Raw genomic sequence first — 72,089 nt, forward strand, 5'->3', positions numbered from 1 at the left:
CAGTGTACGCTGGTCTGTGCCGCAAGCTCCAATGAGACTGGGATCGATATAACCCAGTTTAATCTCAGTGTGGTGTAATAACCTTTCAACTGTTGGATGCCTAGTAGAAGAGAGCTTCCACCATCCGCTAACCCCCTCCTCTCTGAATGATTGAAAACCACTTTTGCAGAGAAATGGAGCAGGTGGGAGTAGGGAGAGAGTGGGTGGGCAGGTGTGGATGTGCATTGTTTTTTGGTATAATAGGATCAGGTGTGGGTAGAAGGATGTTTGTTGTCAATAAAAAAAGAGGATTGGGGTTGTTTGCACAGAAAAGAGTCCATTTCAATTCTGAAGATAATTTGCTAACCACCTGCTTTAGAGTCCATACGTCAACTTCAGGTTGTCTCCAAGGCTCTACAGTGTACACTAAGAGAAAGGGTTCATACTTATTTGACTTTTTAATGTGGCTTTTGTTTTGTAGTTTTATCGACTAACTTCAGGCTGCTCCTCTAACTGATACATATACGTGTGGCGAGTCAAAAGGATCATCTGATAACTTCAATTTTTTGGGGGGTTCACACACCAGCTACACGGTCCTGATAAAGCTGATTGGCTGGGTATTTTCAGTTTTAAACTCTCAATATATAAAAACTATCTATTAAGGTTGATTATTTAGTTGTAAATAAATACTTTTTTACAGATGGCTTTTTAAAATGCACCGTTAAACTGCAGAAACGACAATGGCGGTGGTTCCAGTTTTTCTCTTGATTTACATAATTATTTATTGCATTAAAAATGTATTTGAAGAACAAGGGACTGTAATGATTTTTTGTTATACTAACATTTGAAGGTAAATGCCACCAGCATGGTTGACCAGATAGAAAAAACTTGATCGATACCACAACAAGATATATCAGGGTATACCAGGGTCTGCAACCACAGTTAGTGTAACATGCTTGTGTGACACAATCTAAGTGTTTTTGAAATCGTTGCTGCAAAGTTTTCCGGAAACCAACATTTCATATTTGCAATTTTTTTTTTTAACTGAAGCTCTCATCCACTCAAACTGAGGGAACCAGCAGAGTAAATCTTCCATAATGTGCCATCCATTGCTCCTCCCATTAGGGAGGTTCAGATTAATTGTACTTATCACAAGATCAAGGGAATGAATCTAGGTAGCTTTATACAGTTTGTCATGGTGACACAAAATGAGTCTCTTCATTCAGGTGATTCCCCACAGTCCTCTGAAGTTCCCGTGCGGTCTTCTCCGCAGCACCAGTGTGTCTGCAGCGCTGGCTGAGCTGTACTACTAAAGCCCGCTGTGGGTCCCTTGGGAAGCAGGCTACTTGTGTGGAGGATGGGAATCCAGGGCTCACTGTGGTGGAGCTGCTGAATTATTTATATCCCCCCATCATGCCTTCCTCCATTTCTTTCTGCCCAGTACCGACTGAGACTTCCATAACAGTATGAATGAAACATCTCTCACTATCCCCTTCACTAAATCTTAAATGGGGAGCTCTCTCTTGGAAAGTCATAAGACAGCTAAGATACAAACATCATGATATGTTAAGGTATTACAGGTGCGGAAATTAGTCCGATTTAACAGCCCAAAGGATATTTTACCCATTGTTTATTGGCATGGATCTGTATGGGCTTATTCTAAAGTTGCAGAAGAAAATTAATACACCAGCAATGAAAACAATATTTATTTTGGATAAACACTGCAAATATCTATCACATGGACAAACGCAGCTACATGTGCAGACAAATAAGCGCACACAGGAACACGCTCAAGAACACAGCTTTGTGAACGGCCGCGGAAATACCCGTGGAATAAAAAAAAGCAGGCTCTTAATGTGTCTGACCTTAGATACTGTGGAGAAAATAGACCAGCTTCAGGGAACACTTGTACTTGTTACTTTCCATCAGCCTCCTTCAAATGTCAATTGTATTCTTTCACCTCGAAGACACAAAGCTTTGACATTACATCCCCACCAGCTCAGTATTAGGTCGGCTAATGAGAATTAGTGTTGCTCTTCATTAGTATTCACCACAGTCCCAGGCAGGCAGGCAGGCCTACCTTACTGAACACTCACCACAGGCCACTTTTCCTCACGCTGAGTTTTCCACGGATGATTAATAATTCAAGTTATGATAATATAGATCATGCTGTTTGTTCTCGTTTCCCATTGCCATTCATTGTTTTTGTTGTTTTCTTTACCATGCCCACAAATGTTACCTCACCTTAATAATGTTATTGTAACCATGACTAAGCCCCATTGCTTAAAAAGAACAAGTTCTTATTTTATCTTCCATTGAAACAAAGTAAGCTGTCAAACTAAAGTGTTTTCAAACTATTAGATTTTGATTTCTCCACATTTTGATTTCGGAAGAGTTTTGGAAGGAACCAACAGATGTAATTCAGATCAGGCAGTGTTGAAATCTATGTGACATTCTGAAACGCCGTCAAGTTGAATTTTGTTTTTGATTTTGATGGACTTTGTGATACTTCTGTATAAGTTTAGCTTGGTGGTGTTTTTCTGTTCTCTCCGCCCCGTCCCCCGTCCCCCGTCCCCCGTCCCCCGTCCCCCTTCTCTGTTCTCTTACTCTGCAGGTCCGGTGTGTGGCAGGGGGCATGGTTGGCATTTTCTCGGGTGCAGACGAGGCCCACCCGGTTCCACTCACCTCATCAAACTGCTCCATAAAAGCCTGGTTCTCACTAAGTTACTCTGCCAGATAATTCTCTCCTGTTGAAGGGTCCAGTGTCAATGTCCGCATTTTCAAGCCTTTTGTCTCCAGACCTTCGGTTTTCCTGTGCGAACTTTTTTGCCTGAGACTAATCCCATACATTCCAACCTTTCCAAATCCAAAAGAGGTAGGTTTGCGCGCGGCAAATGTGCACGCCCAAATTAGGTAATCAGAAGAAATGTAACCCCAGTAATTACATGTATAAACCATGTATGTAACATATATTGCATAATTTTATGCATTTTTCAGAAAAAGTGATAGTTTGGTAAACAGTGGCATCAATGACATGTCTGGTCTCTAAAATGTCCAAAAGTAAAAGAATGGGAGATAAATATCCCAAAGTCTCCACATTTTATTATATTTGTAATGTGTTTCTGGTCCTCTTTCAGTTGAGACAGTGTAGATGAAGGATGTGTCAGGATGTAGAACTCTTGTGTGAACATTGGATAAAGCCAGGTTCATATTCTTGTTTCATGTTATTGACATATTAGAGTCAAAGGTTTGCACAGAGCGAAATATCTTTGTGTTGCGCCATTTATCAGAAAATACTGCATTAAAAAAGTAATCTCCTGCATTTTTCTACTGATAAAGTGTGATATAAATAATGTACAGGCTTTCAGATTGCTGTAGTTCACTAAACAGAGACATTAACGACATGTTTGGTGTTTAAAATGTCAGAAAAAGTGAAAGAATGGGAGATAAATATCCCAAAATCTCAAAATGGTATCATATTTTGTGTGTGTTTGTGGTCCTCTTTCAGTTGAGACACTGTAGGTGAAGGATGCTTCAGGAAAATACCAAACTTGGATGTCTTTCAGTCGCCAACATGTGTTTTCGAGACACTGATATTAACGTGGAAATCCTGCAGGACAAAAATGCCTCGTCTCTGTTCCCTTAATTTGGGAGTGATGCTATATTCCAAAATGCTTCCACATCGTCTCAATATGGCAGCTAGCAGCTAACGGTGCTAACAGCACAATAAAGCAAACAACAGCAACAGTGCTAACACAGCTAATAGTGTAAACCTGGGGAAGAGCTGGCCAGTGGCGGTTCTAGACCAATTTGACTGGGGGGGCCACTGGGGGGCCAGTTATTTTCTGAGGGGGGCACAATAAATGCAGGACGAAAAAGAGAACTAGACAGTATGAAGTAATTGGGCATAAGACAACAATGCAATACAGTTATTGGTATTTGTTTCAGTACACTTATTTATTTCAGATAGATCTTATAGTTATTACTGTTAGCTTCAGCTTAAGTTATAGTACCATTTTTGCGCTGACACCGTATCATATTTATATAAAAATAAAGGCAATAAACAGTTACATCTCTACTTTACATAAGGGTGTCTGCATCCCAGGCTGTAGTTTCCTTCCCAAAATCTCCCATTACAGCAACAAAATCCTGCGGTTTTTGGCAAACCGATCAACAAGTTTACGCAACAAGAGTACCACAAAAATATACATTTTTAAATCCACAGAAAAGATTTAATGTAAAAGTCTACAAATCTTAAATGTTGACTTTAAATGAAATAAAATACATGGATATAGATAGAAAACATCGATTTCAGATGTATTATTTCCCATAAGCACAGACACTTAGGCTATTTAACAAACATGAAGACTGAATACAGAATGCACACCTGTTCTGCACGTGCACTAATCAGTTTTGTCTATTCCGTCACATTTCTAATAAACGTAAAACAGTGATATCTGGAAAACACACAGATTTACATATAAAAATAAAGGCAATGAACAGTTACATCTCTACTTTACATAAGGGTGTCCGCATCCCAGGCTGTAGTTTCCTTCCCAAAATGTCACATTACAGCAACAAAATCCTGCGGTTTTTGTGATTTTTGGCAAACCGATTAACAAATAAGTCAAGGTTCAAAGCCTTTGACCTCCTTGACTCAATACTAAGCACACCCAGATTGCTCAGTCTCTCATCAGTTATGATGGATCTGAGAAAAGTTTTGACCAGCTTCAATGTAGAAAAACTACAGTACGCTCACAGGAAGCAGAACTGACAGGGATTGCGACTGCTATTTTGCAGAGTCTGAAGAGCTCAAAAAACACTTCTTTATAAGGCTCAATGAACTGAACAAGCTCCACTGTACTATCAGGTCTCTGCATCCCAGTCTTTATTTTCCTATCTAAAATTCTGCTGAACTGATGTAGTTCATGCCCCAAGTCCTCAATATTTGCATCATACAACTGAGCAAATGAAAACAGAGTTGTCTCCTTCAGAAATGCATCACCTTTGGGGTTAAGAGCTTGGATGCTATTCATCTTGTCACAGTTTGTGTTTGAAAACAGTCTATTAAGCTCATTGAGCATCTGATCAATGACAGGGTAGAGAAAGGCTGTACGAAACCCGTGTTTATCTTGTTCTGTCTCTCTCTGTCCAACAGTAGTCAGTACGAAGCTTTCAGCAAGTTTAGAGCTCAGTTTTTTTTGTCGTTTTGCTGCTGGCTGTATTGCAGTATCACATTGCTCAGAAATGTTCAACACTTCATCCCACAAGTTATCAAAAAATGACTCCTGCCTGAAGTCATTCAATGTCTGAACTAAAGATCCAACTAAATCCACAGCCTTTGAAAGGTCAAGGGATGAAGATTGTAACATGTCAGAGAGAAATTTTGTTTCTGCAAACACTTTACGGAGTGTTACAAGATGCACAATGAATTCTAGACCCAACTGTGCCAGCAGACCACGTGCCTCAATAGATCTCTCACCATTGCGTTCTTGGGTTATGTCTTGCAGTACTCGCTTGAGGGCCGGTAATCTATCCGTAATGTTAATATTTCCATTATGCTACAATGATGGGGAGTTGTCTTTTCTCTTGCTGTGCCACAGAACAACACAAAAAGTAAAAAGTAACTAAGTTAAAAGTAACTTGCCCAACACTGGTAATAAATCATAATTTTTCAATTTTTCTCGGCAGGGGCAGCTGCAGCTAAGTTGGTCTGAAATGACAAATTGACACTCAAGAAATCACTCAGGACCTACCGACCAAGAAAAAAACATAAACCACGTGTCTCCCATCTGTTAACGTATATGAGGAGGAAACAAGAGAGAGACTGAGAAAATGGCTAAAAAAAACATAACGGACGCGCTAGAGATTATTTATAGCACTCGTGAAAATGGAACATCAGAACCAGAAGGCTTCGACTCTTCTGAAGAAGAAGAATACAGGGACAACAATGATCCATTTGGACATGGTTAAGTGTACATATTACAGTAATAGGTTTATTGAACTTTTTCTTGGGACAAAATAGACTCTCAAATAGTAAACTTTTACTCTGTTTTTTATGTGTAAAAGTTATTTTGATGTGTAAAAGTGAGGTTACATGTGTAGATGAAAAAATAATCGTTTATTCGTCCCACAACGGAAACATTTACAGTGGCTATAGACATGTATTTTATCATACTGTTTTGTACAGAGGGGACTTTGTTATAGATTTATGTATATGTGTGTCTGTGATTTTATACTGAATGTAAAGTAACTGGAAATACCTGTGTGTGTGTGTGTGTGTGTGTGTGTGTGTGTGTGTGTGTGTGTGTGTGTGTGCGTGCGTGCGTGCGTGCGTGCGTGCGTGCGTGCGTGCGTGCGTGCGTGCGTGCGTGCGTGCGTGCGTGCGTGCGTGCGTGCGTGCGTGCGTGCGTGTGTGTGTGTGTGTGTGTGCGAGAGAGAGACTCCTGCCCCACCTCCCAAACTTGTAGAACTTGTGCCTTGTTATTTGAGCTTAAGCAACATGCCACTTGAACTTTATTTCAATTAGTAGCAATTATTGTCCTACATTTGAATTTGTTTTACAGAGAGATTTCACATCTGCCTGGGCCTAGCGGCCCACAGGCGGCGTATATCCAGGAGCCAGAACCTCCAGCTGTGCCTGCCACCAGGTCAAGAATGATACACTGTGGCTCAAGGGCCTTCACCACTGCCATCACCACCAAGGACCAGCAGAACATCACTACAGCTGCCTCCAACTCCATCTGTGCCTGCCACCAGGTCAAGATACAACTCGGCACAAAGGCCTCCACCACAGCAACCACCATCAACCTGGCCAGCAAGGAGGTCTCGTAGAGCACACGTACCTCCCACACAGCCACCAGTATCAACCCGGGACAATCAAACGTACCTCCCTCCAACACATCCACCAGCAGCCCTGCACCATCACCCCCACCTGCACAGCAGCCAGCCCCACTGTCTTGGAAGACGGACAAAGACCCTGCCACTGCTCCCCCTGTCTTTACATTTATAATGAGTGGTTGTTAGAAAAAGTTCTGATATTGTAAATAGTAAGATTCTCCAGTTTCTTATATTTGTATAAATAGTTGGTTGAAAAAAACATATTTATAATAAATTGTTGGTTAAAAAAGAGTTCTATGCTGAATTTTTATTTGTACACATCACACAACCTAGGTATGTCATATGAAGTCATTCAGTCCTGATGTACTGTATCTCAGTCCCTCCTGTGGGGAAAGTAGATTTATAAACAACTATTTTAATCAAAATTCGAATTTAAACATTTTCATTTCAGACATGAATTACAAATGTATATATACAGTGTTAGTCATATATTACACTACTTTTGTGAACCTAAGACTTTGGTAAACCAAATCTAAAACACCAGAAAAATGGATGACATGAGTAAGTCTGTGTTTTCACAGATGTCAAATGTTTAGCTTTAGAGCTAATCATCTCATCACACAGTGCTCCAAGGTGACTGACTTTATACCAAGAATAGAGACTGTCCTGAACATTTTGACATGTAACACACGGGGTGCCATATATAACAAGTACATTTAAAAGGTGATTTAAGGAGACATCTAAAAAAGACTCAAGAGGGTTATTGCGATGTTTTTGTATTACTATAATGAACAGCAATACGTTACCATGGTCATACCTGTATGTACAGTTACCTGGTCATGACCATTGGTCTGTTAGTCGCCTGCTCCTAACCCTAACCACCAATCACAGAGCTCAACCGTGTCATTCATGAATGACCAGTATATGCTAGGCCAGGTTGAGCTCTGTGATTGGTGGTTAGGGTTAGGAGCAGGCGACTGACAGCGAAAACAACCAATCACAGCAGTGCAGTTCCTCCGGTTGATCCAATCCAGCACCAACCATGGAGTTTGATATCAAATCAATGTAAATTTGGCCACGACTGGCGCATGTGGGTGCTCGGAATTCTCCATGGATGCTCGGCATTCTCCGTGGGTGCTCGGGCCCCGAAGCACCAACGGTATCGGCGCCTATGCTTAGGTCTACTTACTTACAACAACTACAAACATGCAAAGTAAATCTGCATATGGCACTGGGGTGAAAATAGAAGTTCTACCCGTTCCTAATTAATTAAATGAAATTATCACCGAGGCTTCGTTCATGTTTCTCTCTCTCTCACCAGTGACTTGTAATGAAGTACAAAGCAAGAGGGGTGTGCTGCGCCTTCTGCTGTGATTTCAATTAATCCTTATTTAGCCTTAATAACCCGTAACGTGTCCATACAAGTGTGGATCTTAGTCACCCTTTTATGTCCACTTCACATCCTCGTAGTTCTCCCCCTGCTGCTGTTTGGCTATTTGTGTCTGACACTTTGCTGTCTTACTCTCTCTTCTCTCTGAATTTATCTCAAGGTTCATTTCACTCTCATGTTGCTCACGCTGTGTCACTCCTCAATGTCTCAAGCTGTCAAAGTGTATCACGGTTGATGTGCTGTCAGATATAATTACCCAAGACAGTAAGTGAATAGCAGCATGTTCTCGGGCATTGTCGTAGCCAACTCTCTCTGTCTTGCTTCTTCCAGTGCAGGGGGTCAAGAAGGTACGCAATAGAGTAAATAGTCTGTCGTTATATTTATATATAAAAACATCTAGCCTGGCTTTGTCCAAAGTTAGAAACAACTATGTAAATAAGTGAGTTTTAGAGGGGCTGGATTTTTCACGACTTCTAACCGAGCCAGACTAGCTTTCCACAATTTTCTTGCTAAACTAAACTAAGCTAACCGTCTCTATTATCTTAAGGATAGACATAATGATATAAATGTCCTCATGCACTCAATATTTTAAGGTATTCCTTATATATTTTCGAATATCTTTTCTCTCAGTTGTGACTGTTATACAAAAAAAAACGTTTGTTTCATTGAAGTCAGGCAGCTTCCGTGTTTAATTTCTCTCCATTTCTTGATGCTTGATGAGGTGTTGCTGCATGATAAATGTGTGTTCTCTCCCTGGGGAAATGTAACACACAGGGCCACGGGGACTCCCTTCTAGTGCACATTTTATTTTTTCAACACAGTTACAGTGCATTTGCAGTCACTTGTGTTTGTTGGCATGTGTAGATTATTGTCAAGAGCCAGAGCACACTCTAAAAACAAATGCCTTGGCTCAACAAAGAAAATCAACGCAACAGTTTGCATCGATGTTTATTGAGTTAAGACAACTTCTAATGAAATTGTCTTAAAGCAACAAAGTTATAGGGGTGAAGGCTTTTCCTCTACAATCAGAGGTGTTTTTAATTACCACTCACTTAATAATTGGTAGCATAAACACAAGTTTTGAAGTTGATTACTCAAAAGATTAAGTTGTTCCGACTAGTTTTACCACATGATTTAAAAATTAATTGATTCCACAACAAAAATATAAGGCAATTCACTTTTTATTTTGAACTGCAGTTGTTTATTTCAACACATGATGTTTCAATCAGGAGAGAATTCATTTTTGTTTGAACATTTATTGACACATGCCATATGCTAAGGTGCATGAACACCTGAAATCACAGCTGACTGCAGGAGAGAGGAGAACCATTTTATAGTTTGGCTGCAGCACGTTGATTGGCTGCTGGAGAATGAGGTGAAATGTAATAGGTTAAAGAAAACGTCTGTGATGAGCTGATTATATGCAGCTGCGGAGTGAATGTATATACACCCAGTCTTCCTGAAAGAACTTGCGCTGAGCTTCATTTACATTTTGAAAAAAAAGATAAATAACACAAATTTAAATTGCCCCACAAATAATAAATAAACACATTAGCCATATTACCATGGGAAATGGGGACACAGCAAATAAATGCTGCCATCACATCGAAGTTAGAGGCCTTTGCATATTTAAAACCAGTGCCAAATATGTAAAATCTGTAAAGTTTTTGTAAAACTACAGTAACAAACTCTCAATGGTCACCAATCTGCAGATCACACACATACATTTAAAAAAAGATGTAACAAAGATGTTTACACTGCAGACAGTCATTATTTCAAACAGTATGAACACATTTAACGCATAATGCTTGCTCATTCATTTGTTTCCCTCGACCACGATGGTTGCCATCGTATGGTCAGATCCTGGGGTGGACCGGTCACTGATGAAGGCGATATTCATGTCCTTTTGAAGCACATTAAATAATAGGTTAGCGCATTAGAGATAATGAATTAGGTAATTGCATACTTTTTAAACTGTCACTCTTAGCTAATTCAGAGCCATTATTACCAGCTGCTAAAGCAACGCTGGTATTGTTTTCGCCTATTGAGTCTGCATGTGTGTGTCACCATGGCAATGTGGTCCTGAAGACACACAGAGGTGGCTTTGAGTACTTTGCCTCGTGTTTAAATGTATGTGGACAGATTTTGTCAATCACAATCGTGCAAGTTTTAGTGTATCTTGTCATCTTTTTTGCAGGTTCCATACAATATGTGAACTGGTTAAGTGAAGAGCAGAAGCCACTTTTCAAATTATACACAATCCTTTTCCCATGCCATTGCTGTTAACCCCTATCCATGCTGAACGTTGCTAAGATATTATTGATTGGGGTGTGGCCAAAAGTGCAATATGCTTCAAAATGTAATTGACAGAGAGCAGTGCTTTTGTCCTGTGCCTATGGATTTTATTTTATTTCAAGATTTTTAATTACGTCGCTAAACTCCTTGAAAAGGTCCTCTTCCTTTTCTCCAAGGTACACGACAAGGCAGCGGATGGCTATAGAGAAATTACCTAAATGAATATATTCGGAATGGGTGACTGCCAACAACTTTTATTTCAATGACAACTCTAAATAACGATCCTACCTCAAGAAGCATGTCTTTGATCTGCTTCACCGAGATTCATTTTTAATAAAAAGCGATATCACAATAGTAACCAAAGTATTTTTACTCCCACAGTAGCCTCTACTACTTTGTATCCTCTCACACAACTATTCACAGTTCAAAGGCTGCTCATTTTGGTCAAACAGCAATTTGCCTATACAGTGCAACTACAATGCTATCTACTGTATTGGAATGACAAAAGATGACACTCACCTTAAAATGTCCTTTGTATATTTCTATTTGTCTTAACTGTCGGAACTTGTCCAGGCATGTTAAGTGGGAGTGGATTTGAAATCCTTAACTCAAGGTGTAGAACAATGAAGTTATCAAGCCAATTGCATTACTTACTACAACTTGAATTTAGTTTTAAGTCAATTAACGCAGAAATCAGAGTTCAAATTACACACAATATTAAGTAGATGTAATTACCAACATTATTACGTCAACACAACTTATAAATTAATGCTTGCAACTTAAAATGTTTATCTAAATCAATTAACTCACATTTTTATCTTGCAACCATGCATTTAATTAAGTGGAGGTGAAAGGTTGCCTGGATTCGTTTTTAGAGTGCATGACATCCAAAGCGTATAGCCACATCTTGACTAAAGCCAGTGGAGCATGAGCATATGAGGCTGAGGGACCAGAGATCTCTTCATTTGCAAAACAAAGTCTTTATCACATGTGGTGATTGCTATTGCACAAAGAAGGGAGGTTTTTGCAGTTGATAAATGCACACTGCTGTTAAAGATAGAAACTCAGCTGAAAGCAAACAGTGCCCTAAATCCTGCATTCCCCCCTTCTTTGACTGCGGCTCAAACAAACCCAGCGTAGTGTACACACTGTTCTCAATGTGCACAGACTGCTAAATATGATGATTTAAATATGAATTCACAGGGATTTCAATTATAAACTGCAGGAAATTAACTACAACTGACTTTTGCACCCAAAGCTGTCTTCTTCATGAGAAGTCATGATGTGTGCTTTATTTATTCATTTCATTTTTTTTCTTTAAATAAAACATAAATCTGGGTGTATAAGAACTTGGGTCTCATTTTCATAGTTTCATTTGTTTTCCATTGTTCTTATCTGTAATGAAACATTAATTATAGTTTATCAACCCACTTTTATGCCTTTAAATTTGACCTAACATTCTTGCCAAAGTTGTTGTTGTCTCAAACACAGTTTCCTTTGTTTTAAAAAAAATGAACGAATGAAGTGGTTGACATGACATGGCATCGTAATTTCAACTATAATGGATATTTATTCCAAAAATGTTCTGGAATAAATACACATTAGTTTTATTTTCTAACAGAGAGTTATCTCACCCATCACAATCTACATTCTAGGTTTCTTATGAGAACACAGACACTGACTTCAGCAGTTATCTTTAGGATTAAGGTATATTAATAATTAAACACACACACACTTGTGCTGGTGCATATTTAACAATGTTGTTCATCACAATTACATTGACTGGATAATAGATACAAGCTGAATTACTGATATTTTATAATAGAAAATGATGCACCCAGCGAGAATACATAATTTTGTATCTAAGATACATCCTTGTTTTCGCAAGGTAGCTGGGCTGAATGCAATTGTTGTCACTGAACATTGTTTCATTAAAGAGCAATATTTCGGTAATCTTCTTAAGGTGGCCATACTTTATTTGTTCTGACCTTTATCTACAATATTGTTAGGATTATTGTGTTATGTCACGTTTTGTATGTCTTGTTTTGGTGTTTTGCTGTTCTCCCTGTCATGTTTTCCTCTTGGTATATTGTCTGGTCCTTTTCCCTGTGTTTTTCCTCCTGTCGTTAGTTTCCCTGGTGTGTCTAGTTGTCTGATTGTGTTCACCTGTGACCCTTGTGTTTCTCCTCCCCTGCCCGGCTGTTTCTCGTCCTTGTGATTACCCCTCCCTGTATTTAGTCTTGTCTCTTCCTGTGTTCAGTGTTGGTTCGTCTTTTGTTTGTGACTGAGTTCACCGGTGAGTGTTCTGTTTTGTCCAAGTTATTATTTTATCTTTGAAATAAAGGCAATATAAGTGTAATCTGCATTTGGGTCCTGCTTGCTTCACCCACCGTAACAGTACGAACCAACCTAATATGGGCCCAGCAGATCCTTTTGAGCAGGAATTGTTGAATTTTACCTTTTCTTTGGCTACCTGCTCTGATCGATGGATGGGACCGTCCGGGGTTCAGCAGCGAGAGGCTGCTCTGGTAGAGGCGTGCCATATAACTATGGAGAAACCAGGCTTGGTGAGATTCTTACCTGGCTGGATTTTGGAGTTCCTCTCGGTGTGTTATCCCCTGCCTGCTAGCCTCAGGCATGCTAGCTCTCTGCCTCCCAATTCCCTTTATGACACCACACGCATCGGTGTGGTCCATTTGGAGTCAACCCTTGCTTCTGCCCCAGCTCCTGCTCCTGTCCAGGAGCCGTTCTCTGGAACTCGTCTGGCTTTTGGAGGTCCACGAAGCCTCCAAACGGCTCCTAAAAGAAGGAGTCGCAAGGCCAGCCTAGCAGCCCGAGCCCCAAGAGCCATGGTTCCGGCCCAAATTCTGGCTCCAGCAGCCATGGTTCCAGAACCAGTTCCGGCCCCAGCAGCCATGGTTCCGGCCCTTGTTCCGGCCCCAGCAGCCATGGTTCCAGACCCAGTTCTGGCCCCAGCAGCCACGGCCCCAGCAGCCATGGTTCCGTCCCCAGTTCTGGCCCCAGCAGCCATGGTTCCAGACTCAGTTCTGGCCCCAGCAGCCATGGTCCCGGCCCCAGTTCCGGCCCCAGCGGCCATGGTTCCAGACCCAGCTCTGGCCCCAGCTACCATAGTCCCATCTCTGGTCCCTTCTCTAGTCTCTTCTTGAGTCCTAACTCAAGTCCCTTCTCTGGTCCCTTCTCTGGTCCCCTCTATAGTCTCTTCTCGAGTCCCCTCTCTAGTCCCTCCTCTAGTCCCTTCCCAAGTCCCTCCTCTAGTCCCTTCTCTAGTCCCTTCCCTAGTCTCTCCTCAGGTCCCTTCTCTAGTCCCTTCTCTAGTCCCTTCTCTAGTCCCTTCTCCAGTTCCACCTCTAGTCACTTCTCTAGTCCCTTCTCAAGTCCCAACTCTAGTCCCATCTCAAGTTCCCTCTCAAGTCCCCTCTCCAGTTTCTTCTCAAGTCCCCTCCCGAGTCCCCTCTCGAGTTCCCTCTCCAGTTTCCTCTCCAGTTTCCTCTCAAGTCTCCTCTCGAGTTCCCTCTCAAGTCATCTCTCGAGTTCCCTCTCGAGTCACCTCTCGAGTTCCCTCTCCAGTCCCCACTCAAGTCCCACTCAAGTCCCTACTGAAGTGCCGTTGGAGGTTCTGCCGGGGGTCCTGCCAATCCTATGTCCTGTTCCTCTGGGGGTCCCGCCAAAAACTCTTCTGCTTGGGGTCCTGCCAGTCCTATGTCTTGTTCCTCTGGGGGTCCCGCCGACAACTCTTCTGCTGGGGGTTCTGCCAACCCCTTGTCCTGTTCCGTTGGAGGCCCCGCTCTCACCTGTCTTGCCGGGGGTCCTGCCAACTCCTGGTCCTCTTCCGTGGGGGATCCTGCCGAAGCCTGTCCCACCGGCTCCGGTTCCTGTTCGGCCGACACCGGGTCCTGCCCGGCCTCCGGAGCTGTCTGGTCTTCGCCCTCGAGCCCGGCCCCCTGAGAGCCGCGGTCTTCGCCCTCGAGCCCGGCCCCCTGAGTGCCGCGGTCTTCGCCCTCGGACCCGGCCCCCTGACTTTTCCTGCCGCGGTCCTCGCCCTCATGTTCGGCCCCCTGAGTTCGCCCGCTGTGGCCTTCGCCCCACCTTGGACTCTGCCTTGCCCCCGGGCCGTCTGCCCGAGACCCCCACCTTGGACTCTGCCTTGCCCCCGGGCCGTCCGCCCGAGTCCCCCTTCTCGGATTCTGCCTTGCCCCCGGGCCGTACGCCCGAGATCCCTTCCGGGTCCTCCACTGTGCTCCTGGGCTGTCAGCCCAAAATCCCGTCCTCCTGACCCCCTCCACCCACCCTGGTGGCCTAGTGATGCGTCCCTCCTCCGGACCCCCTCCACCCACCCTGCTTGAGGTTTTGGACTTTTGTGGGCTATTTTTTTAGGAACGTCTGGAAGCCGTCCCTTGAGGGGGGGGTTCTGTTACGATTATTGTGTTATGTCACGTTTTGTATGTCTTGTTTTGGTGTTTTGCTGTTCTCCCTGTCATGTTTTCCTCTTGGTATATTGTCTGGTCCTTTTCCCTGTGTTTTTCCTCCTGTCGTTAGTTTCCCTGGTGTGTCTAGTTGTCTGATTGTGTTCACCTGTGACCCTTGTGTTTCTCCTCCCCTGCCCGGCTGTTTCTCGTCTTGTGATTACCCCTCCCTGTATTTAGTCTTTTCTCTTCCTGTGTTCAGTGTCGGTTCGTCTTTTGTTTGTGACTGAGTTCGCCGGTGAGTGTTCTGTTTTTTCCAAGTTATTATTTTATCCTTGAAATAAAGGCAATATCAGTGTAATCTGCATTTGGGTCCTGCTTGCTTCACCCACCGTAACAAATATACTGTATATTATGTGGCTTCACGCCTTCACCCACTTGACCTGGAATCATCACCCATACACTGTTCGTAAAGGACTATCTTAAATATCTTCTCTCCTCCTCATTGAGTCATTCAGTATGAATTCACAGTGCTGGTGGCAGAGTGCCAGAGAGGAGGCAGCACCTGAGGGAGAGCAGGGAGCAGACTCAGAGATGGGATAATCACCAGGGGCAAGAGGCTAATGAACTCTCCACAGGAGCAACAATAACAAAAACAACAGGAGGGCTCAAACTCCATGACTCCTAACAGGAAGGAAGAGGGTACCTACTGCACATCTGTCCTTTTCCCTTGATTTATTACCATATATTTCCATGCAAAGTGGTTTTAAATGTCCAGCATCCTGCACAATTATGACATTTTCAGCCACTGTATTTGAAGCAGAACGCAGAATAAAGTGACTCCTTGCTGTGCCTAAGCATCCGATTCGTAGTGTATTATACTAGTAAACAACTTTTTGAGGGAATTACATGGTGCGTTGGTTGTGTGTGTCACGCGAGAGAAAGAAAACGAGAGTTTGTATGTGGCCAGTATGAAGCAAACAATATTGTTTTGGCTGTCAACATGTAATGTGTTTAGACTTTAGAGTGTATTTGTCATGGAAAAATGCTAAAACTCCACAAAGACCTGAATAAAGTGAGAAATGCACAATTGCACATTAACACAAATAGTATAAGCAGATAGGATCGATCAGAATCAATCAAGATGTAATGCCAAAAGTAAAGGTATAGGTTTATTTCAAGGCTTTTATTGTCATGTTGTGCATAGCTACAGTGTAGTTTTGACAATGACACACAGGCTCCTCCAACAGTGCAACACAATACAACAGATAAAATAGTACAGGTAAATATAATAAAATATAATATAGAAACAGTGCAGAATAGTCTATATACAGTAATTGGAATATTGATATGAGTTGTAAACAGATGAATGTTATGGATGGATTATGAAGGTGAATACAGGTCCAGGTAACATAAGCTTTAAAACTAAAACATGGAAGTGGGAACGGGTGAGACTGAGGGTTAAGGAGTCAGGGGACTGGAGCAAGTGGAAAAGACTGAGTATGGAGAATGTAAATACATCTGGTTAGAGGAAATGGGACAGTGACTGTAGGGAGGTACAAAAGATGTGTGAGAATTGTCCGAACCAATAGATGGCAGCAAACTAGCTCGATTAGTCCATCTTTTAATTTTTGTCTGAGAGATTTCTGTTGCAAAAATCAGAAACACTTGAATCTTTTGGGTAAAGTTCTTCACACCTGGTAAAAAAAGTAGCCTTCTTCACTTCAGTTTTGACATCACGCAACTACATGAGGCAAAAGTGTCTAAACATAGACACAAGTATAAAGCTTATGTGTTGAGAAGTTTCCACTCACTAATTGTGAATTATTTGGACGTTGTATGTTAACCACATACCAATTGAAGGCTGAACATATTTTCGTTTTCATTCAGTGATTTCGCTTTGCTTTAAATTCCACTTGTTTTGTCCTCACTGTAAAATTAAAAGTCATTGCTCCCTCCGGTGTGCTTATTCATCATGCCGGGTGAATTGGCGATGCTATTACGGCTTTGGGTGGGGTGTAAAGATATCTGAGAAACAGAGTGCAGAGACTGTATAAAAGGCTCAAGAGAGGGATATGTCCACACAGTCACAGAAGAGGCACAGTCAGAGCCATAACACAGCAGAGAGGTGCACCATTAATGTCATTTTTAAATCCTCTTCATATTGTGGCCCTTTGCCAAAAATGACCTTGTTCAACTAAAACATTCATAAAGTGGCTATTACATCAAATTAATGTTTGCAAAAGGAAGCTAATTTAGAAAACATACTTTACAGGATTTTCTTTCTTTTGGTCATTCTTTCTTTCTTGTATACTGAGAGCTAAGACAATATATTGGTATGTAGAGAATGCATTATATAATTTAAAAGTAGCCAATATAATATGAATTTGGGACACAGCTAATGGGATGCTGAACGGTATAGATGCCCTGCAGTGCAAAATGACCTTTACAAGGCAATGATTTTTCTAATTTCTGAAGATCCCCATAATGGTCTCAAGCATTCGGGAGTCAGTTTCTGAGATAAATACCTCCGGAAGCAAGAGCTATGACAAAGCATTGTGTAAAGCAACTATGTCAATCAGGAACTATCCTGTTTCTGTCATCAGCGCAAGATGTCTGCCTAGAAATGGGAAAATTATATTTCAGAGTATTGTGGAGCTAATCAAAAACCTTAAATCATAAAAATAAATTGAAGTTTGAAGCATGAATAACTTATCTTACACTTATAGAGCTGTACAACTAATTTCACATGGTACACATCCCTCCTCTGCCATGTTTCTCTATCGATATTTATTCCTCCAGGGAAGGTTTACGTTGTTTAATGTTCAGTCTCCAGTGAAACCACTTGTCTATTAGCATTGACTGCTGAGCAGCTTCTCCAGAGCAAACAGGGGTCAATCATGTTTCTCAAAGCAAAATCAACAGAGAGTGCTTCTTGTTCACTTCTTAGGTTTTTCAGATGATCACATTCTGGTTACAGCCGAGTTTATGTTCCCTTTTAAACAGCAACACCCACCCATAAATGCTCTTATGTCCTATCACATGTAGTGGGATCACAGGGAGGTTAGAGATGTTGCTCAATAGAGACATGACCCTCATCCAGAGCGATTGCTGTGTCTTATATCTGACTACCCTCACTCGATTGACTTCAGCCAACATCCATACTCCCTCTTACGTGTCCCACCTCATCAATATTCATGTATCGATTTCTCCTCCGTCTTTCATTTTCCTCATCAGTTAAATCTTCCTCATCTACAGCTGCCAGTGTTGCTTGTGGGCGCGTTGGGTTTAAACTGTTCACAGAACAGAAGCTGAATGTATAAAATATTAGCTGCAGCTGCTCGGCATCGATTTTTCAGCCTCTTTACGTAATCCACATCCCAGTTGATCCAAAGCTTGAGGATTCTTTCTTAAACTTTCTAATCGTTTTTACCTGAATTCGCCTCATCAGTGTTTATGACAACAGAGATAAAAGCCTGGACAGAATCCAACACTTCTGTTCTTATCAGCAAACTCACAGGGGGAATATGTTGTATTACACATAAGCATAGGATTAGAGAATCAAACCACAATAACACATGCAAGAATTTGCTTTTTTTAAATAGGGGTGGACTGACCTTGTGTACTCTTCCCATGGGGATTCTCATTTGCTCGCTAAAATCAATAGTGGCAGGACATGAAGTAACGTCACATTCATATTTAACAGCAAACATGGCGTTGAACTGGTTGATCCATCAAGCAAAGGGATTCATATGTAGGAGGAAGGATATGTTAAAGCTACACCTTGTTGAAGGCATCTCTGATTTGTTCCACCCTGGAGCTTCAGGATGTCTGGTTACACACCCTCATGTGCCAGCGCCTGATCAAACATATGATTGCACTTGCCTGGGCCTCTCCTGTATCTCATTAGTCACTATTATTTCTCTCAGCGACCTTGAGAAGTGCTTATAATTCCGACTGCAGAATGTTTTATGTGTGTTCGCTTGCTGCTGCTAAAATGATTTTTGTCAACAGTTTAAACGCCAAAGGTCACAGATGATGGATACTTGTTCCAGTTTATGTTTGCAGGTGTTCAGTTGCTGCTCTGGAGAGATAGAAAAAGAGGAAGAAAGAAAAAACCGAAAGAAAAAAAGAGTACATTTCTGCTGTCATCTTTCTGTTTTGAAATGGATCAACCAGGTCAAGAAAGGGAAACGGGGGTTGGCTGTGGTGTGTTTTAGCTGAATGTAATCATTCATGTAAAAAAAAAAACACATTGTTTTACTTGTAAAGAAAACACATTATTCTGCGTTTGTTCATAAGGAAGAGGATTAGTATGGTGGGCCACAGGTGCAAACGTGCTACAGCGGCCCAGAGAGCTTCCATTAGGAGAAATGCACATGCAGCAGTTTAAAAAACAATGCAATAAAAAAGCACAAATGTGCCAAATCACATACAAATGAATCAACATCTTCAGCAACTTGACGAAACATGTGCAGTGTTCATTAAAAGGGCTGAATTGACCAAATTCAGCAAGAAGCTCAAAACCCAACGGGAACGGGGACAGTAAAAAGTGATGCACACAGCTGGGACCAGAACGCTGGTTGATGCTGGATTATAACATTGGCCTACTGTCATTGTCCCTGGAAATTAACCTAAAATGTAAGTTATAATAGTTTATTTTAACAATTTGATCACATGCCAGAATTCTTACTTTTCTCTCAGAACTCAGAAATTCAGTTTTGGTCAGAAAATGTCACATGTTGCCCTGATCCTCTTCTGTATGTTCAAAATATAAATGAACACAATATATTCCAAATGTATATGTATAGGTGTTTGATGTAATACAATGCTTTGGCAATGTACTGTATATGCTCAAAAAGCTATTTGAATTATATACAAGCTTACATATAACTTACTTACTTACAAAGAGAGAGACAGAGGGCATCAGATTAATGTAAAGAGGTAATGGTGCTGAGATTGAACAGCTGTCCGTGATGAGGTGATGAGATCCTTCACTTTAAAGACAGCTGGAGGACATGAGTGAAGTGAAGCATGTGCCTGTGATGATGACCTACAATCTGGTTCACCTGAAGATCATCCATGCAGGTTGACATGAGCTCATTTTCTTGACACTGACCGCTCTACAGTATTCTGTACAGGTGTGCTTGAATGAACCTTAACACATCCTCCAGTGTCATAACTGTTGTGCAATAGATGAAAGGGAATGGGATTTCTTTTATTTTGTAGCTACAGACAGGGATTTTGGCAAATGCTGTTTATATATATATATATATATATATATATATATATATATATATATATATATATATATATATATATATATATATTGGATTGATTCTATATATTACTCATTCTGGGATCAGGTAATATTTTCAGAGTCTGAAGCCAGGGGATCACATCTGGTCACTCAGATAGTCAACAAATAATTACAATGTATTTGATTGTAGGCCTTGCGATGTGCACCACACATTTTAAAGGGTTTTCCCTTTGCTGTGTTATATAGGTTTTTGTGCATGCAAAGGTTCTTCAAAGGACCAAATCCCATGTTCCCCTCAAGACTGAGTTTCTCTCCCACACACTCCCCCCCCTGCCTGAGACACCTCTATCGGACTCCTTCGTTCACTTCCGTAATATAGTGACCTCACTATGTTAGACTTGCACTTCTATTGGCTAGGACTCCAACGCATTGTACGTGATAGGCTAAAGGGCTGGACAATTCCGACATATCACTAAGCGGTCGACCAATCATAACAGAGCTGGCCAGCTAACCGTCAGAGCAAACTGGGCTCTGGTTTTAGACAGAGGGTGAAACGAGGTGCTGCAGAACAGGCAGTATGAGAAGATAAAGCACTAGCCACACCACTGTTAACCGCATCATGGCTGTATACTGTATAGCAGGTGACTGTTTTCAATGTAAACCACCTGCTCAGGATCAACAGGGTGACTGACTGTTAAGAGGAGCATTAAGCAGTGAAAGATCAAAGTGTTTCCATCTGAAAGGTTTAAATAAGCAACAATTTGCTAACATTTTGACCATGTCAATATCCTTAGTTGATGATATGTCAGCATTGTGCTAACAGCTTCCTCTGCTGCCCCCAAGTGGAACAAACCGTTACTGCAGGTTGAAATTAAACAAAAGCGACAAAATAAATAAAAAAACTGTATTCATGGTTTCTTTTATTTAGCATCACCACTTTCACATGACTGTAAAACCATTCGAACATCTTCCTTCACAATACATTATTCCAACAGAAGCTCACGTTCTTAAAAACCATAGACACAGATTATTTTTGTATTATTACAAACATTAGAATATGCTCTCTGTGCTAAATTGAATACACTACTGAATGTGTCTCATTAACACAATCCTTACTAATGTCAAATCTAAATTAAAATGATTACGGTATTTTTAGACCACAACATGTTTTTAGGTGTAAAATCAAACAGTAGTATGGAAGCTAACTGCTTGTAGAGACCTATAATACTAATAATTAATAAATCTATCAAAAACGTTCTAAAAGTTAAATATGTGTATGGATTTGGAGTGTGTGATGCTCTAGTTTTTTTCATATTCACATCAAGTTGTGTGCTTAGACCACCAAACAGAAGATTTCAAAGGCTAAATTAAAAATCAAATGCCCCAGCAGAATTGTGAATCTATTTACATAAAATACAGTTTCAATATTTGTAGCAGAACAATCTGTGGGGAGGTTCATCCTGTACTGCAAGTACATGATTTTTGCTGGTGATGATATGTTAAAGCCACACAAAGGCAAAGAGAGTGGATGTTAGTGTTCTACCAGGGTGTGTGGGGTGACCCATCGAATGACAAAAGATATACTATAAAGATATACTATAAAGATATACTATATACAATACTTAACAACCAATAATGGAATGATTAAAATGTATATGTTGGACTATTGGGTTGGATTTGGATCAAAGTTATTATTAGACTATGAATATTACCATGTTTAGTCCAAGCTGACCTGTATGTGTGTGTGTGAGTGTTTACACACCTGGATGTGCTTAATACAAGATTGTTAATAATCTGATACTTTTTCACACATTTCCATTTAAAAAACAACAGCTAATACATCAGCAGTACTTCAGTCTCTTCAGTAACAAAGATCCCACACAGTGAGTTAAAAATAAAAAATAGAAACAACTATAAAGTATTTGCTTCAACAAAGAAATATCACTGTGAATAATAAAGTGCTGCTAAAAGGGTGACTTTCCTCAAACAAGGCATGGAAAGAAAAGAGGTTCAACAATTGATACAGGAGTCGTAGACAGTGACTTGAACAGCTCGGCACAATGAGCCAAACTACAGAGTTCATTTTCCATCAGCTACTGTTGTACAGTGCAGTAAACACCCCGAAGAGAGAAAGAGCTGACAGCACTGCAGAATAACAGTGAAAGACCAGTGACAAGCCTTAGCAACGACACAACAATGTGTCCGCCTCCTATAACACATAATGGGCTTTAGGGAGCACACGGGGGGGAGGGAGGGGGGGGGGGGGGGGGGTGACGAGCCCTCTCAGGATAACGGAAAACCTTCCAAATTGACCACATTTATTTTTGGTCCCCATTTTTGTTTGTGTGAAAAGATTAAGGCAGCTCTCAAGCCAATTAATCAGACTTCGGAAGCTCTCCAGATTATCTCAACTCAAAAATACTTCAAGTGATGATCGTCCGATGACAGGAGCTCTCAATCTGGATCGGGCCCAGCTGACCTGACACTGCTCCAAAGTGATAAGGCTGAAAGGTTGAAGGCAAAGGAGGCGCGATTATTAAAAAAGGGCACTTTATCTCACAGGTTCTGCATCTTTACAACTGACTTTTGGCTTTGTGTCTGCTGATTGTGAGTGTGTCACAAGATAAGATGGATGGAAAAAAAGTGCAGCACTCCAGTACTGATCTGTGTAGATAATGTTCCTTTTTTTGTAAGTCAATATTAATTTAAACAAATGTTCTCTTGAAAAGGAATGGTGTAAAAATACATGAATGGTATAAGATTTTCTTTTTTTATATATATATATATATATATATATATATATATATAGTTATTTCTTCATGACCTTATTTAAAGTAAAATGTTGTCTACATAAGTAACAAAAAGGTAAAATATGTGGAATGTTACCATTAGTCGAATACATTTCATACAGAAGACTAACTCCTCACAGCAATACAATGACATGTCACATGTCTTTCACACGTTTGTGTACTCACTCAGTAACTTAAAGAGGTACAAATAACTTATTCCTCATCAGCGGAGCATTGAGACAGTGCCCCCTCTGGTGGGGAGAGACAAAGTCGAACAGTGCAGCGTCAACAGTGCTAGAGTCAACAGTGATCAAGCATTACAGTAGGATTGATAGAAACAAGTATTTTGCACAGTGAACTGATCTCTACAGCCGCAGCATTTTTAAAACTGCAGAAAGACAAACTGACTGTATGGTAACAAGCTAAAAAGAACAGAGCATAAGCACACATCAGGTATAAATTCAGTGAAAAAAAGATTAAAAAAGGGTTGATTGATGCAGACACTCCTTTTCCTTCTTTTAAAATATTAAAACCAATCTATCCTCAACTCCTCTCCCCGCATCAGGCGACACAGTGCCCATCGAGTTGTTGTTTCTTCTTGTGTAAGGGGCGGCGGAGGACGTCATTTCTGAGAATCTCACAGGGCTGTGCTGTGTTACGTGGTGTTTGACGCCCGAAATGTGGTGACAGCGTGAAAATTATTCTACCAATGGATATGTCTACTTCTAGTTAGCCTTCTCGTCCCTCCTCGGTCTGAGAAAGAGCTTTTCTATTTTTAGAAGTTGAAATCAGTCCCTCAGAGCTGAGAATCTGCTCCCAGGCTGTTGAGCTCCTCCGGCGAGTGCTTCTCTGCCCCCGAGGCGGACGTCTGACGGAAGCCGGCTGAGATCTCGTCAAATGTCCGGCCCTTGGTCTCCGGCACTTTGAAGTAGGTGAAGACGAAGAAGCAGAGAAGGAGCACCGTGAAGATGACAAACACGTAGGGGCCGCACAGTTCCTGTGAAGAGAGATGAGAGGAGAGGGGAGGCAATTATTTAGTGAGTCAGTGGGTCAGTGCTCAGTAAATCTGACATTAAGAATGTATAAAGATTTTAAAAGATAGTTAGCAAATCCAAATGTACTACATTTGCTCGTAAATTAGGTATTCTTGTAAATTCAACTTAACTTGAATATAATAAAGTTGTTTGCATTGTCGAGGAGGGAATATGTAAACACATGTCCAAAAGATAAAAACATCACATTGACGGAACAAAGATCTCACAGTTGTACAGTCAATGCATTCATAACTATGGTGTAACGCCTATGCTATAATACTTAAAGGTGGGGTTGGTAGTTCACTTCAGAAACACTTTTTGTTATATTCCATGGAATGCTCTTAACATCCCGATAGCAATGAATACATTAAATGCTTTGACAATAAATACATAAAAAATCTGTGGAAGCCGTAGCGCTGTAAAAAGCACGACCAATCATTTTAGCCGGCCCGGCTAAAATAACTGGATGGCCTACCTGCCTGTCAGCCTTCCATCTGTGCACAAACTTATCTCTTGGCCTCATTGGTCAGTGCGCGTTCGTGTGTGTTGGAGGAGGGGCTCTGTAAGGAAGTCTGAAGGAAGGGGGAGATTTTTTCCGGTTGTGTATTTTCAAATTCTAGCGCACTCAAGCTGGTTTCTCCATTCTTACCTACCCTACCTTTAAGATTGCTAGAGTTTGTTGTCTAATTAATGGCAATAAGAAAAAAACAATACTTTTATATTTTTCTGTGCCATTGGTATTCTGTAGCCAATAGAGGGGAGCAAGGGAAACCCCGGTTGGAGGGTTTGAGTTTTGATATTGATGATTGAAGCTCATCCTGTGTATAGCTATGCATCTAGTGGCTTTTATAATTAACACCAACCTTCCTGGAATTGTGGTGTAATTGTAACCTCAGAAACACAAATACCAGTTATAATTTTAGTTTCTCACCTCTACATACTGGAAGGTCATTCCCACTATGAAGTTAGCAGTCCAGTTGGAAAAACCAGCTACAGCCATGGCTGCCGGCCGGGGGCCCTGCGAGAACAACTCTGCCACGATGAACCAAGGGATTGGGCCTGGTCCGATCTCAAAGAATGCCACAAAGGAGAAAATGGCCACGATGCTCAGATATGACATCCATTTGAGCTGCTCCTAAAAGAACAGAGGACAAGAGGGAGGTTAGTTGCAGGTAGCTACTCGAGAGGAATCATGACAGATACATTTTCTTATGGATTTAAGAGAAACGTACCAACAGAGCCAAGGCAATGGTCATTAGGACGGCAGATCCGGCCATTCCAATCAGCCCCAGCAGGTGCAGAGAGCGACGTCCTGCACGCTCCACAACAAACAGCTACACAGAAAAAAAGATGATAACAAATAAGATGAGGAATCTCTCACTGCAGAGCTATAAAGTGATACATTTACAACCTATAATTAGTTCAACAAGGCTGCTCTAGAAACAAAAAACAGCGGTGCTCAAAAATACCTTTGCATTAAAGAGATTTTTTGAAATGCCAAAACATAACGGTATTGACCAATTCCGTTTCTAATATGTCCAAAAACAACCTTGAAAGTTATTATCTTAACTATTATTTATGGGGGTTTTACTTCAAATTGTAAGGCTTCACTCTGTACTCACCGACACCACAGTGAAAGCTGTGTTAACGACTCCGGCTCCAATCGTGGCGTAGACAGGCTGCTCAACTCCGGCTTTCTCAAAGATACGAGTGGAGTAGTAGAATATCTAGAAAATGGGGCAACCAAAACATTTCAACATGAAAGTCTCGTCTTAGGTACGTTCAGGATATCTTTTTCTGTTTCTGATGTAGCGTTAATGTGAAAGTGAACCGAGTACATTGGAAAAAGCAGGTCAGTGAAGTTTCTTTTGTGTCTTTCCATCAGATTTCAATGACAGTCATCAGAGTGATCGGTGGGATAATGTCTAAGCGTGCACACTCACAGCGTTGATGCCAGACAGCTGCTGGGACAGCTGCAGGATGACAGCAACCAGGAGGGGCTGGCGGTAGAGGTGTGAGCGGAAAAGCTCCGGGATGGTCACCTTCTTCTCCCTCATCATCTGCCGGCTCTCCTCCTTCATCTCCTGCATGTCAGAGCTCACATCCGAGGTGCCTCTGAGCTTCTTCAACACTGAAATGTGCACAGAGAACACAGGTCGTTATCTCCACAAGCTGCAATGTTTCCCTATTCACCAGTTCAGCTCATTTCCTTTTGAACATTTTTTACTTTCCTATTTAAATATTTGTACTTTTTATTATGCATATTTAGCAAATTCCTGTTTACATTCTGTTAATAATTAGCAAATACGGTCTAATTGATACTCATCTATTTTATTTATGGTTGTATTGTCTGCCATGTTTTAACTTGCAGTATTTGCAGTGTTAATAGCTTTTCCATGTTTTAAAAGCACAGCACTTGTAGATTGTTTGTGAACTCACCATTTTTGGCCTTGTTCTCTTCGTTGTTGTTGATGAGCAGGAAACGGGGGCTCTTGGGGCAGAGAGGCAGCAGGATGCACTGCAGCACAGCGGGGACGACGATGAAGCCCAGGAGCAGGGGCCACAGGTCGTCGTTGCCCAATATGGACTCTAGTCCAAACACCTGAATTCAACACAGACACGCATAACACAATGAACCTAATATAAAAGCATAACAAATACACAGTGGGATGCACAAATATTGCATTTTTATCTTATGGGGTCAGCACTGGACTTCCATCTATGTTACAGTGTTAAAATAAAAATACTGCAACAATTAACTTCCACTGACCTGTGCAATGAGGATGCCGAGGACAATTCCCAGCTGGTGTAAGGTGCCCATGGCTCCTCGTAGCGCTGTGGGGGAAACCTCACCCACATACATGGGCACGAAGCCTGTGGTGAGGCCGGAGTACAGGCCCACCACAAAACGACCAGCGATCAGCATTTCCCAGGAGCTCGCCATCTTCGAAAAGCCCATCAGAATGGCAGAGAGGAAGGCCAGACTGTTGGCCATGAGCATAGAGTTCCTCCTGCAGAACAAAATGCATACAGCAAATTATAATCAGAGCAAGCAGCAACGTGTGTGCTTGGAAAGAGAAGCTGATGGTTAAGTGCCTGAACCTGCATTTGCTCTTATAGCCAGCAGGGGGCGACCAATGGTTACAAATAAAGTCAGATTTCATAGAAGTCTATGAGAAAATGACCCTACTTCTTTTCACTATTTTCCTAATGATTCCATGGTATCTAACACTGCTTCCAACAGTACTTCAATACAGCATGGAGTTCATTTAAAACATATGTTTCAGTTTTGGTAAAAGTAGACAATAAAGCAACATATGTTAAGGTCAGGGTTAGAAAATACCATCATTGTGATTGAGAGGTCAACTTCTAAAAGTCTATGGTTCAGATACCTAATGCTATTAAACTGACACTAACAGATTTGCATGCTAAAATTATATTTTTGAATTTTTATGCATTTCAGCACAATATACATTTAGGAATTATCTGTTTTTATTATATTTTTGTAAAGCTCAGAAAGTGTTCCGACATTTTATCCGTAATGCGTCTTTTGTGATTCTTTTTTTCTTATGATTTGTGTTTTTGAGTTTATCAATCGTGTCTGCAGACACTTTAATATGAATTGATCCTGGAGTGATAAGTGATTTAAGTCAGTCTTACTTATTTTCTTATTGCTTTTACAGAGAAAATAAAGCCAGCACAGTCTCTGTCAATTAGAAAAGCCAAAGACAAGCAATACACATGTTTTCTTTTTACCTTCCAAATCGGTTGACAAAGAGTCCGACAGAGAATGAGCCAACGATGCCACCAACAGAGAAGATGGCGACGGCGATGGACCAGATAGCCGTTAGGGAGCCCTTGGTGATGGGCTCCTGGTAGCGTTCAGACCACGTCTCATTGATAAACTTCTCAATGATCTGCAAAAGGATACAAATAAATGTTAAATATTATTATTATGAAGCTGTCGTTGCAAACAGTTTTTCTCCCACAACCAGCTCATGTGCTTTCAGATATTAAAAGGTCTTTGGTTTACATAACTGATTGTTTTTTTAAATCATTTTTAAAATAGTAATAGTTATTTTTAGGAACGCTGCTTATGTTTTCCTTTTGTTTGGGCCAATACATAGAGACAGTTGAGAAGTTAATGTGTGACCAGTTGAGAAGTTAATGTGTGACCAGATCATTATCATTTCCTGGCAACAAGGAAGTTAACCAGCCTCCTCAAAGTGTCAGATTTCAGTTCCCCTCCCCTCCTTCCTCCATATTCGTCATCATAGACGGCAATGTTGACAAACACGCCCAGGCCAGCCATTGGATTAAGATCCTCTGTGTGTTTGTGTGTGGGTCCCGCTGACATCCCGTATGATTCAGATAGGTCACCACCCCTGTCTGCAACCGCTGTAAATCTGTGACTTCATGTCCCAGACCCCCATCACCAACACTCTGGTTACCAGAGTCAGCTCCAGCTCCGTCATGTGCCTCTGCGATCGTGTTAAATCTGTAACTGAGTAAATTTACTTCAGTTCAAACTAGAGTGTCTCCATTTCATGCAATACTAACTTTATTCTTCTACTCCATTGAATCTCAGAGGCAAACATTGTTATTTTTTCACTCCACCACATTTATCTGACAGCTTTAGTCCCTAAAATAAGGGGATTAGGAAAATAGTGTTCCTTCATGGGTTGAGAAAAATCAAATTCTTCTGAGGATGGATAAACTATTTAAAGACCCTCTTGGATAACAAACAGAAAGCTAAAAAAGGAGCTGACTGTGGTTCTCACAGGACAGCAGCTCTAAAAACATAAGATGCTCTTATAGAATATGATGCAAGGCTGTGATGAAATCAACAAAAGTACCTACAAAAAGAATGGGCATGACCTTAAACAGAAGTTGCAGAAGTTGAAATGTAACGTAAACTTAACTTTAGCAGTAAAACATATTCAGAAATCTCTATCTAAACAGTAAAACACTACCAACGAGAATTAGACTTTACTTAAGTAGTGTTTTGAATCCAGGACTTTGACTTATGGTTGATTATTTTGACAGTGATCGATCAGTACTTTTACTTGAGTAAGTGTAGGATCTGAAAACACCTAAATTTGTATATTTTGAAACCCTATACCAGAGCTCTTCATGTAATAGAGCGCTATGTGGGCTGGTGGAAATTATAGCTCAGCAGTGTCCTTACCAAAGAGGTAGGAATAGTTACGCTATCATTTGTAATTGGTTTTCCTCTGGTGGAAGCTTACATATGGGATGACACAATCTTGACACAAGCCTCAGGTCATATCTATCAACTTACACTCACAAGACCTTGCTTAGTGATACGAGAACTATTTCATAACGTACTGTACCCATGTTCTCTTTAAAAGTGTCTTTATTTAGAAGAGCTCTTGGTTTTTACATCTTTAAGAACTTTTAATATAGCCAAGTAGATTTAGAGACGTAGAATTTGACAGTTCTTGCATTTGATTTTGTGTTTTCATTTTCTGATGGTTAGTACTTCTTCTTTCACTTTTTGCAAGGCAGGCTAGTGAAAGTAAATCAATCTGAAATCATGAATTTACCGCCTATGAAAAAGTATTCAGCCCTCTTGGATGTTTTATGTGTTTACTGTTTAGTTTGGCTTTTCAACAATAAACAAAAGGAACAAATTCTGTTGAGGGTAAACAACCTCTATTGACAGTAACAGGGCAGTCCTAGACCATCACTTTTATAGCAAGCTAGATTTTAGAAGTCAACATCTATTGAAAGTAAAGTGAAACTGTCAATCAGTGTTATTAACAAGCCAAGACTACCATGCCACTATTACTAACTTCAACAGCTAATCTTGATAAGTTACATTATTATTTTGCGTGCAGTTCCTAAGTTTCTCTTAATAGACTGTGCACTCTAACCCACCAGCTGGCTCTCAGCACACAATTAAACAAGCTGCCTATTCATACAGTCAGCTACCAGCAGTCAGCTGTTTCCCATCATGCACAGGGTGAAATAAAATGTCTTTTGAGGTAAGGTAAATAATCTTTTGTGAACACTTAGAAACAAGTCAACGGGGAAGATAAGAACATAGTTTGGTTCCCTAGTATCTTGGGTAGTTTGGAATGTTTGAACTTGAATTTGAAGTAACTCTTCAAAAATGATCTAGCCAACAGGAAGCAATATTTTAGTAGCAGTATTTTAGATATGTATTACTTTAGGGGGGCAACCAGGTATGGCATGAACATCTATAAGAGAACCGACTTCAAACTTCTGGTCATAACTCACAAAGCCCTCAACAACCAGGCTCCCCCCCCTACCTCACAGACCTGCTACACCACCACACCCCTTCCCGCTGCCTCCGATCATCAGAAGCCAACCTCCTATCCATCCCCGCCCGCATCAGTCACCGGACCTGGGGGGACAGAGCCTTCTCCGTCGCTGCCCCCACCCTCTGGAACTCACTCCCACAACCCATCAGAGACTGCACCGACCTCACCAGCTTCAAAACACTCACAAAAACTCACCTCTTCAATCTGGCTTCTAATGTGTGATTGTTTTTGTATTGCTTGATTTTAAATTTGACTTTAACTGTATTTATTTGTTGTTCTTTTCTTTTCTTTTCTTTTCACTATCTTTGTAAAGCGACTTTGAGCACCTGTAAAAGCGCTAACAAAATAAATCTATAAATTCCCAAACAAGGATATTATCGGTTTTGCGGCATGCAGCAGGAGGAGGGAGCCGCAGATTAGCCTATCTAATCACACAGCCTGACCTGCGTCACATCAGCAGCATCCCTGCAGCCGTTATCAAACACTGGAGCACACAGGGGAGAGGTGCTGGTGATTATCTCAAGTGATGTTGCTATATAAAACTTCTATTTGTGGAGTTATATCTTATTAAGGGGTTATTAACTAATGAAGGATTAGGAGCCTGTGTTGGGTAACTATTTTCCTGCGTGTGATTTTGTGTGCGTGTGTGAGATTGTGTGTGTGTGTGTGTGTGTGTGTGTGTGTGTGTGTGTGTGTGTGTGTGTGTGTGTGTGTGTGTGTGTGTGTGTGTGTGTGTGTGTGTGTGTGTGTGTGTGTGTGTGTGTGTGTGTGTGTGTGTGTGTGTGTGTGTGTGTGTGTGTGTGTGTGTGTGTGTGAGACCCAGGCTGAGTATTGGGAAAGGGGAGGAACAGCCAAGGGGGCACGTTGACACTAGCCCATTGTTTAACAGTCCACATATTCACCGCCTCCCTCTCAATCTGCAGCCCCTCACCCTGCAACTCACAAGGCTCCTGGGCTGAGCTGCATGAAGACACTGCAGAAATTGGTCCTCTATTCTGAGAATCGATTCATAATTTAAACTTTATTTGTGCAAAAATACCAAACAATCCGTGGTCCAAGTTCATGAAATGTGATGTTTTTTAGCTTTCATCTGCTTTATTTAACTAAATATCTCAGAGTTTTGGTCTGATAGGACTCAGACAAAAAGAGACAGAAGAACCCAAGTGCATTGATTAGTCTAAAAGCATATTAGCAGATGTATCCATATTGTATCCACATGTTATGATAGTTAGTTGCTGTCTAACACAAAGGGCACTGTTGTATGCTCAAAGTTTACAAAAGGACTTTCTGGTATTGAGTTTCATTGTTTGCACACACTTCAATGATTGCACATTTTTTTGCACAGATGTCTCAATGCCTTAAATCCGCTTTTAACCATGTGCTGCCCACTTCTTGTGCTCTTTATGACTGAAGGAGAAAAGAAAAACAGTGAGTGAACTATCCTCTGTTTCCCCACTTTTTATGGACAACTAATCAAAGCTGCCCTCATTAACAAAGCGGCCTTCACATCCATGTTTTTGTCAGTGTAATGACAGTGGACGAGCAGATGAGAATCAGGCTGTCGTCGCAGTGAGATCTCTAGATCAATGTGACAGCACACTGAGGAGTGAAATGTTAAAGGTTAAAAGAAAAGGACAGACTGAGCTCTGGGCTGTGTGGTGACACACCTGTGAACTGTGCACAGACAGCTGTGTAGCCGAGGGGCGTGTTCAGACCAACGCAAACCAACCAGACAGAGGTATTTACTCTCATTGTAGTAATGACATTCTCCAGGAAATGAGTGTCTTTGGTGCACCTAATAAAACCTACAATGGATTTAGTGATTTTGTGTGACTGTCTTCTCTTCTTCATTTAATTTCCTCTGAGTTTCCTTGTCTAGCTTTTTTCAAGACTGTTGCGGTTCAGCAGAGGTCTGATTTTGGGCATGGACACACTCTTTTAGCGAGAACCACTCAAAGGTCTGTTAATATAACTGTCCTTAGACCTGATAGGCCTGAATAAAGCTATTATCATCTCACCCATTAACCCACCCCTCCCCCCTCTACTTTCAATCCTTCTGTTTTCAATTTAACAAGTGAGTGAACAACTAGCACTGGCTGGATAATCAGGAAGAAGGATCTACTGTACTAATGATAAATATCCTGCGTATTTGACAGCCACACATATTACAATTGTTTTAATAGATAACAATTTAATAAATGTATATATATTTGTCTATTTTATAGATGTCCCGCCCATTGGCCTCTCACGTACAATGTGTGGGGCGCTAGCCAATAGAAGCCATAGAGTGAGTCACTATGTCACGGAAGTAAACAATGGAGTCCAATGGAGGCGCTTCAGGCAAGGCGGGGGGGGGGGGGGGAATTGTGTAGGGGAGAGAATCTCTCAGGGGTGAATTTTAGCCTTTGCAGACACTTTCCATGCCCAAAAATAAATAAAGAACACACTACAGGAGAGGGAAAACCACAACAGCATAATAGGGCACCTTTAACACTTTGAAATGCATCAGAACTTGACTTGGCATCAGCCAATGCCCAAAGTCCATGTGTCAATAGTGTGACTGAAAAGTTGGGAGTGGTGCATCCTCAATACATAAACTAAAAACTCAGTAACATTTGTACGCTGAAATACACTGTAAAACCTTCTTGGAGACACTATTTGAACATCATGCTTGCAGACACTTAGCTCACCTTCTGAGGGGCGTTGATGACACCGGTGTTGTAGCCAAATTGCAGTGATCCCAGCACAGCTGTTCCAACAGCCATCAGCAGCGGGAGCGTTACTCGCTGTAAGATTGAGAGACAATAGAAAGACTTGTTAGAGGACAGACCAGCTTAACCAGTTATTCAACTTTTTACCCAGTTAGCAAATTAAATAACATGTCACTTGTTAGACGCTTTTATCCAGAGCGACTTACAAACTCAATACTGTGGGCAATCCCCACAGGAGCACTTTGGGGTGAAGTGTCTTGCCCAGGGACACAACGACATGCTGACTGCAGTGGGGTTTGAACCTGTGACCCCCTGATTCGAACATCAACGCACAATCCACTGCGCCACACACCTCCTGACAAATGAATTATTTGTCCAAGGAGTGCAAATAGTTTGACTTAGTGTTGGTTCATATTTCCTATAATACGATGGACGTATCTAGAAACTTGTATCAGTCGAAAACATTAAGTTAATGCCAATTTATTTTTGGGAACAAAGTGTTCACTATCTTGCTGTATTGCACTTATTTTGAAGTGTGGTTGGGCTTCAGGTGGGCTGAAAATATCTGACTTAACAAAATGTTCATCTTGGTCAGCTAAGCAAGCAAACAAGTATAATCAAAAATGTAAAAAAAGCCCTGAACTATCTTGAAGATGTTGGTCCGTTTTAAACAACATGGTCAAATTGGACTGGCCACAAAAGATGTATTATGATACCTAAAGAGATGAAGAAATGTATTCAGCCAACAATCAGACAGGCACCTGTTCCCTGAGGCATGTTTACAGAGTTGTGGGCGAGCTTGGGCTGAGAAAAACTCTAGTCTGGTCTGAGTGGGGTCCCACAGGGTTATCCAGATATAAACCTGCTTATTGGAAGAAGTCCAGGTTGGACCCAGTGAGCATGTTATTGTCTGTGATCCTGCTCCTGTTATTACAGAATTCATTTGCTGCTTGAGAGTAGAGCCTGGTAGATTAGAAGAGATTGTCCTCATACCAAAAAGTTAATAAACCAAGAATATGTTGCTGTCTACTTCCTTCTCTCAGACAGACAAAGAAAAAACAGCCTCCAGGAACAATTTACCTTTTTCGGTGTTTACTCAGACCTGCTATCACTTCTCCTTCTACTAACTGTATAACGGAATTATTCAAAAGGAGAACTTTTTGAAAACGTTATGAAAACAGTAACAATGATTACACACGTACGTCACAAATGTGTAATTATCTCTCGAAAAGTGCACATAGATCAGATTAAAATCTAGATCAATATAAATACGTTTTCCAACTTTTATCACCACACCATCAGTTATCATGTGTGGATGATTAAAGTTTACACTTGTGATTCACACCAAATCAATTTCCACAATGATTCACACCAGATAGGTTCCTTATGTTTCGCCAACAGAAGAGCCGACCTTCACAAGAGTAGACGTAATCTCGCTTTATCATGTGCAGACAAACAAGAAGAAATAAAACATCTTCATATAAAACAATGTCAGGACACAAATCATGCTGTTGCAAAGGGTCAAACCTGTTATTGGGGTTATAGACCAGAAAGAAAATGGACACAGCCCAATGACACCACGAGTACCTCTGACCCACAAAGACGTTAGATCACAGCACAAAATGAGAAAAACCTATGCAAAGTCCATTTCCACATATAAAAAATCTAAAATATAACTGTTTTTTCCTTGAAAAATGCTACACCTTACACTAATGGCACATTTCCACTGCAGGGCCTCGCACGGCTCAGTACAGTATAGTTAGGCCTTGGTAGGCCAGGCTCACTTTATGCTGCGTTTCCATTACAGTTTAGGAACTGGGGTAGTAACTATAGTAACGTGGTGTAGGCGGAGCCATGACGTCATCTTCAATGCGAACCACAGAAAACCAACACAGCCATTAGCTGTTAGCACTCAGAGGTCACAGCTCCTCATATCTGTTCAGAAACTAGACAAAAGTTAAACAGGTACAAACCACAGACTGTCTGTGTCATGGTGAATACAGTCGCTGGTTTATTTATGTCTGTATAGGCCGTTGTTGTGAGTGTGGACGGTCGGAGCATACACTGCGTGAGCTTAGCCAATCTCCATTCAGAAAACACGCATTTTAAAAAAGGTTTTTCGCCTGCCGTCTGTCTGCAGACTTGTCAAAGCATTAATTCATGGTTTTTACTAACCGGTATCAGTATGTTGTTACTTCGGCATCATTTTGAAACGTTTATTACAATTAAATCACGGTAAAATATGTTCATCTTGTTGTAGTTGTAGCCCCCTTGCCAGCGATTCTCTCACTAGTTTAGCCTATTTAGCCCGGAAAGAACCTGGATTTTGGAGAGCCAGAAAAACTGTGAAATAGTATCCATTAGCCGGAACTACCCCTAATGGAAACGCAACAAATAACGGGCTGGGTTTGGCACGGCACGCTTAAACCATGCTACGCGCTGCAGTGGAAATGCACCATAAGTTTCATGAAAATTGGCCAGAGTTTTTTCTCAAAAAACAACTAATCCAACAAACAAAAAACCAACAAACCCAAATAAGCATAATCTTCTTGCCGGATGTTGATCTATAGCACAATACTTTATACTATATAATCATTTTAAAATACTAAATATAAACATTTACCCACTGGATAACAGCAGAAACAAGCGTGGACCATATCACTGACATTATCACCTTCACAATTGATATGGAAAGACTTGAGTTGCCACGCTCATTTTAACATCCAGCTTTTTAAAAACAACATTAGAATGAACTTGTACTTGTGTTTTCTGCCCACCTTAATGTGAGTCCATGTTAACTCTGTTTACTGTTTTGGTGCACCGACTCCTGAGGGATACTCTTAAGCTGCTAAATGCTCCACTGTGTATACCAGCTAGCATCTAACTTAATCTGTTTCCTCTTTGGGGCTGGGGCAGGTCATGTACATTACATTACATTAAATTGCATTTAGCTGACGCTTTTATCCAAAGCGACTTACAATAAGTACATTCGACCAGGAAGATACAACCTTGAAGAAAACAGAATCATATAAGTACATCAGGTTTCATAGAGCCAAACATTTCAAGTGCTACTCAGCTGGCTATAGATAAGCCAGTCCTTTATTAGTATACAAGTGCTTTGTTAGTAATTCTTTGTTAGTAATTCTATCGCTCGAAGTGGAGACAGTGGATTCCTTCCTTAAGACTCGGTCTCTAACCTTAAGGCTAATTCTCTGGTTACATTTTCATTAACTGTAAGCTCTCAAACCAGAAGAACCGACCCCACCAGGTTTAAAAGGACAATCCCCAGAAATTATTTGAAGTTATTGTGCATTCTCCTCTGTAATATAACACAGAGCAGCAGTAAGCCTGGTGACAGAGGCAGCATGGGGACAAAGAGTCAACACATTTTCTGTGGGGACAAGTATTTATTTCCTGCATGATGAAGAGGATCGAGAGCTAAAAAAAGTGAACCGTGACTTCAATAAAGACTCGCCTTCACTGCAGAACCAATAGGAACCCTTGTTAACAGTGTAATCAAGGCTATGACAGGAACTGTATTATGAGCAAAAACACACCCTTTTTCAGCCTTTTGGGCCGGGCTATTCAAAGAGTCTTGTTGCCAACGAGGAAACCAACCCGATCTGACGACATTCTGTAAAGCCACTGCTGATCAGAGAACGAGCGAGAAACAGTAACAAGTTTTTGCTGCATAAATACAAGAGACATTCTGTCCGTCCATTTGGAAGAAAATGTCCACTGAAGGCTTGTTTAATCCCACCCCTCAGTGACATCTTTACCTTTAACCCATATTTCGTAGAGACGTCCCTCTGCCTGGCCTCAGTCAATACATACTGTTTGTATAGGCCAATGTGTTCACTCAAAATACACAAATCCCAATGTTTTGGGACTTTCTTCAGGCAAAAATTCCCTGCTCCCATCTTAAAGGAAAGTAGGTGAGTTGGATATAATTCTTTGTGTACAGAAACTGAAGAATAAAACATGACTTCCTCACCAGTGGAACAATGAAGTCACACCCAAAACAACTATTTCATGATAATAGCCTTGATCAAACGCCGGTGATTGTTCTTCAGCTCGCTACCTTTTTTGCATGTTTGACTCAGCTGCAGCTCTCAGTGTTGTTTACATTTTTTAAATGAAGTTCCTGCATTGGTTTACTTGCACATGATGGATAATTAGTCTCAAAAGCCTGGCATTACATTGCATACCACACTAATCCACATGCATACTTAAAGCTGATTACAGGAATAGGATTTCACTTTCTTAGAAGGATGGTATTTTGACATAAAAAAGGCAAAATAAGGATTGCTGAAGTCTCAAAATATTTCCCAACAGGAGGATTATTTATAAAAAGCCTGTTTTATTAAAATACAATATAAACAAAGCATGTCAGTATCACTTTTAATATCAGTACAAGCCATATTGAAAAATAAAAAGGGGTGATTAATGCCTTGTAATTAACGGGGTTTACAGAGATTTGCGGATATTTTCAGTCTTGATTCTAAAGATTTGGGGTTTATATAATAGTGACTATAACAAGGGAAAGTCCATAATCGCATTGGGAATGTGTCCTGTGGGGGGGTCTTATGGTCCTTTGTCAGACTTAAACATCTGACACGTTGAGTTCATGAGACTTATGAATGTAATAACTCTTTTCTTCTTCCATGCCTAAGCTGTATCTAAATGCACCATAGAGCTGAACAACATCCATGCAAATCTGCCCTATTTGCATGTGACAAGTAAAAAGTGGTGTTGGCCTGCAGCGAGGAACCTTTCTGTCTAGTCATTAACACTGTTGATGGCAGCTCTGGTTGCTAGGCACCGCTGCCTCTATCTGCTCTTATTGGGTAAACACTGCCTGCAGTAAACAGGAGTGAAAGAGAGCAAAAATAATAAAGCACTCTATCACCTGGAAATCAGCAGGATGGAAATGTAAGATCTGTGCAAACATTTACTGTATACACACCAGCTCACAATCGACCAGGCCAAGCCTTTCTAAATAACTCATACAAATTATTATATTGGATTAATGACAGTAAAATATGATGAGGACATTAAGTAGAAGATTCATCTAGATAAGGATATGTGCAACTATGACAGCTAATATAGACCATTGTTTAACTGATTATGCTTAAACCAAGCCTTTTACCACCAATGCGATAGTAAGCTCTGACAGAGAGGTGTGATAAATTCTTCAAAAAGAAAACGATAGCGGTTAAACACTTCTTTCAAGGAAAAGTTAGGTTTTACCACAACAAAAAAGGAAGCGTGCTGCGAACAATAATCAAAACTGAAGTAGGCAACTTACATATAACTTTAAAGATCTTTAATTTGAGTAAATGTACCAGTACATCAATGTTAACATATTACATTATAACAAAGTGCTGCATTAAATATGCTACTTTAGTACACATACAAAAGCAATGTTTGGTCCTTGTCCAGCCTTGGTTGAGGGAGAGCTAGTTTTCTCTATTTTATCTACGGTGGTGATACAGTGGCAAAAGATAAATACATCTTGAAATACTGATTGTTAAAAGGGTTATGCTGAGGGCTTGCTTTAGTTTGTTACTATTACAAAAATAATGACTAAATAATGAATTATTATTTTTGTATATTTGTATTTGAGTTATACAAGTTGAAAACAACCAACGTAAAGTCAAATAAAAAACAATTACAATCATTTATTTATTTACTTTTTGACTTTTCTTTACTTCTTCTTTTGAAGCCAACCGGAAACAAATAGTCAAACTTTTTCCTCCGAATTTCCTTTTACCTTTTTGTAAGTTAGTCTTCACGTCTATCTTTAACAAGGGTTTTACTTAGAATTGAGCGGTGCTTTAAAGCAGAAGCAGTAATTTGGCTCAGCTCACTTCCTCCATGCCAGAATGAGCTGGATTCTTTGTGATGGCCTACGCTGATGCTGTCACGTCCCCCTGTGTTTGTCACCTCCACAGTCTCAGGTTACACAGCTGTGGGAAACCTAAGGAGCGCTGTCCTCGCCTCCACTCCTCAGCTCTGTTCAGCACTAAAGCCTCCTCATGCTTGGGCAGTGGGGTCCGTTTCCAAACATGTATTAGCAGTACTTTAATGTAGATGGATGTATCTTTAAACCTAATTGGCATAGACTGTTTGACACTGCTGTCGATGCATCTAAAGCTGTGATACAATGAGTAATTTACAACTAAGTTTTTCTAGGCCTAAAATGCTATTTTTCAGGCAAATCTTTGTATACTTTGAAACACTTTATATTAAACAAGTTACTTTACTAGGTGTTTTGCGAAAACCAGTTTCCTCCGTCCTATTATTGTCATTGCTCTTGTGTGTGTATAATGTGTGTACACAGACTGCTTGTGTGATGTTGAAGTCACTAAATAAATGGGCAGAAAACATGATGTATCATTAAATAATTTCAAAAGGGAGGTGTGTGATGCAGTGGGTTGTGCGTTGATGTTCAAATCAGGGGGCCACAGGTTCAAACACCACTGCAGTCAGCATGTCGTTTTGTCCCTGGGAAAGACACTTCACCCCAAATTGCTCCTGTAGGGATTGCCCACAGTATTGAGTTAGTCGCTTTGGATAAAAGCGTCTAACAAGTGACATGTAATGTAAAAGGGATGGGCACATTTGCCTATGAAAATCGCCTAGCATGTCAAACAAGTATGCAACATGACACAGACTTGAATATGTGCCATGGGATTGTCTTAGTATCCTGGAACTCCTATTTATTATTAACCTTTATTTAAACCGTGTAAAACTGCATACTTGACCTGCAGAATTTCTTCTTTATTTTTGAATGGTGCTTTTTTATCTGTATGCGCTGCACATACTGTTTTAAAGCCTTATCCGTCAGGGCCAGTGAAGCTCCAGCCCGTCACAGTGAGATCTGATAAGAATGTTTTCACAAACGCTAGTGTGGCTCATATAAACAAATGTACTATTTTATATTAGATTTATGTCATAGAGACAAGAGACGGCTTATATGGATTTTTGATGGTTTGTTGTATCAATACAAGTTGGTTTATTCTGTAGCACATTAATAAGAAGAAGTCAATATTCCAGAGACACAGATAGGCGGTGAATTAACTATTGTATACAACCATTTTCTCTCTGTGAACAGTGATCAGTACAGTGTGCAGAAAATTATCCAGTTTCTCAGCAAAGTGAATAAAATGTAATCGGTCTTTCATCTAAATTAAAACCTTCCTAGAACTCTTGATCAAAACTTTGCAGCAGAGCCTCATTAAGCCTTATTAGAACATGGCTGACAGTTACACTATAAGACATACTGAAGGGAGCAAGTCATGCAGACAAAAGTAAATCTACTGGACTGTCTTAAGAAGGCAAGAGTTGGCACACGGCTGAAAGGCGCAAGATGGAGAGGAATTAAGCTTGTGCAATTAGGTCTGTACAATGTGAGGCTTGACTCCCAATCAAAATACCTGCACGGTCAAGTCTGTCTTAGAAAAAAATGTTTAGTGGCTGTTTCCTTCAAACACAGCAGGTCAACTGTATGCTTGTCCCCAATTAGAATATCCATTCTTTGTCGAAGAAAACAAGAAGACTGACTTGAGCTCACTGTTGTTGAAAATAAAGCTCTTATTTGGCCAACAATGTGAGGTCATTAGCATTGCATGACTACATGGTGAAGCAGGCAATTGCGTAAGAATTGGAACAAAGCTGCACTCAAATAGTTAGATTGAAAAGCAAGACAAAAATACTTAAAACTAAAAAGGGCATGGGGGGCGCCAACCTCTGCTAATACCAAACGGCCTATCTCGCAACTTTAACTAAAGTAACAAAATAAAATGTGGTATCCGCCCCACAATGTGTATCCACTCCTAAATAAGATGGGTTTATTCTTGCACATTTTACATATAAATATTAAGTTGTGATCATTTAAACATCTACAGTGTTCAAATGCACGGTTCATAACATGGCCTACGTTACATCAATGGCATGACATCTTACTGAAACCACCGGTGACAGACACAGCATGTTTGTATTTTTTATACCACAGCGTCTTACACTGCACCTGGGCCACTTTGACGGAAATGAAACCGACACTTCCAACACAATGCTTTTTTACCAACTTGAGTCAAAGTTTCCATGTACGTGTATGCCACACATAACAAGGCACAATACTAAGTACCAGCCAGGTATGAAAATCCTGTCCACGAGATGTTAATTAGCCTGTGCTAAACTGCTTTTTCACTACAGCCTTGCAAAAGAACAGCTCAACCATTCTGGAAGCCACAACAGAGGGAGTGAAGCAACGAGCCTGGGAAAGAGAGGGACAACTTGGCTTCAACACCCCAGGGTTGGCAACCGCTTATTCCCTCGGCCAAGTCTCACTCTCTGTGGAAATCTGTTGTGTCGGTGTCACAGTGGAAACTGGGAACGGAGAGGACCGTTCCCATCACGTCCTCAACAGACCCCGACCAGCTGAAAGGTCTGAACAGGCAAAGTTTGCTCTTTGGCGACAGCTACAGAAACACGTTCTGACCACAATGTCAGTCTGGGCTGCCCCACTGCATTAAACTTGTCTTACATCAAAGAAGGGGGACGTTTTTAGTATATTTCACTGTGCAGTGTCTGTGTGTGTGTTTTTGTAACTGGGACTACAAGAACAAAGACAGTGTTAACAAACACGAGATAAATCATGTTTACTTTCTGAATAACTGCATCACGGCGTACAGCTGATACTAGGTTTGGATTAGGTTAGTGATTGATTGATTGATTGATTGATTGATCAAGTAATAAAAGGATGCTGGATGTATTGCTTAAGAACTACATATTATGTTTGTGTGTTTTTAATTTCGATCGCTTCTTCTGTCGTTTACATACATCTTTTGGTATATTTGGCTCCATAGGAAAACTTTGATGCACATTCAGTAACAGTGTGTGAGGTTGTGGTTACCATGGTGATATCCGGACGCGTACAGCGAGGACTACAACAAGACAAACGAGGTGACTGGGGATGTCTATTCAAAACATTGTGAGCTCGAATAAATCATTTAAAACCAGCTATTGTTGCCAGACTTATTACTGAATATCGTTCTTAATGTGATACCAAGTCCATCTGAGACCTGTGTACACCTTCAGACAGCCTCCAAGTGAAGCGCACGTTGTTTACTCACAATTTGAAAGCAGCGTGAAGTCTTCAGCTGTGGTAAGCTGTGATCCGCTCAGGCGAAAATGTGATCCGACTTCTGTGGCTATCTACCAGCGATCATGTTTAATATGAAAGACTACAAACACGTGTATTCCGTATAACTTTGCAGCACTTATCCAGATAAGATGTGACTGTTTACTTGGTTAACTTTCGTTATGCATCGATACAGCGACACATACCAAATGACGAGGATACTCACATACGTTGAGAACTACAAACACATATATTCATAATTTTTATACTGCATGTGAGCATCGTTTCTATCTTAACGTGTATGCTTTTATCTTTGTTCTTATATTTGTTTTATCTATTCCTGTGTAACTTGGTAATATTAATATTAATTCCTTGTTATTGTTGTCTTTCCATCTGTCGGTGATGATTATACCTAGTACTACATAACGAAACACATGGCCTGATTTGCATATTGGAACTTTATGTGTGCACTAGAATACATTTATATGTAAAATTAACACTTATCACAACATAATGTAGGGCAGGCTGATAAAGTAGGATATCTGATCTCGGTGGGTCTTAATGAGGCTTGATACAGATCTCAGTCAGTATACTATTTACCTATAAGCAAATGCCTAGGCTACTATAATATTTATATTGTATATTATATGGCTTAAAGTGTACATAAATTCGCTTACATTATAAATGATGGTCGGGTTGCATTTTTCTGGAACTTTTTAACAATGTTAATGTAAGAAGCTGGTCTGTGGTGATCTAACTTGTCGTATTAATCCGTAGCTCAATCATAACGCGTAGGGCTCGAGTGATTTTCGCTGTTGGGACTCGGGTTTGAGTCCAGCATGAAGTTTTTTGTTATGTTCATGTCGATGCACACTGAATATTATGTTAGAATAGAGGATTTCTAATATTGTTTGCCGAGACCAAAATGAATGACCAAGCAGCATTTTAAAGTCTAAATATCCCTGCACATGCAGCAATGACATGTCTGCTGCAATCTTTGCAAAACGAGTTAACAGTCACATCTTATCTGGATAAGTTCTGCAGTATACCGTATTTATAAAAGGGATACATGTGTGTTTAGTCTTAATATTAAACATGATCGCTGGTAGATAGCCACAGAAGTCGTATCACAGTTTCACCTGGGCGGATCACAGTTTATAAACAAGTTAATTCAAAAAACTAGTTAAACTCGAACACCGGAGCTTCCGGTTTAGGAGGTGCGCACGCAGCGTCTCGTTTTAACTGAATAATGGTCATGTTTACATGGACATACTATTGCCTAATTACCGCCCCCCTTCCAGAGACGCACTGTCAAAGACTCATACCTGCGCTTGGTATGACATTGAAAAAGTTACATTAAATACAAATACATTACAATAAAATGACTTGTTTAATCTTCACCATCTTGTGATCATGTCTATAATTTTGAGCACCAAATTATTGAAAAGTATCGATAAGAGTATCGAAAAATACCGGTATCGATAAGCAGTAGCCTATCGGTGTTGGTATCGATAAAATCCAAATGATACCCATCCCTACTCGTGGGTATAAATAGCTCTTGTAAACTTGTGACCTTTTTTCCCTAAGTGACATAATACTTCATCACACCAACACTACGCAGGAAACACGCGAGACAAGAAAATCATCCTTAGTTATGACGTAAAGGAAAATATAACAAAGCTCACAAACTGTTGATTTTTAGATGCAAAAATAAAAAGGAACATTATTTAAGATAAAGCGACTTAAGGTTGTTTTTGGGTGCAGAGATGAACTGGTCTACTTTAGTGTATAGTAAAGAACATAAAAGCGCCCAAAATAAAATTGCCTACTTTTATATACGCAAACACGCCTTTAGTTGATACAGAAGGATACAGAACGACGTAATACATGACATAAACATTAGCTGCTTTTTGTCTCTCGGTGGTGGCACACGTGGAAGTGCCTCAATGGGTTAAAATATAGTGAACTCACTGAACTCATGGTTCCCTTTGGTAACATTGACAGCTCAGAGCTAAGAAAAAAACACACATGGAACCGGTTTGACTGGATTTCAATGTTAAAGCTACATGAAGTGAACTGAGTCAGTGTGTTATTACCTTTCCTGAGTCCATGGCTGCGATGAGTGGGAGATATTCTTCGAATTCTTTGTCTTTTGTTAAAGTTGAAGGCGATGGAGGGACGTCCTCGGCGTCTTCCGGTGGGTTTTGCTCAGAAATGTGTAATGTTGAAGGCTATTTTTCTCAGTTGAAATCACAAAGTTCGGTTGAGTGTTCTTTAAAGAGAAATGGGTCAAGTCTTTTGTGTGGGGTTCTCTGTAAAAAGCCGGGCACCAGCTTGAGTTTCTCCCGCGTAGTGCAGTTTGTGTCGCGGGTCCTTCAGCTCTATCTCACCATTTCACATGAGTAAAGTCTTCCAGGATGTCGGTGTTAGGGCAGCCGAAGAAATACCGCCTTGTCCGGCAACAGATCTCTGGAGGCAGAGGCCAGTTACGCTTCATATATTATAGCTGACGCAATGTTTAGTGGGATGTGCCCGATACAGGCCCATCCTCCTAAGGAGCCAATGAGAGGCTTTCCCATTAGACACACACCAAGCCTGCAAGCCATGGGAGGGAGTATTCAGATCCCTTACCAAAATAAAAGCAGAGATACAAAAAATACGCAGCTAGAAATGAAAGTCCTGCATTCAAACCATAAGAATGACTACAGTATTATCAGCTAAATCTACTTAAAGTATCAAAAGTAGGCTACTTAGCTATGCAGCAGAATGAAGTGTGTTACTGTTATTATTGAGGCCATTATGTATGCATGCACTGTAGATTATCCATTCAATATTTGTGTTTTGTATTGTTATAAACTTGCATAAATCTTAACTTGTGTGCAGAATTTAATGTAATTGTGGTTTTTGTTCATTTTTTTTTAATAACATTTTTTAAATCACCTAATTTTTGTTTATAAAAGGCCTGTCTATCCTGGACTTTATTTATTTGCACTGTTGTCCCCTTTTTCACTGTAGTTGTTATGTCTAATTTTGTGTAAGTACATTGATAGCAAAGTCGAATTCCTTGTACAATACCTGTCCAATTAATCAGAGTCTGATAATTGTATTGTTGCCTTGCTCAGGGGGCACCTCAGAAGTACTTGATCGTTGTGGGACTTGAACCAGTGACCTTGCAGTATGGACTGAGCCCCACAGCCCTACGTTAAACAGGTTCAAATTATATCTGACAAATGAGGTAAAAACAGTTTTGTCAATACCTAATTTACTATGACAACATGTTGTTGAGTGAGTATACAATTTTTTTTTAATTAAGTGTCTTCATGTAATGCAATGTCTATCCTTTCCATTATCATTTAACTTATAAGCGAATTTGTGCAGTCCCATATGTAACCCAATGGTCTTATGTTTAGTAAGTTGATTTTAAGAACACTTTGAGTGTTTTACTTTCATTTGAAGCTGTTTTTGGAATATAATGGAATAATGCCATTCATGCTGATTGATGTATTCCAACAGTATATTGCTCTCCAAATGATTTTGAATGCATTTAGTGTTTTACTTTAATTTTGAAGCTGTTTTTGGAATATAATGGAATAATGCCATTCATGCTGATTGATGTATTCCAACAGTATATTGCTTTTTTTTATTGTCTGCTTCCTTTCTATTTTTAGCAGTCTAACAAGGAGTAAAACATCCACATGTGATCTAATGATCTTTAAACCATGTTGGTGACATGATATGTCTACCCTCCGTACAACCCCTGTGTGTGCTGTGATCTGGGATGTTTGTTACTAAAAGCTGGAAAAAAGACATTTTAAAAATGAAAAATACGCTCTACCTTTTGTTTGGGATTGAGGGGAGGTGTCCGGTCTGACTGGATGTAAAACATTTAAGAAAATAATTATGGGAAATGCACGTGTTTTTACAGCGTTGGAGAGACCAGAGAAGAGGGAGGGTAAAGGGTAGAATTTGACAAAAATGTTTCCCATTGTATTTTATCTTCTGCCTTTGAAACCTTGTGAACATAATTATAGGGAAACGCAAAGGAAGTGTCAGCCACAAACTGACTACATTGGTTTCACACAAAATGCATTAAATTAAGAATTTAAAACAAATGACACAGCAATAAGTGTCATATTTTCTCAACAATATTTCTAGGATTCCCTTTTTTTCATTCCATTTACTTACCAAATTATTCACTTACAGTAATAGGAAAGAAAACTTTCTTCAACATACATTTTAAGATACATTTTTTTATTAATTATGCACACCAAATTAATGTACTAAAGCTAAAATGATAGAGGGCTGAAACCAAAAGAAATTCACCCTTATGCTTATCACTTTATCCAATACACAATAACTTTTTAAATGATGCCCATGCATTTGGTTACAAGTGGTTGAAGCATATGAAAACGGAAAGAAAATAACCATGGGTGTAAAGGAAGAAGAATGCCTGCATTCATACAACAGCAGCAGCAAGGGGACATTAAGGGGTGGAAATGACACATTACGGAATAGTTTATTTTGTTTGGTTCTAACATGCAAATCCTTTGAAAGCCCAACAAAACAATAACAGACATTTTCTGGAACAAAGACTTCTGCAAAGCTTCTGAGGAATAGTATTGTGCACTAAATCAAACGCTCAGGATGCCAGCCACAAGGAGTCCAAATGTTGTCCTGTTTATAGAAAGCCTTTGCATGAAATCATGTACTGTTGGAAACCTTACTACACTTTGCCAACAAATAGAAAATGCATTTCCCGATTCACAAAGGAATCCTCTTTCATCCATACGCTTCCAGGCCTGCAGCCAAAAATAATCTTATCGAAACAAGCATTGAGTGGATTAAATAATCATATATTTTTTTACGGTTTGGGAAGTGTGCATATTTCCTTTATTGCTGTGAGTTAGATAGGACGATTGATATTACTATAACGCATAGTGCTAAAGCCAGAGGACAACAAAAATAGCTTGGCATACAAGCAATAGAGTGGGATACAGCTTCTGGCTCTGTCAAAAGATTAAACAAAGTTCACCAACCATGAATCCTAGAAGTTATTTATGACATGAATAGTTTGTCATTTTGGAAACTTATTTGCTTTCTTTTTAAGAGTTTTTATATATAATAATATATGATATTGTTTGTATGGTAAATATGAAGCTACAGACAGAGGCGTAGTTTAGCTTAGCGATATGTTTGGAAACTATAGTGGCTCAGTCTGAATGTAATAAAGTCCACTACAAGTACCTCTGAAGTCCACTAATTAACTATTTATATCTCTTTTGTTTAAAGGAGGTTTACCTTTGGACAGAGATTCAGTTCTTTATGCTAAACTAAGATAAGCTAAGCTTAAGGCAAATTGGCTCTAAATTTATATTGGAGTTATTATTATTATTAGTGTATTTCAAAAGATCTTAGACTATTCTTGTAAAAATACATGTTTTTTTATTGTTTAGAGGCCTTGAACATAAAACGCATTCACAGATAGCTTGGTCCCTGCAGGCATCACAAACAGTACACAAAACATTATCACCTGACTAACTTATTTTGTCAAACTTGTTACAGCCTGTTAGCACATTCGGCAGATTTGGCTAAACATTGGCCTTTATATGGGGTCATGTCTCTGTCTGCCTGATGAATCTAAGCACAATATTCACTCTCTTTAAGGTTAAGTGTTCTCTAACCCTTGAGGGGAAATCTGGCTGTGTAGCTACCAGAGATGTTCACAAGTCTTTTTTTGCAAGTCCAAGTCAAGTCTCAAGTCTTTGGTCACGAGTCCAAGTCAAGTCTCAAGTCTTTGTGGGGTGAGACTTGATCAAGTCTCAAGTCTTTGGTCACGAGTCCAAGTCAAGTCTCAAGTCTCTAAAAAATAAAAGTCTCATGTCTCTTCTGGTTGTAATAAGCCTTCTATTGTCTGCTGCTATCCAGTCTGTTAAGAATACTGCACAGCTATATCTAAGAAATTCAAAGCATTTACTGTATTATTATCACTCCTATATCTATTAGCATACAGTATCAGTACTGATAAGTTGTTTGTTATATGATCACTTTAAACAGGCTATTGCAATGCAATATGAGGAAAAACATCACACTTTAGCTAAATGCAAACAACTTATAAGCAAAACACTTCAGAATCAGTATCACAAATACTTTATTAATTCCCCGCAGGGAAACTGTGTTAAAAGTACTTAAAAGTAGACATTTGTTCTGTGCCATTTGCAACTAAAAAACTATTGCTGCAATATTATCTGAAATATACTGAACTGGTGATATTAAAACATGACCTGTTCCAAAAGAGATATCTACCATTTGTGAAAATTGGCACCTTTCTTTGTATGACAAAAATGATTCCTTGCATAACAGTAAAACTCAAGGAACAAAATATGGAATATCACTGGAGTTATTGGCTATCTTGACTCTTTTACTAACAAAACAGCTAGCCATTTGGCCAGTGGACAAAAATGTTAAAATTTGACCTCTGCAACCGTATTGTTTAATTAAAAGATATCATTAGAGACCCAGTGTAAGTCTACTATAAATAAACATATTCCTCTATCCTCTCACTCAAACCGAGTGTAATGGTAACCTAATAAACCTGTAACATTAACGTTACGTGGTCAACAATAAACCTGTAACCTGCCTATAAACCGACAGATGTATTTATGTATGTAACTATGTATATTTTTACGTTTAACGTTAGCCAGTAGGGTGGCAGCGGATCGTAATGATTAACGTTACCGACCTTTTTTATGTAATGTCAAGAGTTGGATGTCAACGCCACTCAACGCAAACAAGTGTGACAAGCAAACATTCACTCATCTTTTCAAATATTCAAGTTACAAAGCTAGTAGCAAGCTAAGTTAACATTACATAGCTGATGCTGAGCTAAACATGTTTGCTAACCGTTCATATGCGTTAATGTGACTGACCTCTCCGGGTGAGTTTTCAAGTGCCTGATGAAATTTGACGTTGTTGCACCAGCATCCTTGATTTTAATATTGCAGACTTTGCAGTGTGCGCTCCTTTTGTTGGTGCCGCCGGCGTTTTGTTCGAAGTTTTTATAGTTGAACCTAATTACAAGCGGTACAGCTGCAGGTGTGCCGCCGGTCGCCATGGTGTTACCATGAGGTAGTACAAGAGGCGCGCACCTGTGTAATGAGACAGTTACCATGGTTACCATGAAAAAAAAGGAAAGACGCCCGTCAGACTTTTCAGAGTTTCCTCAATGTTAATACGCCAAAAATAGAAAACACAATGATTGTTCACGAGTCCCAAAACACGAGTCCAAGTCGAGTCCGAAGTCTTTTGAGCAGGAGTCCAAGTCAAGTCTGAAGTCTCTGCGTGTGCGACTTAAGTGCGACTCGAGTCCGAGTCAGAAACTCGAGTCCCCATCTCTGGTAGCTACTGAATTCTTCACTATGATTACAAGCTATGAATCACTTTGAAAACAACGCTATGAGTGTTCACCTCACATGCACCTGACAGCACCTGTACTAAAACCCAGGGGCAATTGCACGTGAGTCCACTGGCAGCTCATGTTCTCTTGCTCTGAATGAAACCATGGGACTCAGTCTGGGCCCTCCTGCACGTAGGCTCCCCTGTTTTGTTATTCTTACGAGTCACTGTCCATCACCAGCCTTTGTGTCGCTCAATGCTCTCAGGACAATCCTGCAGTGTTGGAGCTCACAGTTGAAAACATGGCGCTACATCCACTCTTTCTGTCACGGTGTGTGTAGGAAGCAGGACCCAAATGCAGATTAAAGTGGCAAAAAATAACTCCTTTATTTCAAGGCTAAACTATTTACAAAAACTGAACCGAACACTCACCGCAGACCAAGTCATTAAACAAGACGAACCGACAAAGACAGACAGAAAACCCAGAACTTAAATACACACAAGACTAATCACACAACAAGACACAGGTGAGGAGGGAGGAGAAAACACAGGGGCCACAGGTGAACATAATCAGACGATTAGACACACCAGGGAAACTAACAATAGGAGGAAAAACACAGGGAAAAGGACCAGACATAAACAGGAGGAAAACATGACAGGGAGAACAAACAAAAAAAAAAAACCTAGACATAGAAACGTGACATAACCTAAACATGCAAAATTACAAACGTGACATAACCCTAGGAGTGTGACACTTTCTCTTTCAATATTAATCATGAATGATTATCTTCTTATTCTGAGTCACCTTTCTGGAATCCTGATACAGGTTTTTATTTGGGGCGTTTGCTCAAAAGTTTGTTTTGTGTCATTATTGGCAACAACCCCAACGTTTCTTTGGAACTAGCGACTCTCCCAAACAGATCACATGTCAGCAAGTTACCACTTTATTATCATTAAGTAATATTGATAATAAATCTTCAAAGATTAATTAAAAAATAAAAACTTTTTATTTACCTGACGTGAAAGCCGGTTGAACAACTGAAAGTGTAAACATGCCAAATACTCATGTAGTGGTCGTTTGAGGTCATGTGTTTTCATTACCTCCTCAGGCATGTCAGTAGGTATGGCATCGATGTGGGTGGTGAAAGCATTTAATCCACAATTATTTGAATGAGTTATGACGTATAAACTGCTAATGGAATAATACAGGCATGCAGGCTCATAAAAAATAAACACAATGTGTATGGAATACTCAACCTCAAATGGGTGAACGTGTTGGAGATATTCGCCAAAGATATACATGATCTGCCTCTCTAATAAAATGGAATTAGATGGTGCATCGCTTGCTCTGCTCTAAGCATAAAAAATACTTAGAAAAAGTCAACAGCCATGTCTCTACCATGTCAGAAATCTTAACCTGGATACAAAAATAACATTTGGACATGGCCAGGCTACCTTTTTGTTCCTGTTTTCAGTCTTGTGCTTAGCTAAGCTAACCAGCTACTGTAGCTTTACATTTACTTTTTTAAATATTTACCGTACTGACATGAGACTTGTATCAATGTTCTCATCCAACTCTTGGCAGATAGAAAATAAGCCTTTTTCAATAAAAGTCCAACTATTTGTTAAATTACCAGTGGATAATGCAACTTTGTAATGAGTCTGCAGCCTGAAAAGCAAACTATAATCAGCTTCAAACTGACAGATCATTGCTTCTTCAGTGTTTCCCGTACATTGATTTATTTGTTGCGGGCCGCCACAATTAAATATCGTCCGCCACAAATGGATCTCATAAAAAAAAAAAAAATTATTATTATTATTTTTATTTAATTTATTTTTTTATTGGTAGTCTAATGCAGGGGTTCCCAAAGTGGGGATCGCGGGGGTTTCGCGAGACTCCGAGTGGGGGTCACGAAATGATTACAAAAAAAAAATGGAAAATGAAAAAAAAAAAATTATTAAAAAGAATTGATGAATTTTTTTTATAATTTTTTTTTTTTAATTAATATGAATAATAACTAGGGCCGGGACTCGATTAAAAAAATTAATCTAATTAATTAGAGGCTTTGTAATTAATTAATCGAAATTAATGGCATTTTTAATCACATAAATATTTGACCTGAGAACAGTGAGAAGCAATTTTTTTCACATGGATTTTAGTATACCATTGAATAATGACTGAATACATAAGCTTAAGCAACAAAACATTGTTTATTTTTTTCAAGGTGGTACTTAACTAAGACCAACAGAAAAGTGCAATTTTTGCCATAAAGTGTAGCAATAGCATATTTAGGAATATAGTACATGTCAGAGATTCAGGTAGCCTATAGGTAGGTAGACCTTCTGTAAACTATAACACTTTGTTTTCTAAGTAAAACACAATACTTTCAAGTACATTCAGAACATTGGAAACCCTGACTATTAGAAAACATCTCTCTGTTGCTTCAGAGGCCATAACAGACTTTGTTGATTTACCAACAGTTGATTTAAAAAATCTAATCAATTTCAGTCCAACTCTCTCAATAACCTTGGCCAAAACAATAAACAGTCCAACATAAAGTGCCAGTTGCACCAACAACGTAATAAATAGTTCAACATAAATTGTACCATTTAAAATAAAATAAAAAAGTGCCAGTGATTGACCTCAATCCCTCCTATTCTTCCAATATCCTGATGAAAAATAAAATCTCTCTGTTGCATAGGCCACTGTTTGATCAACGCGAATTGGGTGTGGGTCCTTGTACTCCAAGTCGGGCTAACATCCACGCTAGCTTCCACGCTAGCTGCTATATGTTTTGCATTGAGGTGATACTTGAGGCTAGATGTGCTGCGGTGATATGCGAATTCCTTTTTGCATAATTTGCAAACAACCGTGCTCTTATTGACGCTTCCATCCGTCCGTTTTTTAAAACAAAATGTCCCATCCACGGGGCCAACCAAAGCGGTCTCATCAGCTTCTTCGTTCATGTTTGACTATTGTTCACTGTGGTTTGTTGTTGTCTGAAGTCATGAACGTTAGTTGGTGCTCCAGTATAATCGGTACCCCTGAAACTCATCCAGTGAGAAACGATCCGAGGTGCAAAAATAAGTGCGATTAAAATGCGCTAATTTTTTTAACGCATTAATTTTTGTGTAATTAATTCATCTTAATTAACGCGTTAAAGTCCCGGCCCTAATAATAACGTTTGCATAGACATTTTCAGGGGCGGACTAGCCATCTGTATAATTTCCCCGCAACGAGGCTCCCCCTTTGACAATCCACTAGCGCAGTGTTTCTCAAACTTTTTCATACCAAGGACCACTTAACCAATAAAAAACACTCATGGACCACCTAACTCCACAAATATCGCCAGTCTCTGGCACTGTTATTTTGGGGGTTGCGGGCAGAAAACGTGGGCTGAGGATCGGAAGGTTGCGAGTCCAAATCCTGCCTGGAACATCACTACTAGTGTGCCCTTGAGCAAGGCACTTAGCCCTCGGTTACTCCAGGGAGAATTTCCCTGTAATTGGTCATTGTAAATCGCTTTGGAATAAGGCGTCTGCTAAATGCCTAAATTGTAAATTATATTTTTGGGAGAATAAATCCCACAGATCCTCAACTCGAGTGTGTTTCACTAATTACCAGCGCAACAAAGAGCAACAAGAACGTTTGTGCCCCCACAAATAGAATCAAATTATGTGGGAAACACTGTTCTTGCTGTTTTCATTTTTTGACACCTACTTTAAAAAACAAGGTTGAATTATCCCTGACTGACTCTATTTCTTAAACTGACCTCATTTGAACCCATCATTCAAAAATGGTATTCACAATTTACAAAGATAAGGAGCTCAGACTATGAGCGGAAATGCGTCAATAGTAAACGTGGTACAGCATCTACCTGTTTGGCCCAATTTGCGTGTTTGTAGGAACTTCTCAGAAAAACCGAACATGCACACACAAACCGGACACTCCCAAGAGCCTGGGTTTGGTTTTATCAATAAAAACAGATTTGTTTCCTGTTCTGCACAGCCAGGGTTGTGGTCTAGCAAAACACAAATGCATCAAAGACCTTCTTTAATCGTGGGGTCATAGCAGTTCATAGCTGGTGCATGTGAGATTACAACCTTAATGTCAGATTTGCCTATAGAGGCCTGAGATACTTAAATCTGCAACAAAAAAATGTAAACATGGATGGGTAAAAAAAAATGCTAAAAATTACATTACACAGCCATTGAGACTGTACAATATATTCTATAAATATCCCGTTGCCTATTAGTGTATTGGGAAGACACTGAGCATCATTGGCATTCATTTGGAGTTTGCTTTCGTCTTTCTGGTGAATATAGGACCAAACTTCACTTTTCTTTTAGCTCTGCTTTGGTCGCCAAATCCTGAGAGAAGTATCTGGCTAAATGATGATGAATCATGATACAACATAATCATCAGGGGGTTACTATTATTGTATTACTTTGTTTCAGATTTGGGCCTTCTAGTAGAGACCAGTGAACACAGAAGCCAAGTAACAGACCAATGACCTTCCAGTGGACCTTGTTTTCTGTCACTGGTGAAGAGTTATGGACTTGGCCTCTTGATTAAAAGTGTTCCCTTGGCTCTTCACTTACAGTGCATGTCTGATAGGCCAAGGACATAGGCTGGCCTGTCATTCATCCTTTTTAAGCTCTTGGAATGTAATTGGCCGACAGGATCTCATGCCATGGTTGTTAAAATAGTGAGAATTGTCTATGGTCTGAATGGGGTTGTACAGCTTAGCTATTACTCCCAGGGGTATAACCATGGATACAGCCAATCCAAGGAAATCTTCTCTGGGACAAAGGGAAAAAACCAACAAGTGTCACAGTGACTTTTTTTTAGCTACGCTCTAGCATGGCTCTATGTCAGTGTTGTTCAGTTGGTCTACTGTGAAACTGGAGAATAACTAAAATTGGGACATCTGCTTGGTTAATGTCATGCCTATTCAGCAGCTATTGATAAACTGGACTGTAGCCTACTGTATGTGCAGACACACTCAATAAATCCCATGGAAATATCCGATGTGTGTAACATACCTTAGGTAACTCATATCTAAAGTCAACAGGAACATACATTGAAGTTAGACTGTTTGATTTGATGAACCTTTACACACTGCATTCCACTATAGTGAAACAAGTCTAAAGCTGCCTTTAAATTACATGACAGGTCAGCGAAGGCAGCTGGGTGGTTTTGCTTCTATTGTTTCCTCCCCGTATTGCCTGCATTGCTTTCTACGTCACTCCAGCAGCTCTGTGAGGCTGTACTTCTGCAAAGCAGTGCTTTGAGCTTAATGCTAACATTAGCATGCTAAAATACTCAGAGTAACAATGCTAACATGCTTAGATTTACCAGGGAATAATGACAATGTTCAACATCTTAGTTTAGCATGTTAGCTTGGGAAAATTCTCTAATTACCAAAGGTGTGGACTCAGGGCCGTTTCTTCCTATAGGCGGCCCCCGCGGCCACTAGGGGGCCCCCAAGCTGAAAGTATTTTTTTTTTTTTTCTTCATCCGAAAAACAAAAAAAGTTTAATTCATACACACAAAGATGAACAAAATTAGTAGAAGCGGGAGGGCTTGTGGAAAGTAGCCCTCTCCATTATCCTAATACAGCGGCATTATTGCGTCAAAAACGTATAGAAATGAAGGAATACAAAGAAATAAAGAAAACAGGAGAAAAAATTAAATAAAAGTTAGGGCAGGAAAACAATAAATGCATATATATATATATATATACGAAAACTAGATATAGGGTCATTTTCTGCACATGTCAATAGCAGTTTCAACTATCTTTTTTTGGAAATTAAAATACTATATATAAATATATGCATAGGTACACATGTACTTGGCAAAGGAATAATAATAATAATATGTGCATAATTGCATATAAACATTGTGACTTTTTTTAAATTCATATGTTCACGCGGTGGTTTGGAACTGCTTTTGAGTGTTATTAGGCATTTTCTTATGGAAAATGTTGTGCATAATCAGTACTGTTTTATAGGGGTGCACCGAATGGGAAAGTTTTGGCCGAAACCGATACCGAAAATAGGAAACAGTTGGCCGAAAACCGAATGCTGAAAGGCCGAAAATGATTAATAGAAATATATATATATAATGTATACATTTTTTACCAATGTTGTTCAGCTACCTTATGGAAAAAGACATGATTATGGCAAAACTTAACTTAAATAATAATCACTATTATGGGTCCATAAAACATTTATTCAGCACTTTTGAATGCATACAGTACATTTATTCCAAGTCAAGTGCATTTTCTTTTCTCTGTAGGAGACAACAAAGTGCATTCAGAACAAAGCCAAGGTGCTTTAAAACTGCATAAACATCTAGGCCAGTAGGCCTACAACAAAATAGTGTAAATAAAGACTGTAGAAGCCAAGCCTTCAACAACAACACATACACCTATAAGTTTGGTAACCTAACGTGTTGTTGTGATGACGTAATCAAAACGCGGCGACAAACACGGCGCGCGACCATGCTCGCGGCTGCCTCACAGCCAATATGTCTGCCGCTTGGAGATATTTCAGAATATCAGAGAAAGAGGCGCGGATTGCGATTTGTAAAACGTGTTCAGCTGACATTTCTCGAGGGGGTGTAACTGCAAAGACTTTCACCACTTCGGGATTACTCCACCACTTGAAATCAAAACACCCGGACAAATATGCGGAGTATGATCAACGTAACCATGTTCTCTGACATTCGGTGATATTTTTTCGGTGCTAAAACCCTTTCGGCCGAAAGGGCCTTTTTAACAATTTTCGGCCGATAATTTTTGGTGGCCGAATATTCGGTGCATCCCTACTGTTTTAAGCTATACTATCTCAACACATTTTAATAGATTTGAGTTTTTTTAAATATGGGAGTTGTGTGTTCATATTTACCAACAACACAGACTATTCGTAATTCTTTTTTTTGGGATGTTAATATTTTTTGTAGATTTGTTGAGTATGTGTTTCCCCCTATTTCGGAGCATTAGTAAAGGTAAGAGAGAAATAGACTCTTATAAAGAGTATCTTTTCTCCAAGAATGTTCTTAGTATGATACAAAATACCTATTGTTTTTTACAGTTTAGTCTGTATAATTTATATGGTGCTTCCAATTGAGTTTTTCATCAACAAGCAGTCCTAAAAATGTACATGCACCAACTTTTTCTATCTCTGTATTGCAAATCCGTATAATGCAGTAATTTCTACTCTCAGACTTTGTGTGGAATAACATGTAATTTGTTTTGGCCACATTAAGGGATAATGTATTAACTGCAAACCAGTTACATAGTATTTTTAATTCTGCATTCACAATTTTAACAAGATCGCCAAGAATTCAAAGTTCAGGTTCAGCCTCAATATATTTGGGGAGAATTAAAATGAGCCGTCTTTATTTGTAGACAGCCAAGCCCCCTCCTGTGTTCGCAGTGGCGTTTTTATGTACAAAAGTGGTGGGGCACAAAAAACGTAGATGTCTATATATAAGCTTCTGCAGTGAGATTCATGGCTGGTGAGGCACTGGCACTGACTCTTCAGGTTTACAAATTTTATATTTTGACCTAAATCAAAATATATTATTATTTTCAAAAGCTTTTTTTGTCTGATGCTTCGATTAACTTTAAACAGACAGTTCAACAAAAGGATATCACAAAAATGTAATTTTATCATTTAAATATAGAATTGTTCTCTCTTAGTAAGATCCCATTTTCAATAAAATTGCGGTCTTACCTTGACTTGAAGATGAAGTCCATTTGCCTATCCTTCTGGACAAAAATCTCTATTACTTTTTTGTAAAAGTCCTCCTTATGTTCTTGTAGTTTCAAAAGTCTATCATAAATCTAATCGATAGATTTATGATTAGAAAATTATAAAAGTAGGGTAGACATTGTTGGAGATTTGGAGGATGTTTAAAACCAACCTCGTCTCCGCGTGTCGTTTGATAAGCTGGGTAAATTCGTAAAAACGGAGGGATTAAGAAACACCAGAATGCAAGTGAAACAATAATCTTGTTTTAATGATAAAAGGTAAAAATACAAATACAAAGGAATCACGAAGCACTCTGCAGAGTACTCCGGGCTCAGGTTCTACCACCGTGTGAGACAGGTCTCAGGAACGGCCGGTGAAAAACAAGAGCGCGAACCAAAGGAAAACACAGGCTTTCATACTAAAACACAGGAGGAGGTGTGTGAATGCTTTCCCCCAGAGGTCATCTTATTGGCAGAGACCAACACATGGCCTGTCGCACCCAATCAGTGCGACACAGCAGAAGAAACCCGGAAACAAAAAGTCTCTTTCAGTTTGACGAAGACCAGACACCTTTTGGTGTCTGGTACGAACCGGCTCTCAACAACAAGTTTCCTTATCTTATTTCACATCTTGTAGCCAGCACACACACATCCCCTTTATGGCCCTTTGTCCCTGAGTCCATCTTCCCGCCTCAGGCTGCCACACACAAGTTAAAAGTATGTTTTAAGATATAGTTGTTATAGTTGGCTAAATATACGTAATACATGTTAATTACTTTCATATCAATAATAACGAGGAACACATTACCTATGCTCTCAAGCAGTAAAAAGTATCGCACACTCATTTAGCCTGCAGCTCTTTCAGACACTTGAGCTATTGTTCTTTAAGAATATTCCCTGCAGAATCTTTATTTCAAATAAAAGGTTTCACATTGCATATTTCCAGCTTCCTTTACACATACTGCTATTATTAATACAAAGTAATCAACCACACACATATATTTAAAACAAGTAGATTTCCCTGATCATTTGACATGCTGCTTCCATTTCCCATAGAGTAATAAAACATGTTTAAGCTAATTTCTCCACAATGTTTGTAGCCATTTAGTACCCGCACATGAAAGAATAAGAACAGAGGTATAGTTGACCAGTAATCATGTAGCACATATATTTACTGCAATGAAAACACACACACATCTGCTCCAAGCATGTGTAACGCACCCCCTTCTTTTACGAGGGAAACATTCCAGAGTCTTGGCACTAACCCCAAATAAGGGTGTCCCCTGCTCACATCTCTCTCTAAACACAAGGACTTCACCTCAATATATTGGGGGAGGGAAAAGATACTTTGTCCCTTCTAATTTAACACACATGAATATATATAAGGTGACATTAAAATGAATATACCAGATTTAACTTTCCTGCCATAACACGTTACTTTAATCCTTCAAATAATTCAAATAATCCTTCAATTCCCCCTTTTTGGTCTCGCATTAACGAGACCAACACACATAAGACATTTGAAACAAAACTACTGTCCTTCTTTAATACTGTGTCTGTCCCCCTTCATTAAACCTTTGGGAACAGAAAACAACCTCCAATGACAGTGAAGAAACTATCAGAGTGAGAGCCTGAGTGCCAGAAAGCAGCATCCTTGCGTGTTGTTGAATCATCAGGGCCCCCCCCCCCCTCAGCGGAATACGCCAACAAGGGCAGCTGATAGGGAGGGGGAGATGCGGCCTTTCCTTCAAAGGTGGAACTGATGAATCTGATCAGAGAGAAGTAGACTCCTCTGCTGCCTCGAGAAGTCCCCCAGCCCGCTGACGCCTCCTTCCAAGTCGTCTGCTGTAGGGATGTCCGCGAGGTCCTTCTCCTCCAGTCCGCTGATGCCTGCTTCCGAGTCGTCTGCTGTAGGGATGTCCGCGTTGACGATAGCCAGGTCCATCCTGATGTCCTCCAAGGTCCTAGCCGGAGTGTTCCTCGCCGCACACTGGCTCCAGTAGTACCAGATGTCCCCCTTTGCTCCTCGGCGGACGGCATGAGATGTCCTCTGGGTCACTCTGTAGAGGCCGGAGAACCTGGGGTTGAGTCACGTAGGCCTGACGACCTTCAGCCAGACGAACTCCGCTGTGTCGGCCTCCTGCTCCTCGGGTCCCCCTTTTGGCGCCAGCAACCTGTGTGGAGAAATCTGATACCCACCCCTCAAGTCTACGCTCAGTGCTTCTGGGCCCTCAGGTGTTTGACCCACCACTGGTAGGCCACTTCAGAATTCTAATACTTGGCCTGTGTCAACAAAATAAACCCCAACATCTTCAGGTGAACTAAATAATATATCTCAATAGCTCTGAATTCCTGACAAGCATCTGTGTTATTATAAATGAAATCCTTGAGATCCCATTTAAAATCTAAATATAATATGAACTGCTAATGTCTCTGGTAATGGAACACACTAATGTTATGGATTAAAAACAACTAAAATCATGATACTGACAAAGTGAATAATTTCCAGGCGAGACTGCTTCTACCTGTCACTGCTTGGATATTATCAAGCTGAAAAATGAATACAGAAATCCAACATACTGTCATCAAATGTCTTTCTATTATGACTTTAAATTAAATGTACATCCCCATAATGATCTAAACCAGGGATGGGCAACTGGCGGCCCGCGGGCCACATGTGGCCACCGCCCTCACTTTGTACGGCCCGCGAGTCAATTTACAAAAATATATTGGTTTCACAGTTGTAAACAAGCAAATCATTTGAACCAGACCCCACTTGTAATTAATAATATTCACCGCTAGAGGGCGCTCCCCCCAAATTCATGAGGCCTGCAGCCAAGTGTATATTGTCTTCTGTTTACCTAGCGGCTTTCCTCCGTTAGCGGGAAAAGAAACATGAGCGCCCAAAAAAGAAAACTGAACCTAGAAAACCGTCTCTTTCAGCCAAAATGGGAAATAGATTATCTGTTTACAGAATTCAAAGGCAAACCTATGTTTTTGGTGTGTCTTGAAACTAAATCGGCAATGAAGGACTACAATTTAAGTCGCCACTACAACAGCACCCATAAAGACAAATATGAAAAGCACACAGGAGCTGCCAGAGTCGCCATCGTTGCTGACCTAAAAGGGAAAATATGCCAGCAGCAGACCTTTTTTACCAGAGCCACGACTACACAGCAATCGTCTCTCACGGCGTCTTATGCCGTTTCCCTTGAGCTTGCTAAAGCTAAGAAGCCCCTGTCTGACGGCGAAATGGTGAAGAGTTGTGCAGTCCAGATGGCTAAAGCATTCGGAGATGACAACATGGCTAAAAACTTTGAAACCGTCTCTTTGTCCCGTCGGACAGTGACACGAAGAATATTTGATATACAAAATCATGTCGAACAAAAGGTAAAACAAGTCATGCATGACTGTGCATACTTTTCCTTAGCGTTGGATGAGAGCACTGATGTGACTGATGTGAGCCAGCTTCTCATCTACACACGGGCCATTAACAGTTCCTTCGAAGTGCACGAGGAGTTATTGAAACTGGCTTCTTTGCATGGCACTACCAAAGGACAAGATATTTTCGCCGCTGTTGAAAATGTTGTAAGTGCGCACGGAGGATTTCACAAGCTCTCAGCTGTTGTTACCGATGGTGCGCCAGCAATGCAAGGAAAGCGCACTGGATTCGCCGGCCTCCTCCGCCAGAGTGGCGTTGACTGTCCAATACTGCACTGCATCATACATCAGGTGGGTAACATTATTGTTAGCTATTCTAATGGTTTTGAATGTGGGCATTCTTTGTAAAAAAAAAATCAGGCTAAATCAAATTTCGTTTTGATATTGCAGGAGGCTCTGTGTGCCAAATCAATGAACTTTAGCCATGTCATGGATTTAGTTACCAAGACTACTAATCTCATTCGAGGAGGGAACCGGTCTCTCAATCACAGGAAGTTTATAGCCTTTTTGGATGAAGTGAACGCCGCGTACGGTGATTTACAGATGCACACAGAGATAAGGTGGATGAGCCTTGGAAAATGCTTGGAGAGGTTTTTTGCGCTACGCGCAGAAATCCCTGTGTTCTTGGAGGACACCATCCAATGTGATACAAGTGCCTACTGCGCAAAACTCAGGAATACAGATTTTCTTCTCGACATGGCTTTCCTTGTGGACATTACCTCGCATCTTAATCACCTGAATATGCGGTTACAGGGAAGATGCCAAACCGTGTCGGATCTATATGCGCACATGAACGCATTTGTTACTAAACTGACTCTGTTTAAAGACGGATTTTCAGCCGACCGTCCTAATCTGGCGCACTTCCCGTCATGTGAAGAGATGCGCAAAGATGCCCCCGAATGTGAGAAAACATTACCCAAGTACAGAGCCGACATATAAACACTGCAGCAGCAGTTTAAGAAGCGCTTTCAAGATTTCCACACCATGCAGCCACGCATCGAGTTATTCACTAACCCCCTCTCGGCTGCAATCATCGAGCAGCCCCCTGAGTTGCAGCTTGAAATGTGCGAACTACAGTCAGACCCCTTTCTAGCAAAGTGCCAGGAGAGGGGAATTTCCTTTTGGAGACTGCTACCCGAGTCCCGCTTTCCACTCCTCAGGGATTTTGCGCTCTCAATGGCCAGCATGTTTGGCAGCACTTACATCTGCGAGAGAAACTTCTCTATGATGAAGCACATCAAGTCAAGGGAGAGAAACAGACTGACAGACAGACACTGTTCCATCTCATGCAAATCGGATGTACAAATGTTGATATTGACATTCAGTCTATTGTGCCGCAGCAGGAGAGGCCACAAGTATCTCATTAAGAGTATAGCTTACTGATCCAGCTGTGGGTGAAGTTCAGAAAAATGCATATGTTCTTGGTTTTATGTATGGAATGTGAGGGAAGCATAGAAACACAATACAAAGATGAATATTCGTTGTTAACCTCAGTGTTGGTGTTTGGTACAATAAACATGTATTGCCTATATATATTTAGTTATTTTCATGAAATTAGTAGCTAAAGTTGGCTATTTAAATGTTGTGGATATAGTATCCTGCCGATGGAAGTGAATGGTCACGAAGTGGCCCTCTGGTAGTGAGGACATTTTTTTTTGGCCCTCACTATCCTCAAAGTTGCCCATCCCTGATCTAAACAGTCTATGGCTTTTACTTCTTTACCAGGCTAGTTACAAGATGTTGTCTAAATTAAATTCTATCTCATTACATTACTATGTTTTAACTTAGCTGTAATATGTTCTTTCTACAGTTCAAACCTCAGTTACTTTAATACCTGTTGAAATATTACAAAATTGTTTTCATTATCACAGTTCACCTTCTCATTCTCATTCTGGAATTACCTCTCTCAGTAGCCCCTTGGCCACTGATTCTGCATCTGTGTTACCTGTTATAACTCAATCAATATTAGAAACATGTCAACATTAATCAAACATTATCTTATCCCCAGATATGGAGCAGGTTAAATCTAAAACTGTCAATCAATGGTCAGATTGAACATCTGAGTTGGGGCGGCAGGTTTCTTCCAGTCCCTAAATGAAAATATCCCACACTCCCCCTTTTTACACATGTAAACATGTGTAACAAAATCCTGTATGGGAAGAAAACCTTCAGGTAACCAGTGGTTATAAGAAAATACCAAACATCATTCACAAAAGTACATCCATCATTTTTCACAGTAAACACTCCAGGGAAAATAAGTGTTCATTTCCAGCTGGCAGTCCTAAAAGAAACAGAATCTTTAGATTTTAGTTTGAGTTTTACATTTGCAAACCGCCAACTCCTGTGGGAATTAGAAACGGGTCACATGTGCGTTTTTCCAAATGTGTGGATTTGTAGGAAACCTGTGTTTCCCATGGAGCTCCAAAATAATGTATTAGTCCAAAGACATGCTCGGTTAGTTATTGTTTTAGAATCATGCAGTTACACTGATCACATGCAGAAATTCATTCACACCCACACTGTCAGGTTTTAAAGTCAAGTTTGGTCAGCCCCAGAGTCAGTCATTGATAGTGCTTTTCTCAAGTCACACTGTCAGTCAGGGTCAAAGGTCATTCGGTCTCAGTTTCATTGGCCATGTGTCGTGCTCTGCAGAGACTTTGATATTTCAGCATCGGCCAGTATCCTTTGTCTACAAAAATCAGTCATATATGGAGCGCCATCATTTATCAATTCACGATTACCACCTTAAGTCAGATATCTCTAACTTGTCATCGGGACGGCTGCTTCCCACATTTCCTGCAACTTGGTACAAAACTCACTTCATAATAGTACTACTACTACTGCAATTTATTTACACCTAAGTAGTATTAAAATGTCTAAGAAATCTAATTCAGAAACTTGTGTACATAACTATTATCTTAAGTCAAAACATTACTAGGATCTGTGTAGCTCTGCATTTCATAGCTCATTATACTCATTTATCTTCAATTCTGGTCTACTTAAAAACAATGTTAAACTCTTTAGCAGTGTGTGGAACCTTGGGTGTCCGAACATGCAACCATCACCCTTTACTTTATCAAGGATTAAAAACAGTTTCCATCCTAAAGCCCTCCTATGGTAATAACTATGCCACAATGGTGAAATCAATATTGTAACAAATGAGATCACTACTTTATTCACACATGAATAAAAATCTCTTGAAGAATGATTTATTAATATGATGGAAAGATTGAAGAATATGGTTCTACACTGTGCTACTCCAAAACACCCCCTGCTTAAAGTGTAGTGCATATTTCCCTCATGTCTCCCCCTTTAACCCTCAGTGTGTTTTTAGGATGATTTTCTCATTTTACATTAATAGTTTCCTCTTTACTGCTATTTTGAATTTACCAATCGATTAATTCATGGTTAATACCTCTTTTTATCTTTACTTATTTATCAAGTCAATTCAAGTTCTTTAAATGTGGTGTCTTCTATGTGCGTTTTGTGAATAAGTGTGTTTATGTGTAAACTCACTCATTCCCGTTCTCTTTTTCTCCTCCCCTGGTTGTCTCAAGCCGTGACCCCGACCTCCTCACTTCAAATCGACTATGCCAACTCCTCTGATTCTGTCTTCTCTTCAGTCCATCAGCTCTTGAATCCATCCGCTGTAACTGTTTTAGGCAGCCTTTGGCCCAGTCACATCTGCAGCCCACATCATGCCACTGTTCTTTGCACTGCTTTGCATTTCATCTCCTCCTTTACAGTCTCTCTGCTGCTTCATGGAGGGCGGATTCTGTTCTCATGTCCCCCACTCTGCTCCTGTGCCAAATCTCGTGGCTCAGCTTCATGCCCTGTCTGAGGGACTGATGAGAGTATTTCTGTATGTCAGCAAGCGGTTTGGTTCTGGATGCCTCAGGTGGAGACGGTTCAGCTCCGGTTCTCTGTCTGTTTGATGGAGAAGGAGGAGCCGCCTTTTGGGTTAGGTCTTTTGTCTGCTTGGAGGGACGGGGTCGTAGCCTTTCTAACTCAGAGGGGGAGTCCAGGTCCCGGGACGCATTATCCATAAGAAGTCTAGCACACTAAGATTAAATCAATCCAACCCTTTCCACTCTGTCTCTTTCTAATCATACTATCTGTCTTAGTTGCGAAATGCCATCTAAACAACACCATTAATGTCTACTAATGATATTACAAAAACTCCCTCTATAAATCGTTTCATCCATTGTTACATATCTACCCAACCTGACTCTTTCAGGAAACCGTTTTCTTCCATAAATTGAAATACCTGTTTCAAGCTTCACATATTTCACACACTACGAAAGAACATCTCCATACTTTCTCCAATATTTGAAATCCCACTGTTACTTAGAACAATAGTAAACCTGCAGAGCACACTGATCAGATCACAGTAATATAATTTGACTCAAGTGTAGGCCTATGTCTACTTTCCATTTTACTTATTACTTTTGGTGAATATTTATTTATATTGTCTAAATACCTCGTCTATGATGTGCAAAAAGTTAGAGTATAAAAATGTGTTTTTCTCAATGTATTTACACTCCACGGATTCTTGAGTTTACTCATCTCCTGGTGTTGTCGTTCCTAAAAATGTTAGCAAACACAAAACTCCCACTACAACATTTATAAATAAATTGATCTAGCAAAATGAACTCTTTTCTAATACAAAATGTGACTAAAGAACAATGATTTGTCTTTCACAAGATGGTGGTCTAACAGAATGACTCTTGACCTCATGGGGTCAAATAGATTTAGCCATGAGGCGGCTGACTTTAAAATGAACTGGGACAAAGAAACCACATGCATGTGGGTACATTATAGTTAAGACAAATACCATGAAATTCACAACGCAATGCAACGGTATCAATCAGTTCTCAAAGACTATATTTAAATAACAGCAAATCATTGTTTCTTATTTATTTCAATATATCTACCACTTCAAATCACACCTTGATCTGTTCATTTTCTATGTATTTCCTTCCAACTTCAGATCACTAGAGAAAAAAGCAAGCAGACACCCTCCGGGCCGCTGCTGCTCTCGAGAGGAAAAAGGGTGGGGGGAACTCTCACAGACAAATACTGACACCCCCTTCTCTCTCCCCTGCTGTAGCTCTCAGCCTCTCCTTTGGAAAAGGGGGGCTTCTTTCAACAATTAACTCTTCTGCTATCCTTTTATTCAATTTTTTTTTTTGCTTGAACCCACTGTCCTCGTAAGCTCTTAACTCACACTCCTCTCGTTGAAATTCTCCCTTCATTATGACTTCGTATCTATTCATCTGACTTCGGCTGTTTCTGTTACCAGTAAATATTCACAGAAAAAATGTTCCCCGTACAGTCTATTCAGCTTTTATTGTCCGATGTTTATTCCAACAAGTTTAGCAAGCCTCTCAGCGCGCTTCAACACCGTCTTTCAACGATGTGACGCTGACGTAACCAAGGCTTACAGAACTCTTTATCGTGACGTTTGGCTTTATAGATTCAACCCCCACAGAACAAAGGATTAATGAGGTCCGGTCACTTCAAAATTGCTTTTTGAAGGTTGCGTTACTCTCCTTTGGATTTTACTTATAACTCAACTTCGATTCCTATGAACCTAAGAATTGTTATTCAGATTCGTCTCCTGGATGCCGTCTGAAAACGGTCACTGGACGTCCCCCAACTAGTCTTCAGCCGTCTCCTTTCTGAAAAAAGTACGGGGCCTTTCACCTTCGTCTTACATACCTCGTTGATTCACTTTTATGTTATATAACTTTCCTACCTATCTAAAATATGTATTTGTATATTCCACCGCAACAACTATGACACCGGAATATGTCTCTGACAACTCTAAAATTTAGTTTAGCCAATTACAGACCTTCGATAGAAACAGGCTTGTCTGCTCACCTTTCAATTGAAGGATCCTCGTTTTAGTTGTCAGAGATTATTCTAGGCCTCTTCTCCGGACCATTCGTCCGCTTGCCGCTGGTGGTCTCTTCCCCGAAAACACCCCACTCAGACACGTCGGGTCACCACTTGTTGGAGATTTGGAGGATGTTTAAAACCAACCTCGTCTCCGCGTGTCGTTTGATAAGCTGGGTAAATTCGTAAAAAGGAAGGGATTAAGAAACACCAGAATGCAAGTGAAACAATAATCTTGTTTTAATGATACAAGGTAAAAATACAAATACAAAGGAATCACGAAGCACTCTGCAGAGTACTCCGGGCTCAGGTTCTACCACCGTGTGAGACAGGTCTCAGGAACGGCCGGTGAAAAACAAGAGCGCGAACCAAAGGAAAACACAGGCTTTCATACTAAAACACAGGAGGAGGTGTGTGAATGCTTTCCCCCAGAGGTCATCTTATTGGCAGAGACCAACACATGGCCTGTCGCACCCAATCAGTGCGACACAGCAGAAGAAACCCGGAAACAAAAAGTCTCTTTCAGTTTGACGAAGACCAGACACCTTTTGGTGTCTGGTACGAACCGGCTCTCAACAACAAGTTTCCTTATCTTATTTCACATCTTGTAGCCAGCACACACACATCCCCTTTATGGCCCTTTGTCCCTGAGTCCATCTTCCCGCCTCAGGCTGCCACACACAAGTTAAAAGTATGTTTTAAGATATAGTTGTTATAGTTGGCTAAATATACGTAATACATGTTAATTACTTTCATATCAATAATAACGAGGAACACATTACCTATGCTCTCAAGCAGTAAAAAGTACCGCACACTCATTTAGCCTGCAGCTCTTTCAGACACTTGAGCTATTGTTCTTTAAGAATATTCCCTGCAGAATCTTTATTTCAAATAAAAGGTTTCACATTGCATATTTCCAGCTTCCTTTACACATACTGCTATTATTAATACAAAGTAATCAACCACACACATATATTTAAAACAAGTAGATTTCCCTGATCATTTGACATGCTGCTTCCATTTCCCATAGAGTAATAAAACATGTTTAAGCTAATTTCTCCACAATGTTTGTAGCCATTTAATATACCAGATTTAACTTTCCTGCCATAACACGTTACTTTAATCCTTCAAATAATTCAAATAATCCTTCAACATGTAGATATTATCCTGCTGAACAAAACGTTCATTTATCTAACAGGTACGTTTCCCACAGATCTTGGGAGGGAAGCCATGCGCAGCTTACTTCCTGACGCGTCTCTCTCCTCCTCTTCACACACCAGACTTTTCGCGGCACACGCAGAGGCGCGGGAAGGTATTTTTGAGTGGGGGTGCTGAGGTGCTGGACTCCAGTGAACAATATTACGGGCACTATAGAGCACGCACAAAAGCACTCCCCACACGCCAACACACAGTACACCCGCGACTGTTACAATGAAGGCTCGATAATCAGCTCACTGCATATAGGCAGGGGTAAAGTGATATTTTTTACGAGTGGGGAGCGGACCTCACCTTCTCTAGGGGGGTCCGGGGGGATGCTCCTCCGGGAAGATTTTTTTTAAATATTGAAGTTAAAAGCATCAATCTGGTGCACTTTGAGAGCAACATCAAGAGATCTATGGATACATCTCTCAACACAGATGAAACACAACTGTAAGCAGATGTTCATTTTCTTTATGGATATTTTACAAATCACTCCCCTTTCAAACTGTATTCTTGTTTTACTGCCATATAGTATTTCATAATTGTTTTTCCTTTATTCTCTTATTTTTTTTATAACTATAATGATCATATGAGGGTGTGCCGCGGAAATAATCTTTTGAATAATTTGTGACCAAACCGTTTGAGACCCACTGAGATAACTTAGACTAAAGTTAACTATCTAAACACTCAGAGAGTCCTTTAGCTCACCTGAGCCTCTCAGTCTGAGAGGAGAGCTCTCCTCCAGCTTGTTGTGGAACAAACAGCTCTGTATGTCCGTTAGTGCAGCTAGCTAACACTAAATGTGCTATTTCGCACACACACACACAGAGCCGAGATTGAATGACACAAGCACACTTTTATTTCCATGCAACTCTCTGATTGGTCTGGTGTCTTGCCTCTGTTGCATTCACTGAACACGGGAAATTACAGTCCTGCCGTCCTCTCTAGTGTCTTGATGAGGTTCACGTAAAGCACGGTTAATGTATTATATTATTGAGGTAGAATTGTCCGGGGCTACAGAAAAAACATTCGGGGCAGGCCAAAATATTATTTTACCAACAATGTGGAATTTATTGGCTACATATTACACAGATTATGCACAGCGGGAGCAGCAATAACCGTCAAATAATAATTCAGACAGGGGAGCTCCGCACCCCCTGCCTGCCGCTAGGGGGTGCTGCAGCGCACTCAGCACCCCCCTTCCCGCGCCCATGGGCACACGTACTTACAGCCAATCGGCTCTGAATTATGTGAGATGAGGTATGGTGGGGATGGCAGCTCTATGCCCCTATGGTCATTATTTTTTTGCCACAAAAATAGGACAATACTCTGAGCATGCGCAGTGTAGTTTTTATAGTCACCGTTCACTTAGACAGGGAGAGGGAGGGGCATGATCGGGTTTTGTCCCACATGGCTCTAAACAGCTCAATAGGCACACACTGTAGACACTAATTAGAAGAACACAGACTAAAACAGCAATGTACAGACAAATCAGATGATTAACCATGATCTTAAAATATATTTAGTTATTTATTTTTTGCATTTTTTTGTAATCATTATTTGTAATACTTTCTGCTGACACTAGGTGGGGCTGTGCCCTGCCCCTAATGACCAGTCGCCACTGTGTGTTCGGTGAAGCATTATATGCTTACAAATGTAATGATAGCAAAGCTGTGGCTTGGGTTTTTGGGGTAATAAAGTCCAAATCATCGTTGGACTGACAACGACAACGATCACTCATTGGCTGAAAGCCAATGAGTGACGTCTGAGGAAGATGAAAAATGTAAATTAAACATTGTTGAGAAAATGCTGCATCTCTTGCATTTATTGACATAGAGGAGCCTTATTGTTTACCTTTTTTAAATCATTTTTTGTAATTTTCAATTGCTTGGCTTTCGTAAAATTTGCCTGTTTTCCTATTAAAGTGTAACAGATTGATGCTCTCTCCACAGATCATCTTAAAGGCTTCGGAATCCCCCTCATTGTAGTTAAAAAAAAACTGTCAAAACTAGGGCCCCCAAACAGCATTTTGCATAGGGCCCCCAAAAAGCTAGAAACGGCCCTGTGTGGACTTAACATGACTTGGAGTCAAGCTAGAATCGCGTCACAAATTTGATGACTCAAAACCTGTTAAACCCCAAGGTCCCCGCCGGCGGGTACTTTTTTTTTTTTTTCACGACACTGTCTCAGGGGATCTTAATATTTAAGAACCTATTAATGTGTTATACCAGATCAACGGGAATAATCTCAGCTAACTGACGATGCAAACAATTTTTACCAAAACAAAACACAAGTCTCATAAGAAGCATCTAAATGACCCCTGAGCGAAATATGCTAACCTATTACTGCACCAATAATCACTCTTAGCTCCCTTATTACTGATCCTAGGTGCACATCCAACACATCGTTTATGATCGCAAGGAGACACAAAATCTAACGGTGACCACCTCAACACTGAAAAATACAAACTCGCAACGTTATCAACAAAAACGTACATCAAAACAAGTGGCGCTAGGTAGCCCACAACACTAACATGGCTGACCTTCGTCTTTGTCTGGTCTAAACTGGTCTTCAATGGCATTAAAACGATAACAACGATGCTGTAGTTAATCCATAGGTTAATCCAATGTGTCTGTGTCCCCTTTGAAATGTTCTGATAATCCATAAGCAATAAAACTACTTTTCCGTTGCTTGATATTGCTTGCAGGATATTTCTCCCCTCTGCTGCAAGCTAGCATGTGCAGAGACGCCACCTTTTTTTTTTAACATGAGTGTGTGCGGGTCAGCCGCGCAGTGTGTAAATGTGACCTGAGCGAAGGCTCGCAGGCAGGTTAGCTGCTGCGCACGGTTAATATGTTTTGTTTACCTGAGGGAAGTCTTGCAGGCACATCGCCTTGTCTTTTTTTAGTTTATTAACACTGACAGTGTATTAATGTGAGCTCCTACACCTATAATAATTTGGCCTGTCATTGAATGCTTTATAAACCAGTTAAACTTACAGATGTCATTTTGAATTGGAAAACTGCATTTCAATTTCTGATGCAATTTCTCTAGAACCGCTTGCACAGAAAATAAGACTATCCAAAGAAGTAAAACATATAGTTGTAAAAGACACAGTCCACAACATTTCGTTATATGCGGATGATCTACTACTGTACTTGGACGAGGTACCAACTACGCTTCCTAAGCTGTTAAATATTTGTACCCAATTTAGTTCAATATCTGGTTACAAGATCAATTTGAATAAATCATGTCTTTTACCCCTCAATAGTGCCATGGTTGAACTAAACTTAAATACAGAATTGCAGATCGTCCAACACTTTAAGTATTTGGGAATTGATATATATGTGTCATTAGACACAAAAGTAGCAAAAAACTACAAAAGAATCTATACAACAATTAAAGATGACCTAAAAAAGTGGATTAATATAAGACTTTCTTTAGGAGGACGAATTTCAATCATAAAGATGAATGTTCTACCAAGAGTCAATTTCTTAGCTAGTATGTTACCTTTATCTCCACCAGACGGTTTTTGGGACAAACTTCAGAATAGGATTTCAAAATATATTTGGAAAAACCAATACCCAAGAATCAGATACAAAGTTCTACAATATGACAAAAACAGTGGAGGCCTTAATGTTCCCAATCTCGAGCTCTATTATTATTCCCTTACGCTTTGAGCCTTGAAAAACTGGATTGATGAAAGCACCAATGTACCTTGGATTACAATTGAAAGAAGTATAGTCTATCCCCTTAAACTTGGTGATGTCTTATTTTCTGCCATGTCACCATATGACTGTATGCAAACATTTGGACCAATTATTGGGCAAGCCGCGAATGTGAAAACATGTGGAGAAATTGTGCAATTGGTCTGTAGATTGGCATAGTAATTTTTCAACTCAGAACTAAAGAATTATACGCAGAGATTGATTAAGTGAAAGAGAATATGGAATAATATCTCCTTAACATCGGGTAACCACAATCACCAATTGATACAGTATACAATGATACACAGATATTACCTGTCAACCAGAAAATGCTGTCAATTAAGGATGATTCCAAGCCCCATATGCCTTCTCTGTAACCAAAAGACTATTGGCATGTGCATGGTTTATGAATGTACTGCAGTAAGAACGTTCTGCAAACAGGTTATTGACATTGTATCTGAGATTATTGGAGTTCACATACCCTGTCTCCACAATATATTGTATTGTTGATTGATG

At 40.1% G+C, this 72,089-nt stretch overlaps 1 protein-coding gene across 1 annotated transcript; it reads right to left on the reverse strand.

Moving 5' to 3' along the window:
- Positions 1-21,091: 21,091 nt before the first annotated feature.
- slc2a1b (solute carrier family 2 member 1b) lies at positions 21,092-44,663 on the reverse strand. Its single transcript, XM_079682508.1, has 10 exons — positions 44,272-44,663; positions 33,010-33,105; positions 27,768-27,928; positions 26,782-27,022; positions 26,451-26,613; positions 25,955-26,142; positions 25,634-25,738; positions 25,244-25,345; positions 24,943-25,146; positions 21,092-23,974 (listed from the first exon to the last, which is right to left on the reverse strand). Exons 1-10 carry the CDS (start codon positions 44,284-44,286, stop codon positions 23,774-23,776), a joined length of 1,476 nt encoding a protein of 491 aa, XP_079538634.1. The 5' UTR covers positions 44,287-44,663; the 3' UTR covers positions 21,092-23,773.
- Between the last annotated feature and the right edge of the window lie 27,426 nt (positions 44,664-72,089).

The sequence above is a fragment of the Notothenia rossii genome (assembly GCF_949606895.1).
Source record: "Notothenia rossii genome assembly, chromosome: 5".
NCBI lineage: Eukaryota > Metazoa > Chordata > Actinopteri > Perciformes > Nototheniidae > Notothenia > Notothenia rossii.

Bases quoted from the DNA above. Each gene is read 5' to 3' on its own strand.
- slc2a1b (XM_079682508.1), bottom strand. The intron at 26,143-26,450 runs GTGAGTTCACAA...TGCACATTTCAG, and splicing joins AGAGAACAAGGCCAAAAATG to TGTTGAAGAAGCTCAGAGGC. The intron at 25,346-25,633 runs GTGAGTACAGAG...TTTTCTGTGTAG, and splicing joins CAGCTTTCACTGTGGTGTCG to CTGTTTGTTGTGGAGCGTGC.